The 72,089-nt window shown below is 48.8% G+C and overlaps 1 protein-coding gene across 2 annotated transcripts; it reads right to left on the bottom strand.

Moving 5' to 3' along the window:
• Positions 1-28,171: 28,171 nt before the first annotated feature.
• On the bottom strand, positions 28,172-65,831 carry wscd2 (WSC domain containing 2). 2 transcript variants are annotated; one of them, XM_007901817.2, is made up of 10 exons: positions 65,300-65,831; positions 49,396-49,524; positions 48,200-48,643; positions 38,989-39,103; positions 38,020-38,204; positions 34,224-34,345; positions 33,854-34,028; positions 33,389-33,553; positions 31,503-31,703; positions 28,172-28,580 (listed from the first exon to the last, which is right to left on the bottom strand). In XM_007901817.2, exons 2-10 carry the CDS (start codon positions 49,406-49,408, stop codon positions 28,228-28,230), a joined length of 1,773 nt encoding a protein of 590 aa, XP_007900008.2. In that variant the 5' UTR covers positions 49,409-49,524; positions 65,300-65,831; the 3' UTR covers positions 28,172-28,227. The 2 variants fall into 2 exon arrangements, with proteins under 2 accessions (XP_007900008.2, XP_007900007.2); XM_007901816.2 differs by having other exon boundaries at positions 48,200-49,524.
• Between the last annotated feature and the right edge of the window lie 6,258 nt (positions 65,832-72,089).

Raw genomic sequence — 72,089 nt, 5'->3', positions numbered from 1 at the left:
GACTAATATAACCATGCTATCAGAATATACACAGTTTACAGAAATTTCCCGGGCAGCCACATGAGACGGTTTAACATTACGGGAGGTATATCAAACACAAGAATTAATATTAGTCAGAGACGGTGATTTAGATTTTATTTCTTGCAAGAGATTGTTTGTCTGACCTCAACACTCGCGACTAGTTACAGCTGAATGGAAAGCGACCCGTTTAATGTCGTTCAAAGTCAGAATAGCTGCCTTCAAACCATTCCAGCAAAATACATTCCAGCGTCAACCATTTTGCTCAAACCATGCCTCTTCTGCTAACTACGGTGTCGGCATCAACATAGCTACATGCTTCCTCCTAAATCAATTAGCATTTTAATTGCCAGGTTTAGCTCTTCATTTCTTTCAGAGTCGAGGTCAGGTACGAGAGCGTGCTCATCATTCTGAACATATGCACCATTTATCCAGCCCTCTAAAACAGCCCGTTTTCCTTTATGTAGTTAATTTACGGGATAATTAGATTACCCCAGCATGTCGTTTGTTGCCTCATGCCCCTAATTTTTAATGTGATTCCGGTTACTAATTGAAATTCCTTTCGCAGCACGAAAGATTATAAAATCCGGGCAATCAGAATTCAATGCAAGTTGTAAACCGGTCTCCGTGCTTTACTGGGACAATTACATTGATGGATGGTACAGGACAGAAAGCTATAAAGTGAATCTGGCCGGGTGTGTTATATATCATTGCCATCCTGACATCCGTCTACGATCATTGTAACTGTATCTGTCTGAACTGGCAGTCTTAGGATCATTAAAGATTACGCTGAGCGCAGTGAAACTTGCCATCACAAATGGCACAGCAACTCAAGCCCCCTGTTACCCTGTGTCAGCCTCACTACATGTCCAGGCCAAGGGTCTCTTAGTTTGTCAGCCTGGCTCACTCTTGCCTCTGAGTCAGAATGTTGCGGGTTCAAGCCCCCATGTCGGGTCTTGAGATCACATAGTTTAAGCTGTCCCTCCATTGCAGTGCTTGGGGGTGTTTTGCATTGTCAGAGATAAACCAAGGACCCCTTCTACCTGTTCAGGTGATGTTAAAGTTCCTGCGGCACTGTTCGAAAAGAGAAGGGAGTTTCTCTCTCCTGGGGGTCTCCTGGCCGACAATCCGAATAAAATGAGTCGCTCACTCCACGACTGTTTGTGGGACTCTGCAGTGCGCAATTGGCTGCCGTGTTTTGCCCACAACATACACAGTCACTGCACTTCTTCCGTGAAGCACCTTGAGACGGCTCTACAATGTGATAATGCGTGGTGGGGTGAATCGTTGCGTTGTTGGGAGTTGCCGTCTTCTGTATGAAATACTACAGGTGCTGTGTATTTGTTCAGGTGGTGCTGAATTGAAGCCCGATTTGAGAAGAGACTTTCACCAGTAATCTCCATATATTCAGGACAACATTAAATGTATCCAAACTGACTATTGCGTCCACCACGGAGCCATTTGAGACGCAGGGGATTGTTAATCGGGAATAGTGGGATTTTGATTACATTGTGAAGGTGGTTTGCTCTGTGGGAGAGAGTGAAATTGTCACTGTTGGTGACAGATGATTCACAGACTTGACAAATGGAAATGATGTGTCTTACGTGAATTATCACTTGAACGCGACCAACCTAGAATTAACTTCGAGGCAGCACTGAATGAACTAGCGTCGAACTCTGAATGAAACACGCCTTCTCGCTGTGCATTCAAGGCACTTTTTGACTCCGGGGATAGATTAATCAGGTCCATTGTGATCTGCATTGTGAATGTTCATTGTGGTATTTTAGCATCTTTCTGCCCCTGAGGTTTTTTTGAAGAAACTCCCATCAATTTCCTCCTCTCTTTTCCCAAAGGCACGTTGAAAACCTCAGCTCGGGAGCACTCTTGCCTCTGGGTCGGAGGTTTTGTGGGTTCAAGCCCCACGTCTGGGTTTTGGGGCCTCAGCAGTCTAACGGATTACTGGGGAAGATGTTAGACTGAGGTCCCGCCTGCCTGTTCCAGTAAAAATCCCATGGCACTATTCAAATAAAGATGGGAGTTTCACCTAGTGGGCCATTCAACAATCCTCCAGATAAATTGGCCGTTCTTCTCATGATAATTCCTGGTGTGAATTGGCTGCAACGTTTGCCTACAAATGCACAGTCACCACACTTCAACACAAGGAAAGCGTTACCCCCTCAGATTTGAGTCCTGTAGGGCAGCGGTTAGCACGCTCGTCTCGCAATCGAGAGGACCTGGGTTCGATTCCTGGGCGTGAAGCGCTTTGAGATGCCTCAATGAAGCGATGAGGCTCTATATCAAATGCAAGTATTATTATTATTATTAGTATTGCCTCCTTCAAGGCCCGTCTCAATAGAACCTGAGGAATTGCTGTTCACTGACGATCGTAGCCAGCTGGTGGCAGTGCAACACAGCTCGAAGGAACCCACCACATCCAAACAGGTCCCAACTTCCAGCAAGTTAGCTATCTGAGCTCAGGCTGACATCCGATCCACAGACAAGACTGGAATTGGTAATGAATTGGTAAAGGGTCTGAAGCACTTGCTCACAGCTTTTCGGGTAGCCCAGTGATCGAGCCGAGCTGCCACTCTGGGTTAGTTTCTCACAACAACATATTAGGGGTGGGGGGGTGCAGAGAGGCTGAAGGTCTGACCGCCGGTGGTGGGGTGGGACATGGAGCAAGTCAGAATCCACTGAGTGGAGGGGTTGTGCAGGCCAGTATGGGGTTAGCAGGTCACAGGTAGGGAGGCGCAAGGCGGTGGAGGGTTTGAAAGCGAGAACGCTGGGTCCATGTGGAAAGTTCTGTCTCCTCATCTCTCCTGAAGGTGGTGCTCACATTAATATTCAGTTCCATTATAACCATCAATTTTTGCCTGGGTGAAATGAGAAGCGATGTTAAACCGAGGCTCGGTCTGCTGTCAGGTGATGTTATAGATCCCAGGAGACTTAATCAAAAAGAGAAAGGAGTTTCTCTCAGTGTCAGCAAAACACTGGCACATTTTATTGTGGATTTATCCTGCCAGACATGTTTGCTCTTTGTTTTTCAGTGCAATACAATTTATGTTTCTGCAGCGTCTTTCATGTCAGGAGGACGTCTCAAAGTGCCTTGGAATTGAATTCAACCTTCTAGTGTTGAGTGGAAATTCTGCCTTTAGTTATTCTTACTAATAATAATAACCCTTGCATTTGATATAGCACCTCATCACGCCATTGACAGAATACACTCAAAGCGCTTCACAGGATACGCTGTAAAATGGAGTGACTGTGTATGTTGTGGGCAAAACGCGGCAGCAGATTGCACACAGCAGTGTCCCACAAACAGTCGTGGATTCAGTGACTCTTTTTTTGGCGGGATGGTGGGGGAGAAGAGATTATTACGCCCGGAAAAGAATCCACCAAACGACTAACAACCGGGTTCCTATTTACTGCTGGGTAGACAGAGGGGTGTGGAGTAAGGAAACTTGCCTAAAGTTTCGCCCTTCCCAGGAATCGGACCGGGTCCTCTCGCTTGCTCGCGAGGCGAGTGCTCTAACCACTACACTGCAGGATTCCATGTTTGATATTAAACCACATTCAGATCCCATAAGTCGTGCTGAAACTGCCCAGCCTTAGGTAAGGCTCACTGATTCATTTAAATCCCTTCATACCAGGGCAGAACAAAAGGTGTGCTAACATTAATGAACAGCTCCTGCCTCTAGTCATCCTCGGTCTCCTGTTGGGTTTCAGCAAAGCTTCAGGGACAGGAGTTTGGCAGTCTTTGTGAGCTGTTAGTTTGTAGTGCACAACCTTCACATCCAATTTAATTATAGACGTGTCGAGGGCTGGTGTTGTGAGCAAAGCTGCAGGAAAGAACGCTTGTCGCATTATTCCCAGCGTTCCCAAAGCACAATGCTGCACTCAGCCCAGGTCATACGTCAGAGATGAAGATCTGTCACATAGAGGAGACTGACACACAATAGCGGGTATTAAATGGACTCTTCACTGCATCCACCAGTCAACTAACAACCGGGTTCTTACTGCCTGTTAGGTAAACAGGTGTGTGGAGTAAGGAAACATACCTAACCAATCAGATATAAAAATAGACAGTTTAATTATGAACAAGAACTGTTTTTCCCACAAAATGCACAATCAATTCACTTTACAGTGTATCCTGAAGCCACAGGGGGATGTGAAGTGACTTGGCGTTGTGGTATAAAATTGTTATTGCCCCCCCCCCCATCTATATCCCCTAAACACTACGCTACGGGACTCCACTAGTATCTGGCTTTAACCTTAAATACATTCACATTGCTTCAATACAATTAGGTACCACCACATCACACGATGTGATGGGGAGTAAATAATCAGCCTCACGCTAAGTCGGATTGTAATTTAAAAGAACATAATCATCTTAAAATCATCTCCACCAATTTTAATATCAGCTAATTAACTTTGAAGACTTTTTGAAATTAAGTTTTGAAGATGAGATTTCATCTTTTACAGAGAGCGAGAGAGGGAGAGAATATCCCAAGATGCTTGCAATTAGATTTGATGTTAATTTAAACAGGTTATTGTGATGAGTTATTCAGATCAATATTTCATTTCTGAGCGAGACTTTCAGTGCTCTGGAATTAAGACGTGGTCTCTGCAGGTTGAGAATCGTTGTTCTGTAATTCATTTGTTAGCGACGTTGATGCATAAATAGGAACATAGGAACAGGAGGAGGCCATTCAGCCCCATTCTATTAGACCATGGCTGATCTGTACCTCAACTCCAATTACCCACCTGTGTCCCATATCCCTTGTTACCCTTACCCAACCGATATGCGGCTCACAGCTGTGTCGCACAATGAGTCATGGAGGGATTATTACCCCTGGAAAGCAATCTGACAATCGCCTAACAACCAGGTTCCTACTTATTATTAGGTAAACAGAGGCATGTGGAGTAAGGAAATTTGCCTAAGGTTTTGCACCGCCCGGGAATCGAATCCAGATCCTCTTGCTTGTGAGGGGGGCATTAACCTCTACACAACAGGACTCCACACGGGACTTTACTTATAGAATATGTTACCTCAGTAAGGTTCCCCTCTGAGACATCCCCTTACAGGGCTGAAGAGCCTCCCGGCTTGTATAATGATAGAAGCTTTTCCCCTTTCTTCCTTGAGCCACACTGTGAGTGGAGAGTTTGTGAATGAATACCTATTTGTAGATATGGAGTCCTGTAGCTCAGTGGTTAGAGCACTCGCCTTGCAAGCGGGACACCTGGGTTCAATTCCAGGCAGAGGGCGAAACCTTGGGCAAGTTTCCTTACTCCACACAGAGCCTAATAATAATCCCTCCAAAACAAAAACAATAATAAATTGGTCATTTTCAATCCACGACTGTTTGTGGGACATTGCTGTGCGCAATTGGCTGCCGCGTTCGCCCACAAATATACAGTCAATTCACTTTACAGCATATTCTGTGAAGCGCTTTGAGACGTCGAGAAGACGTGAAAAGCGCTATATCAAATGCAAAGATTATTATTATTATTTGTGTGTGAGTGAAACTGCCTACAGTTTTTACTCCAGAAATAAAAACATCTTGAGATCTGACAGTGAATCATCCTAATGTGATTCCTACTCATCTCAGGCTCCAACGCTGTTTAGCATCAGATAATTAAATTGGACGCACAACAAAGCGGGAATTAAAAGGGAATTAGAGAAATATTTGTCAAAGAAAATAGCGGAAGGGATAATGGACACAGGGCAGGGGAATGGGACGAGAGATAATATAATAATCATAATCCTTACATTTGATCCAGCATCTTTCACATCAGGAGGCCAGGGAGTGAGGCTTAACATCAATGCAGCTCTCGCTCTCCACAGCGCTGTGCTGGAGGATTAATTTACACTACATGGGTTCCAAGTCCCGATGTGGGTTTGAGCTCAGAGCCCTCTGACTCAGAGGTGAGCCAGTCTGATGCACACATTGTGACTCTTATTTGTTCTAACCTCATGTTCTCAACTATTTTGAGATGTTGAAGGGAAATGTGTGCTGCATGTTAATGGGCTCGTTAGCAGGTTTGATCATTATTGGAGTCCTGTAGCTCAGTGGTTAGAGCACTCGCTTTGCAAGCGAGAGACCTGAGTTCAATCCAGGCAGAGGGCGAAACCTCGGGCAAGTTTCCTTACTCCACACAGAGCCTAATAATAATCCCTCCAAAAACAAAAACAATAATAAATTGGTCATTTTCAATCTACGACTGTTTGTGGGACATTGCTGTGCGCAATTGGCTGCCGCGTTCGCCCACAAATATACAGTCAATTCACTTTACAGTGTGTTCTGTGAAGCGCTTTGGGACGTCCTCCCGACGTGAAAAGCGCTATATCAAATGCAAGGTTTATTATTATTATTATTATAATTAAGCATTCCTTTTCAGCTATTTATCTAGTTTCCTTGACATAGAGCTCCAGCGTGGGAGCGAGCACCAGCACAGACACGATGGGGAAAGAGCACTGAATGGGGTTAGAGTAGAAAGCTAAACCTTGGGCAGAGGCAAAGCCTTAGGAACCCGGCTGTTAGTCGATTGATGGAATAATCCCTCAAAAAAGAAATTGGTTGCTCAATCCATGATTGTTTTGTGGGGACACTGCTGTGCGCAATTGGCTGCCGTGTTTCACCCAGAAATTAAACAATCAATTCACTGTACAGTGTATCCTGTGAAGCGCTTTGAGACGTCTCGACGACCTGATAAGGCGCTGTATCAAATGCCAGGATTATTATTATTTTATTATTATTATTTGGATTATTACTGATGACGTTAAGAATGCTCAGGTCAGGTATGAACCCCCACCTCGGAGGAAAATAGAGACAAAGGCACTGTGCGGTGTGTGTGTGTGTGGGAGTGCGTGTGCGTCCGCGTGTGTGTGTATGTGCGTGTGTGGCTGCTAATCAGATACTATCTGAAGCATGAGCCACCCGCCTGGAGCAGAAGTTAGAGTAAACGCTCGGCTCGCAATCCATTTGGATCAACGTGATGGGAACTGAGCCTGATCTCCCCGCCGCTGACAGAGCCGGGGTTAGCCCCGCGTGAAGGGCGAGATATCGGAGCAAGTTGTTGTTGCCGCTCGCAGCTACGCTCTTGTGTTCGCCCTCTGCACCGTTGGGTAAACAGGTGGTGAGGAATCATCATCTGTAAGGGTGCTCCCTGTTCAGGATGGACGTGTGTGGACTGACCCACTGATAAAGCTCCCCTTGTGTTAACACGTGTGGACAAGACCCTCCAGGGAGAAGGAACTCTCTTGAGCATGTTCTCTACAGACGACCTGCTTAGGAAAATCCGGGGCAGCTGGTGAGGCAAATAGCGGGCGCTCAACTGATCCAATGTGGGCCCCCAAGGCAAAGCTTACCAGCCAATGTACACAGTCACTACACTTGTGCCATTTGAGATGTTTGAATGCCCTTCTGCTCCATAAAAGGCAGCTGTGCTTTCAGCTGCTATCCCCTGAAGCTTTGTAACTCTCTCCCCCAATCCCTCCGCCTTAATAATATCCTTGCATTTGATTATACAGCCTTATCACGTCTCAAAACGATATACTTCACACAATATACTGTAAAGTGAATTGACTGCATATTCTGTGGTCAAAACACAGCAGCCAAGTGTGCACAGCAGCGTCCCACAAACAGTCATGGATTCAGTGACCACTTATATACATATTTTTGGAGGGATTATTACCCCTGGAAAGTGATCCGCTAATCGACTAACAACTGGGTTCCTAACTATTGCCGATGCATAGAGGTGTGTGTGTGGAGTAAGGAAACTTGCCTAAGGTTTCGCCCTGGCCAGGAATCGAACCCGGGTCCTCTCGCTTGCGAGGCGAGTGCTCTAACCACTGCACTACAGGAGTCCAGTGGAATATATAACTGGAATCTCACACAAGGTGTAATGCCTTTAACTTCCCAAGCCCTGATGGCACCGTCTCCAGTTAGAAGGAATAATAATAATCCTATAATCCTTGCATTTGATACAGCACTTTTCACGTCGGGAGGACGTCCCAAAGCGCTTCACAGAGTACACTGTAAAGTGAATTGACTGTATATTTGTGGGCAAACGCGGCAGCCAATTGCGCACAGCAATGTCCCACAAACAGTCGTGGATTGAAAATGACCAATTTATTATTGGTTTTGGTTTGGAGGGAGTATTATTAGGCTCTGTGTGGAGTAAGGAAACTTGCCCAAGGTTTCGCCCTCTGCCTGGAATTGAACTCAGGTCTCTCACTTGCAAAGCGAGTGCTCTAACCACTGAGCCACAGGACTCTACTTTATTAATCTTAATAATATTAATCTTTAGCACAGGGGATGAGCCACAGATCAATGTTATATTAAGGGTAATTGTTACTTGGGAAGAATATTGATTGGCAAAGTAGACTTGATGAGGTTGGCATTTTAAAATCAAAGCGCAGGTCAAGGAGACACTTCAGTGAACTGGGACATGAATCGGATTCTGTTAACAGCAAAGCTCCGCAGAGAATTCAGCAAATGTGTTTGCATCCCTGAGATTTTATTTTTTACTGAGATCTGAACAGCCTCCACGCTTTGATTTCAGGCCTGTTACATCGCATCAGCCCCGCAACCTACTGACTGGAAGCCAGCTTATCTTTCAAATTGCCGGCAAGTTCAGCGCTGTTACAACTGCTTATAATTTCATTCGGCCCTTACTCGTCGAGTCCCGTAGCGTAGCAGTTAGAGCACTCACCTCATAAGTGAGAGGACCCGGGTTCGATTCCCAGGCAGTGCGAAACCTCAGGTAAGCTTCCTTACTCTGCACACACGCCTCTGTTTACTGAGCAGTAAGTAGGGACCCGCTTGTTAGTCGATTGGCGGATAGTTTTCCGGGGGTAATAATCCCTAAGAAAAAATAATTTGCTCACCGTTTGTGGGACACTGCTGTGTGCAATTGGCTGCTGCATTTCAGCCACAAGAAACACAGTAAGTCCACTTTACAGTATATCCTGTGAAGCGCTTTTAGACGTCTCTACAATGTGAAGAGGTGCTATATCAAATGCAAGGATTATTCTTATTATCATTGAAATGCGTTAAGATCCATCAACGACATTTATAAGACGTTGATGGAAATTAATACATTTTAATAATAGCGTAAAATGCCATCAACTCCGATAATCTGCGATGAAAGACATCAGAGAGCATGGACCAAATAGATCTGCGAGCAGCACAGAAATCATTAGCCCCGCAGTAGATCACAGAGACATTACCACGCTTGTCTTATCTATGCTTAAGTTCATTTCCAAGCTCTTGTCTGTTCGTCTCTGAGTAGGGGAGCCTTTCAACCACAAGAGGTGGGGGCGTGTGAAATAAATTCAACGCTTATTTTCTGCGTCTAATTTCCAAGATATCCTGTGTCTATCTCGAGCGGCTTCGGGTGCATTCAAAGGGAAGATAGCGGATGCAATTTACCTGAGTGCATCTCTTAAATTACAGGGCAAGTAATGAGTCAGTGATTAATATACAACAGAGGAAGGCTGAAATAAAAGCTGATAGGCTGAATGGTATCAAGGGATGTGGGACACGAGTAGGTAATTGGAGTTGAGGTACAGATCAGCCGTAATATTATAGAATGGCGCAACAGGCTCGAGGGGCTGAATGGCCTCCTTCTGTTCCTATGCCTCTCTGCGGTTCTACGGAAGGACTTAACAGAAGCAAATAACCGTGGCACGGAATGCCCCAAAAGGTTTCCTTTCTCTATAAAAGATTCAAGTGAATTAATGGGAAGCCCATTCAAGCAAATTCAAATAATCCTCGCATTTGATACAGCGCCTTATCACGTCGTCGAGACGTCTCAAAACGCATCATCACAGGATATACAGTAAAGTGAAGTGACTGTGTATTTTGTGGGGAAATAAACTGAGCCAAGTTGCACTCAGTAATGTCCTACAAACAGTAGTGGATTGAGTGACCAAATTTTTATTAATTTTTGCCAATTATAATAATTATCGTTCAAGAATTTGTACCACCCAAAGGCATTGTGTGCTGACCGAGAGAAGTGAGCTTACAGTGTGGATCAGGACAATTACTAGACGGTGGGAAGGTTTGAGGAAGATAAGGGAACTTAGCAACATGTGCGGTGTGATCCATACTTAAACAGCCAGGCTGGGCAGTGTGATTCCTTTATTCCCACCCAGACTTATTAAGTGAAATAAGGTTTTAAATGGGACTGAAAATGCTTTCAGACGCAGCCAGACAGCAGAGTGAGAGTACGTGCGGGTTTAAGAGTTGCAAAGGGGGAATTTAATAATATAATAATAATCCTTACATTTGATTCAGCGCCTTATCGTGTCTTCGAGACGCCTCAAAGCGCTTCGCAGGATATACTGTGTGTTTTGTGGGTGAAGTGTATTAGTTGATTGCTGGATCGCTTTCCGGGTGGGTAATAATCTTTCCATCCCCCCCCCCCCACCCCAAAATAATTTGGTCACTCAATTCACGACTGTTTGTGGGACGCTGCTGTATGCAAATGGCTGCCGTGTTTCGCCCACAAAATATACAGTCAATTCACTATAGTATATCCTGTGAAGCCCTTTGAGACGTCTCAATGAAGTGATAAGGCACTATATCAAATACAAGGCTTATTATTATTATTAATAATATTATTATTAAGTTCGACCCCCCCCCATTGTAACATTAGGATATCAGCTCCCTCCTGCTTACTTCAGACTAACTATTCCTCAAAGGGCCTAAAAGAGATACTTATAAATATATTTTATCGAAGCATTAATTTCACTGCACGTTTATTACAGCAAGCACATTAAATATGAATTAAACCCATTCCCCGTTTGTTACAGTCAAAGTAGTTGATGTTCAGATACCAATGGTGTTACATTAATAATACACATGGGTGCCATTTAATATCACTGAGGGAGTTTTATTGTGTGTTGGGGGGAAGGTGTCTTTATGATTCTTTTAAGAAGTAGAGGAAGTATCATTAGCCGGGTGGCTGTCACCCCCAGAAATCCATTGCCATTCTTACCAAATAATAATAATTTACATATAGCAGCATCTCACAAACAGCCATGGATTGAGTGACCACAATATAATTTTTTTTAAGGGATTCTTACCCCTGGAAAGCGATCTGCCAATCGACTAACAACCAGTTCATACAACGCCTTGGGACATCCTCCCGATGTGAAAGGCACTGTACAAAAGGAATTTTCTATTGCATTACTGCTGGGTAAACAGAGGTGTGCGGAGGAAGGAAACTTGCGTAAGATTTCACCCCTCCTGGGAATCAAACCCAAGTCCTCTCGCTTGCGAGGCGAGAGCGTTCACCGCTGAGCTACAGGAATAGTGCTTAGCTTAGGTTCAGGGGAAGCTTTTGGAAGCGGGGACAGGAAACATTTAGCTGGATGGAAAATTATAAATGGGAACAAAGGTGGGATTTAGGGAAGGTAAGTGGAGCCTGGAAACAAACGATTGGAGTTGTTTGTGGGAATGACTTCAACCAGGACTAAAGGAGATTCCAGCCAGTGTGGTAGATTACCTGAAAGGTTTGATAAGGTCCCTCAATAGTAAAGTGTTGACATGTTAAATGTGGTTGGCATTAAGAGGGTAAGGAAAAGGAGAGCTGAATAGAAATTGGAGGATTCAGGAGCTGCTGAGATGTAAAGAGAGAGAGATTGGTTATAGGAGAGAGGAATCAGAGCGTGGTAACAGCACCAGTCTTACTGTTTGTTAATAAACAGACGGAGGAGATATGTTTGATGTTAGAGAGAGCGAGAGTGCGGAGAGATTACCGTGCGTCACAGTGCAGGAGCGTAAAATGAGAAGTGGGTCGAAAGCTAAATGGCCCTGGGAATGATTGGCAGCTGATGTTAATGTGGAATTCATCTCAGAAACGGGACGTAGAAAACAATCAGTTTCAGATTATATAATAATAATGATCCCTGCGTTTGACCCGGCGCCTTATCACATCGTTGAGACGACTCATAGCGCTTCACGGGATACGCTATAAAGTGTAGTGACTGTGTATTTTGGGGCGAAACGCGGCAACCAATTGAGCACAGCAGCGTCCCACAAACAGCCGTGGATTGAGTGACCAAACTATTATCACTTTGACCGATATGTTCACAGCCGTGTTTTGCCTACAAAATACAGTCACTACACGTTACAGTATACCCTGTGAAGCGCTTTGACACATCTCAACGACATGATAAGGCACTATGTCAAACGCAAGGAATTATTTTTATTATTAATATTTGTAGAGCAGTCTTTAAGCTCTCTGAGCAAAGGCTGGGAATCTGCAGCAAATCATCAGGTCTGTCATTCCCCCCTCCCCCGGAATATCCCACTTGTTCTTACTGACAGGCTGTGCGGTCTTTGTAGTAATTTTTCAGGTCTCTGAAGCTAATATGGCTGTTTCTGGCTTCTCACGGGTTCAGTCACTATCTTCTTGATGTGGCGTATTCTCAGGGCCATCGCAGCCGCTTCACAAAACAGTTTGAATAGAACTTAATAAAAACTCTGCAATTTTAATGTTAACGTTTGATTAAATAGGTCGCAATCTGTAATGTGCTCACGGCTGGCGGTCTCTCTCTCTCTCTCTCTCTTGCCAGAAGGTTGTGGGTTCAAGCCCCCTCCACGTCGGGGCTTGAACTCACATAGTCCAGGCTGACGCTCCAATGTAGAACTGGGGGTGTGTTGCATTGTCAGACACGCCGTCCTTCGGATGAGACATTAAACCTCACTCCCCGTCTCTGTACCCTGTTCAGGTGGATGTAACAGATGCTGCGGTGCTGTTGAAAAAGAGAAGGGAGTTTTTTTCTCTCTCTCTTTCCCAATTGACCTGGTCAACAATTCCCCCCCCCCCCCAAATGAAACTGGCCGCTTGCTCTATGACTGGGTTAATTGATTATTATCATTAATATTGTTATTATTATTAGTCCTTTGGATTCTGGTCACATTTTAGAGGTAAAATTTGCGGTATTCCTTAACATATGCCTTAACCTAATTAAGGCCAGTGTAGAAAAGGTTACAGGGAGATGGGAGGGAGAGAAAGGGGGCAAAGAAAGGGAAGGGGAGAGGCAGGAGAGGGAGGGGTGGAGAGTGAAGGGGAGACAGTGAGTGAAAAGGGAGAGTGAAACAGGAGAGGTCGGTGGGGGGGGAGAGAAAGAGAGTGAGAGGGGTGAGAGGCAAAGGAGGAGAGAAAGGGGAAAGAAGGAGAGCGAGAGGAGAGGAGAGACTTGAAGCGAGATTTTTTGAACACCAGCCGGGCCTAATTAATCGGGTTAATGGGGAACTATTCTTCATGTAGGATGTTAGCGAAGAGACATTAAAGGAGCTTAGCCACGGCGATGCAGAAGGACAAAGGAAATTCAAACATATTTAGGAGCGAGAGAAAAGGTCAATTCATGTGTCTCAAACACCAACAAAAGGAAATCCAGGTTTTAGAATCAATGTGCAGGAGGATTATGGTTTAGCTCAACCAAGTGTTAAATTGGGTCTTGACTGAGCGGCAGGATGTTAGCAGTGCTTTGCTGGAGCTCGTAAATTCAGATTTCACTCAAAGCCATTAAAATACTCTCTGTCTCGCACTTCAATTACTTTGCCCAGGTTTGCTGGCAGCGCGGTTCAGTCGGTAGCGATTGTGGGGCCTCTCAAATGTCTGCCCCGATGGCTTTGAGCTCACAATCTAGGCCCGTGCTCCAGTGTCTTCGGATGAGATTGCTGTGCGCTACTGGCTGCCGCGTTTCACCCACAAAATACACAGTCACTGCACTTTACAGTATATCCCGTGAAGCGCTTTGAGACGTCTCGATGAGGTGATAAGGCTCTGTATCAAATGCCAGGATTATTATTATTATTATTATTATTATTTTATTATTATCAATTGACCTTTTCTCTCGCTCCTAAATATGTTTGAATTTCCTTGGTCCTTCTGCATCGCCGTGGCTGAGCTCTGGGACTTGATGGCAACACGAAGCCAACACTTAACATTTTGGCTCAGCCTCATCGTCTGTCTTTATGTTAGTGCAGGAACAAGCCAAGCAAATCTGGGTATGTGTAACGCTGCCAGGCCTGAGCTTGCCAGATTGATGGCGGGTGGAATTGACAGCGAATTGACTTTGTCGTGAGTCAGCAATTGAAGTCTGCAGCTTCACTGGGTGACTGGCTCGAGCTCTCCCTGTTTACCCGGTGGAGACCTGTGGCTCAGTGGTTAGGGCCCTCGCCTCGCAAGCGAGAGGTCCCGGGTTCGATTCCCAGGAGCAGGACCAAACCTTAGGCAAGTTTCCTTACTCCACACACACACGCCTCTGTTTACCCAGCAGTGAGGACGAACCCGGTTGTTAGTCGATTGGCAGATCACTTTCCGGGGGTAATAATCCCTTCAAGAAATAAATAATACCATTTCCCGACAGAAATCTATCTATTGTGTTGACAATCAATACAATGAAATGTCTCAAAGACGTGATAAGGTGCTGTATCAAATACCAGGATTATTATTATATTATTATGTTTAAGCCATGTATATTAAAGCTATGATTACCCATTCGTTCCATATACAGTATGATAATATCAGAGTTACTGCTAACTGGGTGCTGTCTCTCTCTGTCTCTCTCGCTCTCTGTCTCTCGACACTCAGGTAAACTGAGCTGCGCTGACCTGAGAGGTGTTTTATCTTTGTGACAGATGAGTGCCGTGCGCAGAAACCACAGAGTTAGTACAGATGAAGCCGGGTGAACAGATGTTTCTATATTATGGGCAGACGGGTGTGAGAGAGACTCTGGTTCCCAGCAAATGCCATCTATCATTAAGCAGCTGTTCCTCTCCACACAGACACTGTAGGGCCTCATCAACACCCCCCGCCCCCCCCTTCTCTTTTCGAACAGTGCCTCGGGATCTTTGACGTCCACCTGAACAGGACACAGACGAGGAGTGAGGTTTAATGTCTCGGAATCTCTGACACTGCAGCGCTCTCTCCCCCCAGCGCTGCGTCAGCCTAGACTGTGAGCTCCTAACGTTGGGGGCTCGAACCCACGACCTTCTGATTCATGGGCGAGAGTGCGAGCGACTGAGCCACAGACTGACACCTCGAGACGGTGCAGGAGGATGTAATGGGGAACTGATACTTGCCTCAACGTCTCCGGAAAACCAAGTGAGGGGAAAAACTGAAAAGGAACGAGTATAGATTATTTAAAGTTGGCAGCGCTAACTTTAGCACATTTCTTGGCTGTTATCTTAGTTGAGTCATGGCAGTTTATGCTAAAATGCTTTTTAATTTGTTTCCAAAGAAGTAGGGTAGGTGCATTGTGACCTTAATGCCCTATATTCATGGATTCATGTGGAGTCCCGTAGTGTATTGGTTAGAGCCCTCGCCTCGCAAGCGAGAGGACCCGGGTTCAATTCCCAGGAGGGCGCAACCTTAGGCAAGTTTCCTTACTCCACACACAGACCTCTGTTTACCAGCAGTCAGCAGAAACCCGCTTGATAGTCGATCAGCAGATCGCTTTCCGGGGGGTAATGATCCCTCCAAAAAAAGAATAAATTGGTCACTCAATCCACGACTGTTTGTGGGACGCTGCTGTGCACAATTGGGTGCTGTGTTTCGGCCACAAATGTACAGTCAATTCACTTTACAGTCTATCCTGTGAAGCGCTTTGAGACGTCTCGACGACGTGATAAGGCGCTGTGTCAAATGCAAGGATCGTTATATTATTGTAGAGAACTTTGAGACGGTGGTGAATTTCTAGACGCTGCTTAAAAGGTAAGGAATATTATAAATATAGTTTTCAATTAGTGGAAGTCCTGCTACACCCCCGAGTGTCAGTTATTGGGGACGTGACAACAGGTGATTTAACAAATCACAATTCACGTCAAATCACCTTTCGTGATTTCAGATCATTTTCCAACCCTCTGCCACAAAGTGGGGTCGAGGAGCGGAATGATTTCCCCCCCCGGATTAATCGTGCCGGTGAGAAGATGATGGGAAATTAATTGTGTGTGAAATTGGACACGGGTGAGCAATCCAGCTGATCCCGGGAGAGCGAGAGGAGAGGAGAGAGAGAGAGAGAGAGTCAGGCACTGGGCAGCATATCACTGGGCAGTCAGCAAACCAGCCAGTCACTCCTGCCTGTATTAACTGCTGTATTCTCTGTCCTATTTATTGTGCTGCGTGACAGAGGCTGGCAGAGAGAGAGAGAGAGAGAGAGAGCGACAGCTGGATTAAGTTAGACCTGACAGAGACAAACACACCGCTCACCGGCAAATGTAATAACACTTGTAACTGGCAAAAAAAAAAAAAATAGCAATCCAGATAGCGAAAACCATCAAAGTGTTTAACATTAGGGCCCACAGAAGAAATGATGTGTGGATCGAGAGTGACAAATATTCCCTTTAGTTCAAGATCCAGCACACGCACAGATTACCAAAAGCTTCGCAATTCGACAGAAGAATTCTATGGACTAACTGTTTGTTTAATGCAATAATAATCCTTGCATTTGATATAGCGCCTTTCACCACGCGTTGGGAGAGGGGCTCAAAGCTCGTCACAGGAGTTACTACCACGTGTAGTGACTGTGTGTGTGTTTTGTAGGTGAACGCCGCAGTCAATTTGCGCGCAGCAGGATACAACAAACAGTCGTGGGTGGAGTGAACACATTATTATTATTATTATTTTGGAAGGGATTATTACCCCCGGAAAAGTGATCTGCCATTCGACTGACAACCAGGTTCCTAGTTACCGCTGGGAAACAGAGGTGTGTGTGTGTGTGGAGTGAGGAAACTTGCCTAAGGTTTCGCCCCGACCCGTCCGGGAATCGAACCCGGGTCCTCTCGCTTGCTTGCGAGGCGAGGGCTCTGACCACTGAGCTACACGATTCCATGTGGCAGTTTGCTGGGAAATCAACCACATCGTCACAGCTCAACGCTCATAGCATTCTGCCAAGCGAGTGCAAGGTGGTGTGTTCTTGCTAAGTGCATGTCATTGCCACACAAAATTACACCTGCAAGCAGCCAACTTGCTCGAGCTCATCAGCTTGTACTTACTGTAAATACTGCCCTGCTTTCACAGCAGTTACACCTCACAGAGCCCACTCTCTGCCTGTACAGTACACACTGAATAATGGGGTGTAAAGATAATGCCAACACACTGATAAACATAGAGCAGCCAACCAGCGAACTGACTGTGGGTGAGAGGCGAATAAATAATCCCTGCCTCTGATATGGCGCTCTCGAGGCGTCTTCAAAGCATTTCACAGGGTTTTACTGTGGAATGTAATACAGCAGATCATTTGCACACGATAAGGCAAGTTTCCTTACGCCACACACGCAGACACACGCACACACACGCGCAAACACACACACACGCACACACACACACACACACACACGCGCCTCTGTTTACCAGCAGCAAGAAGGAACCTGGTTGTTAGTGGATTGGTGGTCGCTTTCCGCGGGTAATAATCCCCTCCGAAAATAACAATAATAATAATCCTTGTATTTGAAATCGCGCCTTAACGCGTCGTTGAGATGTAAAGTGGAGTGACTGTGTGGATTGCGGATGAAAAGCGGCAGCCAATTTGCTCATGGGGGTGGGTGTGGGGGAACTGAGCGAACAGATTATTATTTTACATTTTTTTTAAAGGAAAGATTTGTATCGCGCACGACTGTGCAGAGCCACCCTCGACCCCAATCACAGTTCCCAGACAGTTACTTGATTAAATCTGAACCTTTAGGGCAAAGCAACTCCCAAAATAGCGCTCTTTCATTTCCCCGTAATAGGCGCGAGGGGACACTGCCTGAACACGAGGACGAACGGCTGATTGAAAGATGTGAATACTATTAATTGTTGGCCCTCCTGCGTCAGCCCTGAGCTGATTATTACAATGAAACTCCGAGAGCCTTTGGTTTGAAGGCTGTGGAGGCGAGATGCGCGGTTGATTTCCTCCGTGTCGCTTGCCTTCGCTCTTCCCTGGGGGAATCTTTGCCGATCTGAGCTGACCCCAACCTCTGCCCCCGCGAGATGCGAGATTGGAGTGTGAGCGAGTGCACGGCAATAATAATAACAACAATAATAATAATCCTTGTGTTTGATGCAGCGTCTTATCATGTCATCGAGACGTCTTCACAGGATATATTGCAAAGTGAATTGACTGTGTATTATGTGGGCAAAACGCGGCAGCCAATTACGCACCGCACCGTCCCCACAAACAGCCGTGGATGGAGTAATCACATTTTTTGGGGGGAATTATTACCCCCGGAAAGCAATCCACCAATCGACGAACAACCGGGTTCCTACTGACTGCCGGTAAAGAGCCGCACGTGTGTGTGTGTGTGTGGAGTAAGGAAACTTGCCTCAGGTTTCGCCCTGCCCGGCCGGGAACCGAACCCGGGTCCTCTGGCTTGTGAGGCGAGTGAGTGGTCTGACCACTGAGCAACAGGACATCACAACCATTTTCAACTGTTAAAGATGTCGCGGCGCTATTGGAAAGGAGACAAGAGTTTCTCTCTCTCTCTCTCTCCCCCGGTGTCCTGGCCGACAATCCCCCAGATTAAATCGGTCACTCGCTCCGTGGCTGTTTGCGGGGACCTCGCTGTGTGGAAACTGGCTGCCGCCTTTGCCCACAAAACACACAGTCACTACACTTTCTCGTTAAAACCTCATGAAGTGCTTTGAGATGTCTTGAACAACTCGATGACGCACTGTCATCAAGTGCGAGGATTATTTAGGATTATACAGTCCCCGGGAGGGAGAATGCCCCTCTACCAAGGGGAAAGAGATCGGAAATTATAAAGGGCTTTCACTTCAGAATAGTTTGCCCGACAAGTCTCTTGGCATTGGCAAGACAAATTACAATATAAAATAATTATTCTCAGAACATAAACCCCAGGAGATCAACCACAATTCTCCATCTGTCTTTGCATCTTTTAGTTACTGTATTAAAGGCCGAAGCAGGAGAGACGGCTTTTTTTTTAATAGAGAGAGACCAAAAATCCGGGGAAAAATTGGTCTATTGGTTTTGCCAGCAAGATTAGTGGTATTTATTCCGTGTTTTGGGAGAGGAAAAATGCAACCGGCCAGGTTCCACCTGCCTGTTAGTGTGAACGCACACAGTCCAGGCTGATGCTCCAGTGCAGGGCTGGGGGGGGGGGGTGGGGGGGTTTGGGGAGAGAGAGCCACTTTGTCGGAGAGGCTGTCCTTTGGATGAGAGGTTAAACCTCACTCACTCCTCGTCTGTGGCCTGTCCCAGGTGGACGTTAAAGATCTCCTGTGGTGCTGTTGGAAAAGAAAAGGGGGAGTTTCTCTCTCTCTCTCTCTCTCTCGTTTTTTTTCTCTCTCCTGGCTGACAGTCCCCCAAATAAATAAAATCAGTCGCTCGCTCCGTGGCGGTTTGTGGGACGTTGCTGTGTGCAAATTGCCCACAAAATATACCCTTCACAGTATATCCTGTGAAGCGCTTTGAGATGTAGTTATGTCGTAATAAGGCGCTATATCAAATGCAATTATTATTATTATTATTATTATTAATCTCCATGATAATCGTCTTTGTTTTGCTTTTTCCAGAGAGGAAAATGTGATGCGCTAATTATCACTCGGCGCACCGCGTTTTTCACCCTAATATTTCTAAACCGGAGGTGACAAGTTTAAAGAAAATTGTGTTCGTATATTTAATCCTTTTAAATATTGATGAAAAACGATTAAAATTACAATGGTTCTGTGGGCTCACAGCATAGGTAATAGGTTTCATTCCCTTAGCACATCTGGTATTTTACTGATATCTATCTGATTCAAGAGGAAACCTCAGCAATGATATCGGTACTGGTGCTGTGTAGCCATATCTCATTTAAAGATGGCTTTAGAGAGGTTAGAGCACTCGCCTCGCAGGCGAGAGGACCCGGGTTCGATTCCCGGTCAGGGCGAAACCTAAGGCAAGTTTCCTTACTCCACACACACGCCTCTGTTTACCGGCAGTGACTAGGAACCCAGCTGTCCGTTGATTGACGGATCGCTTTCCGGGGCTAATAATCCCTACAAAAAAAAATTTGGTCACTCAATTCACGGCTGTTTGTGGGACGCTGTTGTGCGCAATTGACTGCCGCGTTTGGCACGAAATACACTTTACAGTATATCCTGTGAAGCGCTTTGAGACGTCTCGACGACATGTTGACTGTGTCAGCTGCAAGGATTATTCTTATTCTTGGCTGTGTAGTGACTGGGCGCTTGTAGGCGAACCCGGCAGCCAATTAGCGCACAGCAACATCCCCACAAACAGCCGTGACAAAACCAGCAAGTGCTCGCATCACTGTTGCTCTAATAAAATGTCACTTTGTGAAGCATAAATACACATAAGTATTATTGCTGCAAATGAGATCGGAGACCAAAGGCCAGGCCTACGTGAGGATAAAACACAGCGCTAATGGGGATTCGCAACCCGAAATAGACTGACCGGGAGGAGCAAGCAGGGTTAAAGGTAATATTTGCATGTGGGTAATTACACTAATGACTTATGTTTAGAGGTTAATTAATCATAGGAGGACAGGCTCTCGCAGTCCACAAGCCCCTCTGTAGTCTCACTGGCTGTGGATCAGGTTTCTCAGTTACCCAAAGGGCATTTGTCAGACAAACCATCTGATTGCACCTGCAGCTGGGAATCAAGTGTCTGTGGTGCCACCCTTCAATGTGAGTCCTGTAGCTCAGGGGGGTAATAATCCCTTCAAAAAAAGAGATTAAAAATGTGGTCACTCAATCCACGACTGTTTGTGGTACGTCACTCTACGCAATTGGCTGTCACGTTTCGCCCACAAAATACACTTTGTCGGAGAGACTGTAAAGTCAATTCACTTTACAGTATATTCTGTGAAGCGCTTTGAGACGTCTTGAAGATGTGATAAGGCGCCGTATCAAATGGGAGGATTATTATATTTGTATTTTGTGGGCCAAACGCGGCAGCCAATTGCGCACAGCAGCGTCCCACAAACAGTCGTGGGACTGAGTGACCAAATTATTATTCTATTGATTGATTTAAAAAAACTCTCAACTTCGAAATCCATCAACATAAACCCTTTTACACAATCCAGCGATGCCCTTTAATGGTGAATATCTGCAATTAGCCGCAGATTAATATAGATATGATTGGTTTGGAAAGAAGGCATTAATCTGTCTTAAAAGCCTGTATTGTGAAACCCAAACCCGAGCCAAGTTCATTTTGAGCGAAACTGTAAAGTTTTCCCAGCGAGGTCTCTCTGCTAACCCTCGCCATGAATCTCCAGCCATCGTTAGCACGAGAAGAGGAACCAACCTTGTGCTACTTTAATGCTTTCATTTCCATTGCCACATAAATTACCTTTTAGATTCCATTACAGCCGTCTCTCTGTGGGAGATTGCAGAAGCTGTGGATTTCTGCTCGTCGCAGCCCTGAGCTCAGTGGGTAGCCAACGCTCTCTTTCTCTCTCTCTCTCTCTCTCCTCTGAGTCAGAAGGTTGTGGGTTCCAGCCCCCACTTCGGGACTCGGAATCACATCGTCTTACGTTGACGCTCCCAATGCATTGGGAGGACATTTCAAAGCGCTTCACAGGATTTGCTGAGTGGAGTGACTGTGTTTCGTGTGCAGGTTATACAGGGGAGGAGGGTGTATTTTTTTTGAGAGTTGAGGAGAGACCCTCGTGGTCGATAACAATTGGACACGGATAATTTTGGTCAAATGATGCTGATCAAGTGGTTAAGCTTCACTTAAACACACACACACACACACTCCTGTGTTTACTTGACAGTGAGTAGGAACCCGGTTGTTAGTCGATTGGCAGATCGCTTTCCGGGAGGTAATAATCCCTCCAAAAAAATACTAATAAAACGGTCACTTAATCCACGGCTGTTTGCGGGGACGCTGCGGCGTGCAATTGGCTGCCGCGTTTGGGCCACAAAATACACAGTCACCGCACTTTACAGTATTATTCTGTAACGACGACGTGATAAGGTTTATTATTTTCTCTGAGGCCTAACAGCGTGGGTCGTGTGAGTAGAGACCGGCTGTGATATGGGGTAATGGGTGGTGGGGGGGGAGGGAACTCACCTTCCCTCAGGTGTCACACGCAATGAAATATCCCGAGGAAGGTTTATCATCAGGATTGCTCGGTGCTGCACCAGACATGATTAATCTCACCCTCCGAAGGGAACCAGCCTCCTATATTGCAAAGGCTCCATTCAACAGCTCCATTCATCACCCAGGAGGGACACAGAGCACTATATGTTGTACTGTATTATTTTTCGCTTGGTATTCGCTCAGTATTTCAAAGCCAGAACGCGGAGACAAATAAAGACGAGACTATAATAATAATAATAATAATAATCCTTGCATTTGATACAGCGCCTTAGCAGCTTGTTGAGACGTCTCAAAGCGTTTCACAAGATACACTGTAAAGTGCAGTGACTGTGTATGTTGTGGGCGAAGCGCGGCAGCCAATTGCACACATCGACGTCCCACAAAGAGCGGTTAAGTGACCAAATGTTTTTTTTTTGGAGGGATTATTACCCCCATAAAGCGATCCACCAATCGACTTACCTAAGGTTTCGCCCCGACCGGGAATCGAACCCGGTCCCTCTCGCTCGCGAGGCGAGAGCTGTAACCACTGAGCTACGGGACTCCACAAAGCGCTGCATCAATTGCAATCCTAAACCAGATGCAGGTAATTCTGAACGCTTCACGCAAATTTGTTACACGAGGAATAAATACATCGGAAATTACTTCCTCCCCAAAAAAGTGCAACGATGCAGTTATGGAAATTTGTGCAGCGTAGAAAGGCCATAGCTCCTTACACAACAGAATTCAGCCGAAACTCTGATGGCAACTATTTATGTTCTGCATTAAAGAGCAGTGTGTTGGTATAAATTCACTCCCTGACATTCTGCTACTGAATCAGTCAAGCCTGCTTTTACAGGGAGACTAAAACCCTGACGTTTTCCCTTTCGCTATTTATTACGTCGTGACACACACAAAAAAAAAAGCCCGAATGAATTATTCAAGCTCAATGAAAACACACACAGAGGAGGGAGAGAGAGAGAGAGTTATCGACTGGCTTGAGGTATTAAAATGGCATCGCTCAATACCTCTTAAAAAGGGCACTAATGAGCGCGGGGCAGAGAAGGAGCGAACTTTATACGCCTTATTTTGTAAATCACGGTGTTTCACAATAAACGCTACTTATGGTGGGCGTTTTGTTAAGGTTTTAGTGGAGTCCTGGAGTGGTTAGCGGGCTCGCCTCACAAGCGAGAGGACTTGGGTGGAGCGGAACCTCAGGCAGGTTTCCTTACTCCACACGCCTCCGTTTACCCAGCAGTAAGTAGGAACTCGCTTGCTAGTCGATTGGCGGATCGCTCTCTAAAAAAATAAAAAGATTGGTCACTCAATCCACGGCTGTTTGTGGGGACGCAATTGGCTGCCGCGTTTCGCCAACAAAACACATCAGTCACTACACTTTATAGTATCTTCTGTGCGACGTCTCAACAACATGATAAGGTGCTATATCCGATGCAAGGATTATTATTATTACTATTATTAGAGGTGGAATAAATAGGTGGAATAAATGGTTTGATTCCCTGAGAACAAGTAAAAGAGTGCGTTGCATTTTGCTGTGATTTATTATGTTATTAAGTTACATATAAATCACTTTCTGACAAATATATCCGAAAAGAAGATTAGTAGTGGATGTAATCAGGAATATTGGCTGATGGAAAAACCCATGGATAAACTATTCCTATCGAAACAGCTTTCATTATCAGCCCTGACCCCAAAATATAATGGCTATTTATGATTAATATGAACCTATATAATCCTGTCATTTAACACTGGCTTCACAGTATATTAAAGGCTCCGTCCTTATAAGTTATGAATAAAAGATTTGTTTTTACAAAATGTAATTCTGCATTGCAATCACACGCCCAATAGTGTCATTTAAATGAATATTGCTTAATGGGATTTTTTTTCCCCGCAGGATGGGCATTTTATTATATCCGCAGAAATAAATAAAAGACCTTTGACTGTTGTGCAATATTGTGGAGTCCTGTAGCTCCGTGGTTAGAGCGCTCGTCTCGCAAACGAGAGCACCCGGGTTCGATACCCGGGCGGGTCAGGGCAAAACCTTCGGCAAGTTTCCTTACTCCACGCACAGACACACACACCTACCTCTGTTTACCAGCAGTGAGTAGGAACCCGGTTGCTAGTTGATTGGCGGATCACTTTCCGGGGTTAATAATCCCTTCAAAAGAATAAATTATGCATTCACTCAATCCACGACTGTTTGTGGGGACGCCGCTGCGCGCGATCGGCTGCCGCGTTTCGCCCACGAAATACCGCAGTCACTCCACTTTACAGTATGTTCCGTGAAGCGCTTTGAGACGTCTCGGCAACATGTGAGGCGCCAGATCAAATGCAAGGATTATTATTATTACTATTATTATTATTATTAGAATTTCAGCGGGAGAGAGAAATCTTTAACATCCACCTGAACAGGGGACAGACGGGTAGCGAGTGAGCGAGTGGGGTTTAACGTCTCATCCGAAGGACGAGAGAGTGTCAGCTTAGTCTGTGTGATTCCAGGTCCCCCGATGTGAGGGGCTTGAACCCACAACCCGCAACTCGACTGAGCCGGGCTGACACAAAGCATTCCCTTCCTCTCCTTCCAGCCGCTGTGTTGGTGCAGACATTAACATGCAAATGGAGTCAGGTTCCTTAAATAGCTATTACCTGTCAGAGAATGATTTATTTCCGTGAGTTGCTAAAGATCTTTGAAAAAACTCTCCCAGCGCTCCTCGCCAGTGTCTGGCTTACCAAGCACTTAGCCGCTGAATGGAAATTAGCTTCGAAACCTCGTGTTTAATCCCAGGGCAACCAACGCCTGTCAAAGCGCTCTGAAAGAAAACGCATGTTCTGTGTCTCACTGTTCAGAGCCAGGCTTTCACATTGACTGACGCCAAGCTTGCAGCTCGGTGGTTACAGCCCTCGCCTCGCGAGCGGGAGGACCCGGGTTCGAATCCCGGACGGGGGTGGGGTGGGGGGGGGCGAAACGTTAGGCAAATGTCCTTATTACGCACACACAGACACACACACACACACACACACACACACGCCTCTGTTTATCTACCAGGAAGTAGGAACCCGGTTGTTAGTTGATTGGTGGATCACTTTTCCGGGGGTAACAATTCCTTCAAAATAAAATGCGGTCTCTCGATCCGCGACTGCTTGTGGGGACGCTGCTGTGCGCGATTGGCCGCCGTGTTCTGCCCACAAAATACACAGTCACTGCGCTTCGCAGTAAATCCCGTGAAGCGCTTTGAGATGTCTCAAAGACGTGATGAGGCGCTGTATCAAATGCAAGGAATATTATTATTATTATTATAATTGGCTGCCAGAGTTTCACCCACAGAATACACAGTCATTACACTTTACGGTATATTCTGTGAAGTGCACTAACCGCTGTGTGCTGCAGGACTCCAAGATGGAGCCAAATGGTGAGACTTGGTGGGTGGGGGGTAAGTAATTCAGCTGATTTCAATCCCCCTCCCTCTCAACACCTCCTCAAACCCCTTCCCAACCCCACAACCTCTCTCCTCTCCCCACTCCCTCCCTCCCTCCCACTGACCTCCCGTGTGACACGGTCCTGTTGAGGTGAGTGACTGGGAGGAAGGGAAACAGGTGTTGGAAGCCCTAATGAGATAATGAGTCTTATGATAATGGGTCTCTCTCGGAAGACGATCTTCTCCCGTCTGCTCGGCTCCCACTGTAAGCTTTCAAATACCCGGCGTCTAATATTTAAGTGATGACATGTTTTGACATTTAAGCTGCCCTGGAGGTTTCAGGGCAGAGAAACAGGAGCCGACTGCAACCGGAGCTCCGTTGTTTCTCTGTCGCTCCAGGTCTGCGTGTGAGGTCCCACAGGACAAATCACACACACACACACACAATGGCACTGCGGAGCCTGACAGTCCGCCATGATGTTATTCTCCTTGCTGTGTGCATCTCACCGAATGCCTTCAGACGCCTCCATCGTAGCCTGGCTCGGTGGATGGTGCTCTCGCTTCTTGAGTCAGAGCTTGTAGGTTCAAACCCCCACAGACACACACACACGTCTATGCTGACGCTCCAACGCAGCTTGTGGTGGGGGGGGAGCGGGGGCGGGTTGCATTGTCGCGAGGTGCCGTTCTTCGGAAGACACTCGCAAGCGAGAGGACCCGGGTTCGATTCCCGGGCGCATCAGGTCAGGACGAAACCTTAGGCAAGTTTCCTTACTCCACACACACACACACACACACACACACACACCTCTGTTTACCAGCAGTCAGTAGGAACCTGGTTGCTAGTCGATGGGTGGATGGCTTTACTGGGCCTAATATTCCCTCCATAATGAAAAAAATTAAGATTTTGGACACTCGATCCACGAGCTACACTAACCGCTGCCCTACAGGACTCCACCGCTGTCCAGGTTGGCAAAGAATGATCCAATTGACGGATTACATTCTCTTTGCTCCTCCTTATACCACCTGATGGCACAGTGTCAGTTCAGACCCCTGCAACTTGCAAGTCAATTAACCGCACAAGTAATGGGAACAAGGGGATTGCTTTGTACACGGCTATGATAAATGGAGAGTTTAAGGCGACCTCTCGTGAATTCATTCTCCCCCCCAAAAAAAACACCTTCCTTAACACAAGATGACTACATAAGCATTGGAGCTATCTGCTTCCCTTAACCAGCAATGTTGGCTCTTCAATTATTCAGGGACCTTTGTACACGACTGTGTAATCTCCAGTTTGCTACGCACTCCCGAGGATCTCTCTCTCTCTCCCCACATTCTTTGGAGAAGCAATGCTTTCGTTGCTCAGCAACTGCGGGATTCTAAGTGGCCTTCGATGCAACTGATCTTCCCCTAATTTAGTTACATATCAGTTTTATATATATATAAGGCCACCCACATTGCAGCTTGACTGTCAAGTGTAGTGACTGCGCACTTGTTACTTTGGGTACTTTGCGGAGTCCCCGTAGTGTAGTGGTTAGAGGTGCACACACCTCTCACGCACACACACACACACATACACACACACACACACACAATGCACACGCCTCACACACACATACACACACACACACACACAGACTCCACACACAGACCATACACAGTTTCACGCGCGCAAGGTTCCATCTTTGGCTCATTGATAGACTCATCTCTGCAGAATAATCACCACCACATTCATCGTAATACATTACTGCTCTTTTTGAAAAATAAATACCTCTTTAAGGGGGGGGGGTGGGGAGGAGGAGGGAAGTCACAGAGACCAAGGGGGGAGGGGAGGAGAGGGAAGGGGTGGGGGGGTAAAGAGATGACCCAGGAGGGGGCTGATTCGCGGCTCGTCAGTCCGCCTTACTTCTGTAAGACGTGAAGATTGTTTGCAAATCGAACGCACGACTCATACATTTACGGTCCAACAAAAGGTAAAACTCAACTCAGTCCCAACAACAATAGATATTATTTCAGGCTGGTCCAGGTGAGTTACTTTGAAGTGTAGTGACTGTCGTGCGTGAGGTAGGCAAAAGCGACTTGTTTTCTTCACTGGATTCTTTTCTCTCTCTCTTGCTTCTTAGTCCGGGTGAGAGAGGGGAGAGAGAGAGGAGAGAGAGAGGAGAGTGAGAGAATGCACATTCCATTCCAACATAAGGAAATTTCCGTGTGACGGTGGGACTCGATCTGGTTTGGAGACTCCTAAGGATGGTGCTGGATGGCATGGATTGTTCTGAGTGTGAAGTAATCACCATTTGGTTTGATTTTACTCCATCAAACCCCTTTTTAACTGGGAATATTTGTTGGATATTCAGGCCTCGTTACCCATTGGCTGAGGATGTCCAACAGGGTACAATGTGGGGTGAGGGGGGACTTTCTCTAAGACCGTATGGATTCCATATTGACCCCCACCCCCCACCCTTCCTATCACACCCTTGTCTGTCGCTTGTCCTGCTCACCCACCTGGGCTTGGCAAGTCTACTCTACACCATTGGTCCATTGACAGCTGGTGGTTGCACGAATCTAATGAAAGCCACCCTGCGGGGATGGAAGAGCTGGGTTGGGGGCAGGTGGGGGGAGAGAGAGAGATGGGTGGGGGTGGGGAGAGGAGGGGGTGCGGGCAGGGTTGTCGGGGGTGGGGGGGGAAGAGAGGGGGAACTAGCGCCGTGTTTTCAATGCGATCTCCAACAAAAATCATCTGGGAATGTAATCCTCTGGGACTCCTGTCATGTTCCTCAGTTTGAGGGCCACGTCCACAGTCTTGATGAGGGAGGAGATGAGGGTCTTCATCTGGGGGGTGTAGGGGTCGTACTCCAGCTTGCGGAGGCCCGAGCGCTTGAAGCTGCCGTCCTTTTGGCACTCGACGCACAGCAGCCTGTCCTCGGACACCTGTCCCCCCAGGACGCCCACCATCCTCTTCAGCTGCTTAAACAGGTCCCTCTTCAGCTCCTCGTAATGTACCACCAGCACCTTCCGGCCGAACTGCAGCCAGTCCAGTGTGTGGGAGGCCCACCAGGGGGCGTAGTTCCTCACGAACTCCGGCCACTCTGCCAATCAGAGAGAGAGGGGGAGACGGAAAGAGTGAGGTTGGATTTCAAGGTGGGGGGGGGGGTGTGAGGGGAGGAGGGGGGCGGTGAGGGGAGAAGGGTGGGGGGGGGGGTGAGGATGGGCCTTGAGGGGTATGGATGGGGTGGGGGGCAAACCAGACAATTCCACGCCACACCTCCAGGTCACTTCACATCAACAACAACAACAACTTGCATTTGCCCAGTGCAGAGGAGCATCTCAGAGCGCTTGTCAGTGGAGGACCACGACACCGAGCCCGGGGGGGGGGGGGGGGGGGAGGGGAGGAGGCGACCGTAGGCACGGGTCGAAGAGGAAGGTCGTCCGAGGGGAAGGAGGGGACAAGGTGGAGCGATTGAGGGCGAGAGTTCTAAAGCTTCGGGGCGTAGCGGCTGAAAGCAAAGCCACCGATGGTGGAGCGGAGGGCATGAGGGGAGTCAGCCGAGCGGTGGGGCAAGGGGATGGTGGGTTGGGGAGTAAGCAGGTCCGTATCGCTTTGCACCCCAACTGCTACGCAAACCTTTCAGTGGCTTGATTAAAGTTACGTCTCATTACGCTGTGCCTGTCTATTAAGGCCGCTTTAATTGCCCGCCTAATAAAATACTCTGCTTCTTAATTCAAACAGGCCACGGAAATAACACTCAATATATTACTCTTAATTTCAAACAATCATACAGCTCAATTGTGCATATCATTGAGCATTCCCTGGAGCGCTCTCTCTCTCTCTCTCTCCCTCTCTCTCTCTCCCTCCCTTGGCCACATTCCAAGATATAATTCAATCGGCCTGATCTGCGATGGCCCCATCCCTTCCTTCCAACCCCCCCCAACACTCCCAACTCACGAGTTTATCATAATAGTCCCGGCATTTGGTACAGCGCCTTATCACGGCGTCGAGACATCTCAAAGAGCTTCACTGGACATACTGTAAAGTGCTTTTTGACTGTATATTGTTGGTAACTTGGTACGGAGTGACCAGGCCAAGTCTCCCTTTCTCTCTCCCTCCCTATGTGAGTGTGAGTGTGAGTGTGTGAGTCTCTGTGTGAGTGTGTGAGTCTCTGTGTGAGTGTGTGTGAGTGTGTGAGTCTCTGTGTGAGTCTCTGTGTGAGTGTGTGTGTCTCAGTGTGAGTGTGTGTGAGTCTCTGTGTGAGTGTGTGAGTCTCTGTGTGAGTGTGTGTGAGTGTGTGAGTCTCTGTGTGAGTGTGTGTGAGTGTGTGTGAGTGTGTGAGTCTCTGTGTGAGTGTGTGTGAGTGTGTGAGTCTCTGTGTGAGTGTGTGTGTCTCTGTGTGAGTGTGTGTGAGTCTCTGTGTGAGTGTGTGAGTCTCTGTGTGAGTGTGTGTGAGTGTGTGTGAGTGTGTGAGTCTCTGTGTGAGTGTGTGTGAGTGTGTGTGAGTGTGTGAGTGTGTGAGTGTGTGTGAGTGTGTGTGAGTGTGTGAGTGTGTGTGAGTGTGTGCTTGTGTGTGGAAACCATTCTTATTGCGCTGATCATCGAGGGACAAACCTGAGAGAGAAACACAAACCAGTGTTTGAAACATTGCTCTTGTTTCATCTTCAAAGCCTCTCTATGTCAATTAAGCAGCTTTCTCCTCATGGCTTAATCACCGAGACCTCTCGCCTCAGAACGCCTCTCTGTGCCTCACTGCGTTACCACTGAGAAGTGCAGTGACTGTGTGTTTTGCAGGCAGACAATTTGCATGTCTTGCGATGCACCCACCAGTCCCCTCGCCACCCACGTTGGCGGGGTTTGCAGCGTAATGACCCTGCATTTTGCGGGGCAACGCAACAGCAAATTTGCTCACAGCGACGTCCCCACAAACAGCCGTGAGGTGAGCGACCGATATTATCTGGGAAGGGGGGGGGATTGTCGGCCAGGACACCGGGAGAGAGAGAGCGAGAGAGAGAGAGAGAGAGGAACTCCCTTCTCCTTTCCAATAGCGCTCCGGGAGAGATCTTTAACGTCCACCTGAACAGGGCACAGATGGGGAGTGAGTGAAGTTTTAGGGTCTCATCCCAAGGACAGCGTCTCTGACAATGCGTCTCTCTCTCTCTCTCTCCCCCCAGCGCTGGGCTGGAGCCTCGGCCTGGACTGCGAGCTCCCTTCTGACTCGGGAGGCGAGAGCGGGACCAGCCGAGCTGGGCCTGACCCCACCCCGAGCGCCTCCATCCTAAGGCCAAGCGGGCGTCGCGGGACTAGGACTGGGCGGAATTTCGGGCCGGCCACCACCAGAAGCATTGACGCTCAGTCTCCATGGCGATGGCCCCAAAATACCACTGACGTCAACCGGTGCGAAATGATCGTCAGTTGCCAAGACTACGGGTCTAACCAGCACACACTGTGAATGTCAACCCCTCGCGTAACCTTCCCCGAGTAAATAGTCAAACTCGGTTGCTGGGGGCGACGGTTTGCTCAGGATCTTTAATGGTCCTTATTTGCGGACATTGTATTGCCGGTGATGGGAGACAGAGCGTTCAGGACCAGGGACTGACTGAGGACCGTGTAACAATAATAACAGTCCTCGCCTTCGATGCAGCGCCGTATCACCGCGGGCGGGAACGCCTCAAAGCGCTTCCCGGGATACACTGTAAAGTGAAGTGACTGCGTGCAGAGGTCAGAGCACTCGCCTCGCGAGCGAGAGAGAGAGAGAGAGAGAGAGGAAGAGGAAGAGGACCTGGGTTTGGAAAAAAGCGAATTGAGATGGGCCTTGAAGGAGGCAAAGTGGGTGGGGGGGGTGGGGGTGGGGGGTGAGCGCGGTCCACGTGGCGCGAGTGTGGGATGGAGTTCCAAAGGGTGGGGGAAAGAGAGGCTGGAGCCGCCCGTTGATGGTCGGGAGGGCGGGGCGGGGGGAGAGGAGGAGGAGGAGGAGGAGGAAGGGAGATTGGGTGCTGGAAGGCACCTCCACACATCTTACCTTTCCCTTTCCAGTGAGCCTCGGAGGCGAAGCCGATGTGCCCCCCATATTTGCGGTTGAATTCTGCCATCAGGGCCTTGTAGGGGTTTCGGACCAGAAGGATGGCCCCGTCGAAGGCCTCGATCTCTCTCCTCCCGCTCTCGTGGGTTTTTATGCAGATGGAGCGGCCACTTTTCCAATGGTCTCGTTCACCCTTAAACCCTGGGACCAACGGAGACGAGAAAGACACTGAGAACCCAGGGAACTTGACAGCACATCACAGACTGAGGCCATTCGGCCTAGCGAACCTGCGCTGGCTATCTGTTGGAGCTCTCCATTCAGATCCTTCACCCGCCTTCCTCCCCTCCCCTCCCCTCCCCAACGTGCAAACAGCCGTGGAGTCCTGCGTAGTGCGGGGGTTAGCCAGAGAACCCGGGTTCGATTCCGGCGCTAATAATCCCTCAACAAAATAACGTGGTCACTTCAATCCGCGGCTGTTTGTGGGGACGCTGCGCTGTGCGCAATCGGCCGCCGCGCTTCGCCCCCAAAATACACAGTCAATTCACTTTACTGTATATCCTGCGAAGCGCTTTGAGACGTCTCAACGACGTGATAAGGCGCACTTTAAGCACTAAATTCAGCAGTAACCTATATACGTACCGAGAGCGAGGGGGGGGGAGAGGGGGGGGGGGAGAGAGTGGGAAAGCGTGTGTTACAGCTGGAGCTGCCTTTCCGCAGTTTTGCTCCCAAAATCGTTTGTAACTAAGCAACCGTTAAAACGTATTTAACTTGTATTCATGTTTCATTAAGGTAACCTTAGAGATAAAATCATCCTATTTTTTGCTAAGCACCAGACACGATTTCTCTCTCTCTCTCTCTCTTTCTCTCTTTCTCTCTCGCTCTCTCTCAATCTCTCAATCTCTCCCTCTCGCTTCACTGTCTCTGCTTAGTGAGCGCAAACCCAGGTTTATTTACAGGCGGAAAAAAACAGGAGGTTAAATTGCCGGAGGAAACTTGAATGCAGATCGTCAGGTATTCTCGGGTTATTAGTCCGTCCTTCGGATGAGATTTTAAACCTCACTCACTCCCCCCGTTCTGTTAAAGATCCCTCGGTTGGAAAAGAGAAGGGAGTCTCTCTCTCTCTCTCTCCCCCCACCCCAGCCTGGCGTCCCGGCCCACATTCCCCCACCCCACCAAAAAAAAATTGGCCGCTCGCTTCACGACTGTTTGTGGCGACGCTGCTGCGCGCAAGTTGGCTGCCGCGTTTCGCCCCCAAAATACACACTCCAGAGTTTCCTTTGAAGCGCTTCGAGACGTGATAAGGCGCTATGTCATACAACTGACACTCACATTCGATATATAGCCCCCTTTCACGTCTCGACCAACTGAGCCACAGACTGAGACAAAAACACATCGTGGCAAAGTCCCCGAAGGGCGCAAGCTAAAAAATATATGTTGTAATTGAACCTTTTTAAGTAGCCTGTAATGTGCCGTGCTGATAGAGTTACAAGCGGGAAGCTTTATAATGAGGGTAGGATTCGTTGCTCTAATCTTCTGTGTCCTGGTGAGCATTTCGCTCGGCTTTTAAAATATTTTGCTCTTATCCGCCGCGCTCTCTCATTTTAAGAGTCTTTGCCAATCATCCCCCAGTGGAGATAGCACATCCCAATGACTGGGGCCATGAGGACTGATCTTGTTTGGAGCAATAAGCTGTGTGGAACAACTCGATAAGCTGGGGCTCTTCAGCCTTGAAAGGCACCTCGATAAACCGCTTATACACTACCCGCTGCCTCCGCTCGGCTTGTGGCGCGGTGAGGAGGGAGACACGAGGCAAGTCCCCTCCCCTCCCCTCGCTCCCAGGACAAGGGAAGCGTCTCTCTTTCTCTCTCTCTCTCGCTCTCTCTCACCTTTATTGTACAGCGAGCCGTCAAAGTAGTAGCTGCCGGTGTAATAGCCCGTGCTGAGCTCGATCAGGTGACGCCCCCATGTGTTGCCGGCCCCCGGGAAGCTGGCCAGAGCCACCAGGCGTTTGGAGCGAGTGGGCAGGAAGCGCCTGTCCATACAGCGATTGTCTGCGGGCAACAAGGAGTCGGGTTATTCACCGCAGGTCGGAGAGGGGCGGTTACCGTGTTAGCGAGCGTCAGCCCACGTCCAAACCAATCTAAGGTGATCCCAACAACAACAACAACAACTTGGATTTATACAGCGCCCTCCACCCCGGGCGGCGTCTCAGAGCGCTTCACAGTAACGGATCCCGAGGCCGAGCCAAGGGGGAGGGGGGCCAAGCCAGGGGGAGGGGGGAGGCGGGGGGGAAGGTGACCAAAGGCGCAGTCGAAAAGAAAGGTCTTCTATTGTGTAGAAGACGGCCAGACCTTGTACTTGCGTTTGGTAAACCACAAAGTATTCCTCGTTGCCGCAGTTCTCGAGCTCCTCGCCCGCACAGCGCTGCAAGCACAGGTTCTCGTCCTCCGGCTCGTGCAGGGTGAAGCGTACAGTGGGGAAGCCACAGTGACAGGACGTTCCCCCTAACACCGCCAGCGTGTACTCCTGAGACACAGAGAGAGAGCGAGAGAGAGAGAGACAACAGGTCAGTATAAGTATTCGCTGGTCAGAAGGTCCATCCGGTTTGCCTTCCACCATCCTGCACAGTCACCGCAGAGACGTCTCGACACCGTGAGAAGGCGCTGTGTCAAATGGCAAAGGCAGCTCAAGGCCCGTTCGTCCCTTTTCAACCCAAGTTACCTTCTCGGTGCAGAACTCCACGCACTTCTCCACGGACATGTTGAGCAACACGCTGCTCGCTGGGAGAGCGAGCGAGACGTTTCCCGGCTTCTTAAAGCAGCCTCGGAACACAGCACTGCCGTCTGCAATCAGACACACGAAGGCGGGGTTCAACAATAATAATAGTAATACTAGTAATAATAACAATAGTAATAATAATCTGTGCATTTGACACGGCACAATCGCACACAGCCACGGAGCCAGTGACCAATTTTACTCGCGTTGGGAGCACGTCTCGAAGCCCCTCACAGGATTTCACTGTGTGTTTTGTGGGCGGCCAATTTGCGCTCAGCTCAGCGACGCGCCCCCCCCCCGCAAGCAACCGTGAAGTGACCGAGCGATTTTATCTGGTGGGATTGTCGGCCACGACACCGGGAGAGAGAGAGAAGAGAGAAATTCTCTTCTCTTTTTCCCCCGACAGGATCTTTAACGTCCACCTGAACAGGGCGCGGACGGGGAGTGAGGTTTAACGTCTCACCCGAAGGACGGCACCTCCGACAATGCGGCGCTCTCTCTCGCTCTCTCCCCCCCCCCACCCCCCACCAGTGTTGCGCTGGGTGAGCTCAAAAGTTTGAGAGCACAACCTTCTGACTCGGCGGCGAGAGCCAGGCTGACACCCGATCAAACGTGTTAAAAGTGGCACAAGGAATAAAATTCATCTGCAAAATTAAGGAAAGCTGCCAAGAAAGATATGACGCATGAAAGATGGGATTTTTTTCTTTTTTTTTTACAGCGGAAGCGAAGATTTATAGCCTGTTCTTCTGTGTCTCCGCACTACATTACACTAACTGATCAGGATTAATGTTTAAATATAGAGCAAGTCAAATTTGACGTTTCAATCAAATACTGACCGCGCGAGGCAAAGTTACTGGAAGAAGCTTCCCCCCCCGGGACGTCTCTCAAAAGCGCTTCACGGGGTTTCACTGTCAAGTGTAGTGACTGCGTGTTTGTGGGCGAAACCCGGCAGCTAATTCGCGAGCAGCAAACGGGTGTTGACAATGTGGTGGTCTCTCTCTCTCTCCCCCCCACCCCCCAGCGCTGAACTGTGCGTCAGCCTCGGCTGTGAGCTCAAAGTCCCCGACCTCGGGGGCTCGAACCCACAACCTTCTGCCTCGGAGGCGAGATTGCAAGCGACTGAGCGAGGCCGGCACACAGCGACTGAGCAAAAAGGGGAAACAACGCAAATGACGTGACTTCATCAGGTGGGGAGGTGGAGGCTGACAGCAATGAATCAGTCTGGAGTCTGGATTATTCCCTTCGCAAAGCGTAACTGAGTCAAGTCGAGCTTAATTAGCTTCCTGTTAGAATCGTCAAACGTGAGCAGCCGATGACCTAATTTATGCACCGTTACCTCGTCAACAATGGTAATTAGAGCATTGTCAGCGAGAGTGACCCATAAACAGCAATCAGATTAAATGACTGCTTAAGCCTTCGCTCCCCGAGAGAAGCCGCCAGGTGGTTAGACAAAGCGAGCGACACATGGCGTGTTGAGGCTCCGTGTGACGTTTCCATCTCGTTCGTCGCTCAACAGAGGGTGTCCACCTCCGGTTGGTTAGCGCGAAGTAAGGCGGTGTCTGAGCTCACAGTCCAGGCTGACACTCTCGCAAAGAGAAGGGCGTCTCTCTCTCTCTCTCTCTCTCTCCCCCACTGTGTCCTGCTCAACAATTACCACCCACACCCCCCCACCCCCCCCCCCCCACACACACCCCCCACCCCAATAAATTCAGTCGCTCACTTCATGGCTGTTTGCGGGAATGTCGCTGTGCGCAAATTAGCAAAACACACAGTCACTACACTTTACAGTGAATTCCCATGAAGCGCTTTGAGACATCTTGGTGAGATAATGAGGCACTATATCAAATGCAAACGTTATTATTATTATTATAGAACTAAAAGGAATTTCGGGCCTTGGGACTGAAATTGATCAGTTTGATGGATTCCTGTCCAAATTGTTGTGAGTGTTAATGTGTTGGGAAGACGCAGTGAGGAAGCCAAACGTGATTTAATTTGCGGATCCCTTCGGTTAAAGAAGATTACAATGATTGTTTTTTTTAATACATCATTTTGCTGTCGCTCTGAGGAATTACCCAACTCAGAGCTTGTTTATTCAATCGGCAAAAAAAAATAACACGATCACGGCAATAATCAAATTAGAGGATATTATTTCAGAGCGACGGCGGTGGTGGTGGTGGGGGGGGCGGAGAGAGGGAGGGAAGGGGGCTTGGGAGTGGAGAAGGAAGCCAACTTTAGGACAGACACCAGGAATTTTTTTCTTTACTAATTAACGACTGGAAGGGTAATTGAAGTCAGGACACTGGGACTTGCTTAAACAGCAGCTGTGTTGGGGAAAACCATTTGGAATCACTCAGTCCGAGCGGACTCTCCATCGCAGCGCTGGGGGCAGAACTGCAACCACTGTCGGAGACGCCACCCTTCGGATGAGACCTTAAACCTCACTCCTCTCAGGAGTTCCTCTCTCTCTCCCCTCCACATAAAGTCGGTCGCTCACTCCAGGTGGGGACGCTGCTGAGCGCAAATTGTCTGCCGGGTTTCACCCACAAAACACACAGCCACTCCACTTTACACTATATCCTGTGAAGCGCTTTGAGAGGTCTCGACAACGTGATGAGGCGCCGTATCAAATGCAGGGATTATTGTTATTAATATCCCTCAGTCGGACGGTGAGGAGGTGGGGTGGGGGGGGTGGGGGTGAGGGGGGATTAACCCAAAGCTGATTCATCAATAAAGGGCGAAAGTCATCGTTAAAACTAATTGCCGAGGAAGGTAACATTCTCACCCGCAGTAATTATTAGCATTAATTATGAATGGATTTTGATTGATGTCCGTGGGCAAAGATCCTTCTGCTCTTCCCTTTTAAATAAATACAGAACGCTAAATTATTTACACAGCTCGTTGTTTCTGTTCCAGATACAAGGAGATTGTTTTACGCCATGTGCAAAACAATGTGCAAATCCTCCTGGGCAGAGGGGAGGGGAGGTAACTGGGGTTCCGAACTGACTAGGAGGTGACCTGCCTGGCGACGCAATGTCAACCCTCTGTGCCGGTCTCTAGTCCCGGTTCCTGAGCCAGGAGGGGCCGCAGTATCCCGGGGCTCTCACCGCTGATGGCAGCACAGCCCTGCCCCGGCCCATCGGCAGGACCTGGAAGGGCCGACCAGTCACTGGGGGCCGGGAATCCTCCCCCTCAGCTCCTGGTAACCCACAGCCAAAGCCCTCACTAATTGGGTGGGGTGGTCCTCGCTGGACAAAGGGCGACACCTTAGGCAACACTTCCTTGCTCCGTTCAGCCCCTCGAGCCTGTTCTGGTATTCTATTAGATCACGGACGATCTGTAGCTCGACTCCAATTCCCCGGCCTTGCCCCGTATCTCTTTATATCCTGATCTAATAACCGCCACCCCCCATTTTACTGCTCCTGGCAGGCGAAATCCCCATTGCTGGTTTGTGTATCTCTTAAATTAGAAGCTTCTAATTAAAGGATGAGGCACAGTAAAAAACCACACAGATATCTCCCGCGCTCCTTCCACTCACATTAAAGTGTAATGCCTGCTGGAATGCTCTAAATATTTGATGGGACGCTGCGTAATATGGTTTAACAGAGAGTGAGGTTGCAAATGGGACGAGCGCGGGGTGGGGGTGGGGTGGGGGGTCAGGAGCAGAGCTGTTAACATGCCACACAGAGCCGGGAGAGGGGCGTGGGCGCGAAGGGGGATTTGAAGATGGGGTAAAAAGGCTCACAGCGTCTAGCGGAGTCTTGGGTCAGTTCGAGCTGGTACACGGAGAGGCGGTTCCCTCCCCCACACACGCTGCTTTTCTCTCCTTTGCATTTCATGTTACACTCGGTCTCGCTCGTGTTCTGCGTTTGGATCTTGTGCCCACAGTAACACTCAGCTCCGAACTCCAGGCCTGCGTACTGATAGCCCCTGGAGAGGCGAGAGAGAGAGAGAGAGAGAGAGACCGGTTACAATAGCCGTCCAAACACCGTACATTAGCCATACAATAACCGGACAAGAATAACCATAAAGTAAGCAAACAATTAGAACCTGAATCCATGTCTCTGGACTGGTAAACACTTGCTTTGTATTGTAAGTGTTGTTAGGTGGACATAGTTTAGTGCAGTCCTGTAGCTCAGGGGTTACAGCGCTCGCCTCACAAGCCAGAGGACACGGGTTCGATTCCCAGTTAGGACGAAACCTTAGGCAAGTTTCCTTACCCCACACACACACAGACACACACACACAGACACACACACACACGCCCCTGTTTACCAGCAGTAATTAGGAACCCGACTGTTAATTGATTGGCGGATAATAATGGGGGTAATAATGCGTCCAAAAATAATCCAGGACTGTTAGTGGGACAGTGATGGGCCCAGTTGGCAGCCTTGTTTTCCCCACACAGTCCATTCACTTTACAGTGTGTCCCGTGAAGCGCTTTGAGACGTCTCGACGACGTGATAAGGAGCTGGGTCCAATGTGAGGATTATTATTATTATTACTATAACTCCCTCCCCTCGGGTGTCTCCCAATCTGTTCTCATTGGCGAAAAATTCCTGTGAGCTGAAAGGTGTCAGGAAAGTGCTAGCAATTGCCTTGTTGTACGGACCTTCACTGAAGTTTCTCAGTACACACACACCACCCCCCACCCCACCCCCCACCACCCACCGGTGAATAAACCTGATCGGTGTCGGCACGAGACGGCCCTTACCGTTCGGCGCAGTTATCCTGGCAACGGAACACGGTCATCTTCCTGTAGTCAAAGAAGGCACTTCCCCTCAGCGCTCTGTGCTTCGTGCTGTCCAGATAACAGCCCACGTATCTCGCTGCAAACACAAGCCATGGGGCGTGAGACACACAGATGACACTAAGCCTCGTGTCTGACACGGCGACTGTCACCCCAGTCGCACGGCACGGTGGGGGGAGAAACCACTTGAGAAACGTGGCAGGTTAGAGGCTGGTAACCGACACGAGGTGAAGTGAGGCTCCAGCCTTTTCCCTGTCATCCGCCAGTGTTAAGCGCTCTGAGACGCTACCGTGCGTGGAGGACACTGTGTAAGTGCAAGCTGTTGTTGTTGTTCTCTCGCCAGGTTCCTGCACCAGTCACTCAGGGTTTGGGTTGGCAGACTCCACAGTCTTCACTTCTCCTGATCACTGAGCTTAATCCTACTCTCGGCCATTGTCCCACTTGAGCGCTTTGTGCGGATGATAACAGATGGCGATGGGGCGACTGAGGGCCTGAGGACATCCATCTCTATCTCTCACAGCGACCCTCAGGGGTGTTCGTCCGGCAATACCTGTCTGGTCTCTCGCTTGTTATTGAAAATAATGATTCTCTCTCTCTCTCTCTGGCACTTATTACTATTACAAATAGGTACTTGAAAATCAAAGCGGGTGTGGGGAAAAGGCAGAGAAAAGGAGTTTAAAAGACAGCAATAATAAGGAGAATAATCCTTGCATTTGACATGTCATTGAGACGTCTCAAAGCGCTTCACAGAATATAATTTTTTTGGGCGAAATGTGGCAGCCAATTAATTGCGCACAGCAGTGTCCCACAAACAGTCGTGGATTGAGCGACCAATTTATTATTATTATTAGTCCCAGGAACGTACAAGAGAATAAGTTCCATTATTTGAGGGGGTCTAAGTCTTGTCTGAGGCTCCAGTGTTTATTATTATTATTTTGTGGGATTATTATCCTCAGAAAGCAATCTGCCAATCGACTAAAACTGGGTTCCTACTTACTCCTAGAAAAACATAGGCATGTGTGTGAAGAAAGGAAACTTGTCTAAGGTTCCACCCGGCCCGGCCGGGAACCGAACTCGGGTCCTGTGGCTTGTGAGGCGAGGGTTCTAGCCACTATACTACGAGACTCTACGAAGAGGGCAGATGGCAGGGGAGAGGGAGGTGTGAGACGGAGTGGGAGTGGTTGAAAAAAAGAACTGGCTTCAAAGACGATGCTAAAATGGTTGACCAAAAAAAAACCCTCCTTGGCTTCATCTCCGAGTATCCAACTGCTCTGAATTACTGCGCTGCTTGCAGACTCTGGATGGCTGCCCAGTTCCAATGTATCTCTGTCTCACGAGGCAGCTGAGCTCCACAGGCGTTGGAGGTAACAGATAACAGGTGTCCTGGCTGCTCACATGGGGAGCAAAAAACAAGTGAGGAACAGCAACACCAGGTAAGACTTGCCGTTCATCTCGAGCCTGAAACGAGGCTTCAGCCACTCTGCACCAACTCTTTGGAACTCCATCCCACAGCCCCATGTCAAGACCCTCCTCATCGACCACGCCTGCCGTCACCGTCCTAACCCCACCCTCCCCACACCCTCTGGATCCCGATCTCCAGCTCAAGTGCAAATCTTTTTAACTGTCCAGCGCCTTGGGACGTCCTCCTGGGTTTGATTCCCGGCCGGTCAGGGCGAAACCTTGGGCAAGTTTCCTTACTCCACACACACAGGCGCCTGATAATAATCCCCCCCAAAAAACAGTACTAAATTGGTCACTTCAACCCACGACTGTTTGTGGGGACGCTGCTGTGCGCAATTGGCTGCCGCGTTCCGCCCACAAGTATACAGTCACGACACTTTACAGTATATTCTGCGAAGCGCTTTGAAGGGTCTATTACCCCCGGAAAGTGACCTGCCAATCGACCAGGTTCCCACTCCCTGCTGGTAAACAGAGGCGAGTGTGCGGAGGAAGGAAAGCGAGGATGGAGCCTCCGACAGTGCTCCGACTTCTGGGAGCGCAGCGGCCGTGATGTTGTTGGCCGCGCTGACAGCCGTGATGCTGCGGCTGAGGGGCTGCGCTCAGTGACAGTGCGGGAGGTTCTGTTTCAGCTGAAGTCAATGAGAAAGTGACCAGAATGGCTTCAGTCACAAGTCATCACCATTGAATTCCGTATCGATCGAGGCTCAGAAAGCTGAGTGGGCAGCAATTTTTACAAGGTCTGGCCTGCTCACTCTGGCCTTCGGGTCAGATGGTTGTGGGTTCGACCCCCCCCCCCCCCCCCGCACACACATCGAGGGCTTTGGGCTCACAGTCTAGGCTGACTCTCCCCCCAATGAGTCGGTCACTCTTATCCCCGACAGTTTGTGGGACACTGGCTGCTGCCTATCGCCCACAAAATACACAGTCACTCCACTTTGCGGCGTAGCCTGTGAAGCGCTTTGAGACGTCTCGATGAGGTGACGAGACGCACAGGGTTTGTTTATAAATGCGGGGCAGAAGGTTTGTGGATTGCGTGGGCCTGCAGTCTGTCAGCACAAAGGCCGGTGTCGGGGTGTGGAGGGGAATGACCCTGCTCTCGCACACCGAGATCCTGGATTCCAGCCCAGACAGATGGAAGGAGGATCGAGTGCACTTTCCGCGGAGCTACGGCTCGGGGTGTGCAGTGAAGCGAGACTCATCCATCTCTCCCCAGTTTCTGTTGGGAAGAGGTCTGCGGCGTCAGGAAAACCAGCCATAATTCAGAACTAATTGGGCACCTCGTTCAGAGAGGCAACGAGGAGATGTTCATGTGAAGGACATTTAGCTATCTCATCCTTCCTGAATCCCCTGCCCTGTGGAGTCCTGTCGTGCAGCGGTTAGAGAACTCGGCGCACGAGCGAGAGGAGCCGGGTTCGATTCCCAGGCAAGGGAAAACCTTAGAGTAAATTTCCTTACTCCACACACACAAATGGCAGATCACTTTCCGGGGGTAATAATCCCTCCAGAAAAAAAAAATTGTTCGCTCAATCCACGACTGTTTTTTGGGACGCTGCCGGGCACAATTGGCTGCTGTGTTTCGCCCACAGAATCACTGCACTTCACAGTATATCCCGAGAAGCGCTTTGAGACGTCTCAACGACGTGACAAGGCAAAGGGGAGTCGCAGCTTGGTTTGGATACTCTTAAGCATGGGTGGCTGACCAAAATTAATTCATTTTTTTGATTAAAATGCTACTTTCGAGGCAGACACGTGGCTTAATCTTTGTGAATTGTTCAAGAGCTTGAGAATCGCTGCTTAAAGGATTATCACGAGGTGTGAGGCTGTTAATATTTGCCACTGAAATTCCCAGGAGTTTCCCTTCCCATCGAGTATCCCGCTGTAACAAAACATTCAGGATTAGTGTCTACAAACGTGGGCGATTAAATTGTCTTAACCTTTCGTTTCTGGCGTTTAATTTACAAGTGTTGGGCTATGCCAGCGGTTTTATATATAGGCCGTTTTTTTCTGTGTAGAAAAAAGATTCGCTTCCTGACTCTGGTTAAAAAGGCAAACAGTAAATAATAATAATAATAATAAACCTTGAATTTGATACAGCGCCTTATCAGGTCATTGAGACGTCCCAAAGCCCTTCACGGGATACACTGTGGAGTGTATTTTGTGGGCAAAACACGGCAGCCAATTGCGCACAGCAGCGTCCCACAAACAGTCATCACCGGTGCTTAGGAGTCTCCAAACCAAGCTGTGATTTCCATGGATCCCACCTACAGGTGGAAATCCCAGAGACAGATTGTTGGAATTGTCCTCCAGGACACCGGGAGACAGACAGAGAAACTCCTGTCTATTTTCGAGCAGCGACGAGGGGGATCTTTGACGTCCACCTGAACAGGGCACAGACGGGGAGGAGTGAGGTTTAACGTCTCCAACATTACAGCACTCCCCCAGCACTGTGCTGGGGTGTCAGGCGAGACCTAAACCCACCCGAAACAAGGGAACTTATTCTCTTGTACATCCTTTGGACCAATAAAAATAAAAAAAATTGGTCACTCAAGCCGCGGCTGTTTGCGGGGACGCTGCTGTGCACAATTGGCTGCCGCGTTTCGACCACAAAATATACAGTCAATTCACTTTACAGTGTATCCTGTGAAGCGCTTTGAGACGTCTCGAAGACGTGATAAGGCGCCGGGTCAAATGCCAGGATTATTATTATATTATTATTGGACATGAGGGAAGTCTCGCTGTGTGCGTCTGTCAAGCTCTGCACCATTCAGTGGCTCCGTGACAGGGCGAGCCGAGATTAATTGATTGTGTCAGTTTCCGCTGATTAAAATTTCCAGTTAATTAATCAATTGGAAACTGATTCGTTCCAGTCAGTGCTTCTCTCCTCATTTGCTCTGCTTGGGGGCGCGAGTGTGCGCACGAGTGTGTGTAGCGTGTGTGTGTGTGTGTGTGCGTGTACGTGCGTGTGTTAGCCAAAGCAGCCAAATTCAACAAACGAGGCGAATTATGGAATAAATGTGACAGGAAGCCAATTTAACGTCTGTCGTTTACTGTAATTGTCGAGCGTGGGGCTGTGTGTGTGGGGGGGACAGGCGGGGGGGGCAGATTTTGGGGGGGAAAGACATCCGGCATCGTAATGGCCAGGCACAGCGACGGATCACTTAACTTTACAGCCTTCGTGAACAAACAGTGCTACACTTTAATGCTTCTCGGACAAAAGGGCAAATTAATAATCTGGCCGTGTTCACCTTGTAATTGTTGCTCATAAAACATCAGCGGAGGGGGGGGGGTGGTAGGGGGGAGGGAGCGTGCATTAACAACCCATCTTGCGGACACCATGAAATACCCTCCCCCGCCCCCCGTTGACTATTTAGGCAGAGAAGGATGACGTCTCTGATAATCCGGCACTCTCTCTCTCCCCCCCCCCAGCGCTGGGCTGGAGTGTCAGCCCAGACTACGTGCGCTCAGAGAGTCCTCAGCGCATGGAGGGGGGCTCGAACCCACAAGCTTCTGACTCCGAAGCGAGCGAGCAAGAGAGAGCGAGAGAGAACTCTCTGTGAATCGTGGCTGGCGAACGAGACACATTATAAACAGTCCTAATCGCTCAAGTCTCTGATACGTGGGTTGACATTCACAAAGCCAATTGTAATAGGTTTTCTCCCCCCGTCTGACTCGGAGTGAGAGAGAGAGAGACTGGTATACAGCAGCGATCAATCAAATAACGACGAGACACCGCCAGGAGCCATTTCAATTATGTTAAAATAAAAAGCCGCGTGGGGGGAGGGGGGCAATATTTGTGATTACGATGTAATTCTCTGTCAGATATAACAACAATAGGGTCAGAACCGGAGATGACTGAATGTCCTCCTAATGGAAACTCAATCTAATCTGGGAACACAGTGCGACTGAATGTTTAAGCGTGTTTAAGGTTGAGAAGATCAGCAATTAAGCCCCTCTCACCCTCCGCTGAACCACTCCATCTCCCCTCCTCGCCAGGTTCCGTAGTTCGTTGGTTAGAGGGTTCGCCTCGCGGGCGAGAGGACCCGGGTTCGGTTCCCGGGCGAAACCTTAGGCAAGTTTCCTTACTCCGCACACACACATATACACACACACACACACACGCGCACCTCTGTTCACCAGCGGTAAGTGGGAACCCGGTTGTTCATCGATTGACGGATGGCCAATAAAAAAGATTGGTCGCTCAATCCACGACTGTTTGTGGGGACGTCGCTGGGCGCAATTGGCTGCTGTGTTTCGCCCGCAAAATACACAGTCACTACACTTTGCAGCGTATGCTGTGAAGCGCTGTGAGACCTCTCGACCACATGATGAGGCGCTGTATCAAATGCGAGGATTATTATTATTATTATTATTATTATTATTATTATTATTATTATTATTATTATTATTAATATTCCTCCACATCTCACCCCCTCCATCTCGATCCTGATATCCGGGGGTGGAAGAGGCGATGATCGAATGCAGAGACGAAACGGAAACTGCGGGAACGCTATTAAACTTTTTTCCACATCATTAACTTGGCTTTTATAGGTTTTTAATTAGCCTGCGGTACAAGATAACGGCTCTTACGTTTTTATACATCATTTGGAATCTATTAAGATTCCACCCACCCAAATGTTCTGTCCCAGTCTGGAGCGACACTGGAGAGGGAGAGCGGAGCTGTTGAAAGTTTATCTTTTTGTTTATTTTTTGGGGGGTTGGCCGGGCGTCTGACACCCGGGGAAACCCATCGCCGTGCTTACGAGTCTCTAAAGCCAAACTGAGCGTCCGGTGGCTCTTGTCTTACGCGGACGGTGGGTTGGCAATCACAGAGCCATGTCATTATTGTATAACGACAAAGAGCCTTGTTACGTCGTTCAGACGTCTCGAAGCCTCAAGTGAATTGACTGCATATTTTGTGGGCGAAACGCGGCAGCCAATTGCGCACAGCGGCCCTCCCCACAAACAGTCGTGGAGCGAGTGACCAATTTTTTTGGGGATTATTACCCACGGAAAGCGATCCACTGGTCGACTAACAATTACTTACTGCTGGAGTCAGGAAACTTGCACTGCCCGGGAATCGAACCCAGGTCCTCTCCCAACCACTACACTACAGGACTCCACTTAATACTTACACTGGGAGAGCCGTGCAGCTGCATTGATGCAATGAATCATTTATGAGCTGCAGGCAGGGCATACCATAGTGATGCAGTAACATGCTGGAGAGATGGCGGTGCGTGTGCCCGAGTCACTACAGGAAAAACTAACACGTCAAAGTCTCAGGCCCTCGCGCTTCCTGAGTAAGCTTTTCAACCACATAGTGAGTCCCAGCTCAAACCCAGCCCCATCCATCCATTTGGATCCTGTAGATAGCGAGAGGTCCCGGGTTCGATTCCCGGATAGGGCGAAACCTTAGGCAAGGCAACCGCTGCTGGGTAAACAGAGGTGTGTGTGCGTGTGTGTGTGTGTGGAGTAAGGAAACTTGCCTAAGGTTTCGCTCCGACCTGACCCACCAGGGAATCAAGCCCAGGTCCTCTCGCTTGTGAGGCGAGGGCTCTAACCACTGAGCTACAGGACTCCACATTGCAAACAGCTGGTTAGTGACCTGGTTTCGTCGAACGAACACTGCGGAGACTTTGCAATCAGGACACAGCTCCTCCAGCCAACAATCCAGTGACCTAGATTCCTCCCAGCGACGCGCCGTGTGCAGGTTTAGTGCTCGGAAACAGAATTTCCTATGTGAGGCTCCCAGCGAGTGATCCCAGGTCAGCTCAGAAATTATTATTATTATCATTATTATTTTTTTTAGTCAGCCGGGTGGGTGTCCAACACACACGGATACCTGTCACCGTTGCTTAAGAGTCTCCAAACCAAACTGAGAATTCCCCGCATCCCACCTACACATGGAAATCCCGGATTGTTGGAATGGAATACGTTCTCTCTCTCTCCTCTCCCTGGAGGGACACATCCTGCTCACCTAATTCTGGAGAGTATCAGGCACAGGTTGGCAAGAGAGGGAGAGGACCCAGAGTGTGCGTTGTGGTAACTGCTGGAGTCTAACCAGCTAAACCCACGCATAACTTGGCCATTGAGAGCGATGTCTTGTTTGTGGGATGTTGCTGGTCACAAAGCTTTCACCCACAAAGCACGCAGTCACTACACTTCACAGCGAATCCTGTGAAGAGCTTTGAGACGTCCTCCCGACATGAGAGGTGGGATTATTATTAACGATGATAATTCACTTAAGAGGATCTGAATTTGGGGGTAATTTCCTGCAAGGTTTTGTGAAGACCCTGCACTCCCTGTTGGTTGCCTGTTGAAGTGTACTCGACCTCACTGCGAGCTGGTGGTGTTGCTGAGTTATTGGGACTGACAGAGTGAGAGCGCGGCCGACATCAGCCCAACTAGCATTAACCCCACGGTACCTGGGCTCCAGCCACGCACGTTAACTCAGCTCTTGGGAACACAGGGACTGGAATAAGCCAGTCAGCCCCTCCAGCCTGTTCCGCCATTCGATTAGCTCACGGCTGATCTGTACCTCAACTCTAATTACCCGCCTTTTGCCACATTTCCCCTGATCCCCTAACCTGACAAACAGCTACCCATCTCAGTCTTGAAAATGTGAACGGATCCAACATTTGATGGAGGGAGAGAGAGAGAGAGAGAGAGTTCCAGATGTCCACTCTGCTTTGTGTGAAATTCCCTCCCTCCCTCCCTCCTTCCTTCCTTCCTTCCTGCTGGGCACTATCCAGGTCAGGCCTCCTGCCCAAGACAATGCTGAGACACGTCAAAAACAAAATTGCATTGACGCAGATGGAATAAATGCTGTGATCAGCACTTTACGGGGTGGGGGGGGGGGGGTGGGGTGGGGGTGGGGGCATGTGCCATGGTACTGACGATGAGCTAAATCATTATTAACAGCAATGCTGCGCAAAGAGATTAGTGTCCCACACTCGTGATGCCAAATGGGGAATCTTGTACTTCCTCTCTGCCGGTAACAATAATAATCCTTACATTTCATATAGCGCCTCATCCCAACATCGAGACGTCTCAAAGCGCTCGACACAAAAGATGGTAAAGTGGAGTGACCGTGTGTTTTTGTGGGCGAAACGCGACAGTCAATTGCGCACAGTGGTGTCCCACAAACAGTCGTGGATCGAGTGACCAATTTGGTTTGGAGGGATTATTACCCGGGGAAAACAATCGGCGGAGGAAGGAAACTTGCCTAAGGTTTCGCCCTGAACAGGAATCGAACCCGGGCCCTCTCGCTTACTGTAACCACTGAGCCACAGGACTCCAAACCTGACTATAAGCCCACATCTAGGGCTATCAGTGCTAAAAACAACACTCACTCTGCAGGGTTAGAAATAACCAACTCTGGTGAACCTGTGAAGGTAACAGATGACCACAGACAGACCCTTCCCAGTCTACAGGTGGGGCTTAGCTACTCCATACTTGCAATGTTTGCGCTTGGCTCCAGTTAATCCATTGAATCATAGAATCCTACAGCACAGAAGGCTGACTCTTTGAAACTAGTCTCCACCCCCCCCCCCCCACTCTTACCCCAACTAGTCCCCCATTCCCCCTGCTGTTACCCCCAACTAGTCCCCACTCGCCCCACTCTTTCTTACCCCAATAGCCCTACACATTTGTCCTATTCAAACACCACCTTAATTTGATGGCTGCCATTTCACCCTCCAGTTAGGGTTTGACGTACCTCTGTTGTCCTCCAGGTCCCGGGAGACTTTGCCCTTCAGCGCTCTGCTCCAGCTGCCCACACGCTCCCCGGGTTTGAGCTTATCCCCGGAGTCCTGGGAGGCCGCTTTCATCCAGGGGGGGCCGAACCTCCGGGGGGCAGCTCCGTGCTTGTCCCCGGGTCTCTGATCGCTCTCCAAGGCCTGAGAGTAGCCCCGGCCGAGGTGGAGCAAGGCCAGTCGCTGTAGCCCCTCTCGCCCTGGGCGTCCGGCAACCGCCAACACGCCCTCCCCGGGCCTCGGATCCTTGTACGCCAAATAGCTGTCCCCGACAAAGCCCGAGTGCAGGTAGGCCAAGCTCCCGGCCATCAGGTACACGATGATGAAGGAGAAGAAGCGAATGGGTTTGCGCCGGAAGTACCGCTGGATTTTAAGCGTTAGTCTGGCCATTCCCGCCTCATCACCTCCTGTGGATGCGAGATGGTGGACAAAAAAAATGTCTATTTGTAGATGTGTAACTATATATTTATTATTATTATTACGATTATTATAGATAAGAGACGTTTTCATTCGAGCAAAAGCAAATATATAATATCCTGCAAACACAGGGAGCAATCCATCTTTGTATATTCGGGCAGCCCAGGTCTGACTCGAATCCTCTCGGTGGCAAAATGGGCTCGAGGTCTGACCTTCCCGGCAGTGCTTTCCTTCTCATTCACGTGTGAAAAAAATCGGAGCCACAAATGAATCCTTAATAATTCTTAGGCGAGGTCCGTCTTGCTCTGGACAGTCGGGGAAGATAGGGGGCGCTGTTTCTCCGACGCACCTGTCTCCACTCCACTCGGGTCTGTTAATGTTCTCCCCCCTCCGCGTGGAGTCGTCCGCTTTGAATTTGTCTCCAAAGGTCCCCCCCGGTGGTGGTGGTGGGTGGGTAGATGTTCAGCTAGTGTCCGGTTTATCTTGAGAGAGGGGCGGGGGGTGGGGAGGGATTGTTGGCCAGGACACGGGGAGAGAGAGAGAGAAACTCTGTTCTCTTTCCCAACAGCGTGGTGGGAATTTTGGATGTCCGGGCACAGACGAGTGAGCGAATGAGGTTTAACGTCTCATCCGAAGGGCAACGTGTCTCTCTCTCTCCCCCTCAGCCCAGACTGTGAGCTCGGAGAGCCTTGGGTGGGCGGGCGGGCGATTCAGCCGCTGCGGAAGCCGATTCGAGCCGTACCCACGTTCACCATCTTCCTCCCGCGCGACGAGTCTCCCTCGGGCCACCCTCGGAGGCTCTGGGACGCCCCAGCGGGTGAGGGACCCTCAGGTTCTCCTGCCCTCCGTCCATGGGCCTGTGCGGTACCCCCTGGGAAAGGGAAGAGAACAGAGCACACAGGTCAAAACAACCACCCACAGAGATGGGATGGGTTTATTTCCCCAGGTTTCCGTGAATACTTTGCACATCCGAGCCTCAGCCCCACCCCTCCCCACTCCCCACTGCCCCCCCCCCCCCCCCCCCCCCCACCTCCGGCCAAAAATTCCGCAAAGCGTTTTGAGACTTCTGGTCGAAGTGACGAGTCAGGAATGTTGTTCTGATTATCCTTCGTTTCCGGATGGAAAATTCCCGGGGAAGCTGACAAGGCCTGGCTGCTCCCCGGGGGGAACGCAGTGAACATTCCTAGGTATCGCTCTGACATTCCCATCTCCATTTGTCAGGACTGACAGATCGGATTCCGCACAACATTTTCCCAGCGGCTCCGACCAACAGCGGCTACGCAGAGCGAGGGTTCCATCATCCGCGTTTGTAACAACAATAATAATTTGAACACGTCGTCGAGACGTCTCAAAGCGCTTCACAGAATACACTGTAAAGTGTAGTGACTGTATACTTTGTGTCTCGTGTCCCACAAACAGCCGTGGATTGAGTGACCAAATTATTATTTCTATTTCTTTTTTTGGAAGGGATTATAACCCTCGGAAAGTGATTTGCCAATGGACTAACAACCGGGTTCCTACTCACTGCTGGTGAACAGAGGCGCACGCGTGTGTGTGTGGAGTAAGGAAACTTGCCTGAGGTTTCGCCCTGACCCGCCCGGGAATCGAACCCGGGTCCTCTCGCTTGCGAGGCGAGGGCTCTAACCCCTGAGCTACGGGACTGCACAGTTTTGACAACACAGTTCAATGGCCAGATGGGGGGGTGGGGGGGGGTGGGGGGTGTTCGTGGAGCTTGACCTACTGACCAGGAACGAGGAGAGACAGATTTTGTGTGAAAGAGTTAACTTAAGGGGTTGTGTCACGGGCTGTTTGGAGAGAGTGGAATCCAAACACATTTGGATACAGTCAGAGAATCAGACGCCAACTTGGCAAAGGGTAACCAACAGCAGCTGTGAGAACGCACGGTGTGGCCAAAACGGCTTCAAGTGTGTAAAAAACCTCACAACCCACAGTGTTCTCAATCATTGTACGGAGACCACAGACCACGGGCTCATTTACTGCACGTTCCCCCCACTCCCTCCCTCCTTCCCTCCCTCCCCACAACATCCTCAGGTCAGCCACCAGCAGGTATCAGTGGCAATGTGTGGTTCTCCCTGTGGTTGTGGTGTGAAGGAAGCCAGTGACCGCTGCTTGGTTTAAAGTTTTATCCTTGATTTTAAGGATAGAGAAATTGAAGTGCACTTTCTGTCTTTGATACAGCACTTTTCACGTCTTCTCAACATCTCAAAGCGCTTCACAGAATATGCTGTAAAGTGAATTGACTGTATATTTGTGGGCGAAAGGCGGCAGCCAATTGCGCACAGCGGTGTCCCCACCAACACTTCACACTATAATCCTGCGAAGCACTTTGAGACGAGCTTGGGAATTCAGATTGAATCGAACCCCCATCCGAACAAAGTCCACGTAACGCCAGTCAATGAGTGTCGGTAGATCCTTTTGGGACGATGCTTTACGGACGAAATTATGATCTCATCGTTTTCTGGGAGCGGGAACCTGATTAGTAACCAATTACCTCATGGTTAGCACTAACTACCCAGACCCAGGAGCCAACCTCTCTCCCAGCCTCACGCCAAAACCCTGTGCTCATAGAATTCTTTCCATTGTCTGCATTCTTGGGCTCTTAATAATAATAACTGTTCATTCCAAGAGGCTTCTGTTGTCCTGGCACCAAACACTGGCTTGCTTTGTGTCGGCTTCTCATTTTCCTCCTCATCTGGTCAAGAAGTTATTACAGTTATTATTGAACTGAGCTGCAGGCCAGGATCCCAATGGTCCTTGCACGCGAGACAGATCCTTATCACGTCTTCGAGACGTCTCAAAGCGCGTCTGAAGAGGTAGGAAGGAAAGAATGAGAGAGGGAGAGAGAGAGAGAGAGGGGGGGAGAATAGAGACAGACGGAGACAGAGAGAGTGAGCGAGCCATGGATAGCCAGGCAGCGCACAGATGGACAGGGCTACAGCACATGCAGTCTGTGAGCAGCAGCACATTGGGGACAGGTTACTGATGTGAGGGACAATATTAATGAGAGCCCCCGTTCCTACGATAATAATCACACTGCACTTCAATCCCAATCTACAGGCGTCTGATTTAAAGGCGACTCAGAGAGATGAGCTGATGATATTATAATAACAATAAATAATAATAATCCTTGGATTTGATATAGCGCTGTGTGAAATTCTGCGCGATGTCCTCCCGACATGAAAAGTTTCCTTACTCCACACACACGACTCTGTCTACCAGCGATGAGTAGGGACCCGGTTGTTAGTTGATTGGCAGATCGCCTTTCGTGGGTAATAATCCCTCCCAAATAAATAAGTAAATAAATGATAATAATTTGGTCAATTGCTGGGCCCAATTGGCTGTCGTGTTTCACCCCCAAAAATACACAGTCACTACACTTTACAATATATTCCGTGAAGCGCTTTGAGACGTGTTAAGGCGTCGTATCAGATACAAAGATTATTATTATGTATTATTAGTGTTACGTGGTGTGACAGGCAACAACACGGTGAGATATAAGCGAGTGTCTCCGCACGGAGAAGGACCATAACTCACTATAAACTTCAGATCGCAGGTATTTCCCAAGTTGCCTCGCTGATAGAGAAATTCATCAAAGTCTGTCTTCCTTCCCTCCCCCACCCCTCCTCCAAAGAAAGTGACTTAATTCTGTCACAGACTGACAGCAGAAACCCTCGAAGGGATAGCATAACAATTGAGTAATTTTCTGGGGCTCTTAGATAACTTTTTCTCCATTGATACCTTCACAGATGAACAGCGAATTTGGAAAGCAATCCGGGCTTTTTAATAATAATAATCCTTGCATTTGATGGAGGGCCTTATCCCATCATTGAGACGTCTTAAAGCGCATCACAGGATTTACTGTAAAGTGAATTGACTGTATATTTGTAGGTGAAACGCGGCACCAATTGCACACAGCGGTGTCCCACCAACAGTCGTGGATCGAGTGACCAAATTATTATTATTTATTTATCCTTTTTGAAGGGATTATTACCCCCGGAAAGCAATTCGCCACTCGACTAACAACCGGGCTCCTACTGACTGCTGGTAAACAGAGGTGTGTGTGTGTGTGGAGTAAGGAAACTTGCCTCAGGTTTTGTCTTGCCCGAGAATCGAACCCGGGTCCTCTCGCTTGCTTGTGCTCTAGCGCTCTAACCACTGAGCTACGGGACTGTGTGTGTGTGTGTGTGTGTTTGGGGGGGTGGTGGTGGTGAGCAAAAACAATTTCTGAAGGGAATAAAAGAACAGGTCAGGTATGGACATTAAAACACACATTAAAACTGAACGGCATTCCAAACAGCGCTGTGTTGAGATCAACGTATTTACAAGAATATTGCATCACAACGGTCCCTAAAGCAAAGAGAGATTGTGAGAGAGGAGATAAATACACCCGTTACAGTGAGAGGCTATCAATTTCTGGCTGCTCCCCACAGGCCCTGGCACCGTAAATCTAGCACAAACTTCAAAAGAACTCCATTTTTGGCTCCCGTCCAAAAATATATCAATAGTAAACCCTTTAAGCTATTTGGTTCGCTGGTTTGCGTGTTGCTGTGAGTAAGTCGGGGATGAATTTACTGAAAAGTTAATTACTTTTCGCTAAAACTGCCATAATTAAGTTCAGGGAAGGGAATACTGCAGATTTCACCCTCCTAATGGTTTGAATAATGATAGTAAAATAATAATCAGAAAAATAATAATAATCCTTTGACACAGTGCCTTTCACATCGGGAGCATGTCTCAAAGCCCTTCACATGATTTACTGTGAAGTGTAGTGATTACTGTTTTGTGGGCAAAACGGGGCAGCCAATTGCGCACAGCAGTGTTCCACAAACACTCGTGGGTTGAGTGACCAAATTATTATTCTATTTAAGGTTTCGCTCTGCCCGGGAATCAAACCCAGGTCCTCTCTCTCGCTTGCGAGGCGAGATCGCTCACCACTCTGCTACAGGACTCCACGTCTCAAAGCGTTTCACAAGCTGGAGGGTGGGGGAATGTAAAATACTTTATAGATTAAAACGATAGCTTTGATGTGGTGACAGACTGCTAATATCAAGAGGGATGGCTCCTGCTTTGACACACTGCTCTTAGCTTTCCAGCAAAGCAACAGATGTTAGGAATATAAAGCTTTTTTCCCCCCAAATGGAAACACATGCATTTCCCTGACCACAGCGCTGGCAGGAACCAGAGCAGAGGCTGACCTACATAACAGCGAGCCTGACGGGACTGGCTCCGAGATCGTTCTCTATTTCGCTTTCCCGTCTCTCCACCATCTCAGTCCCACCTGCGACCTCCTCAATCCCTACCCTCCTGGCCTCTCCCTCTCTCCCTCCCTCCCCTTCCCCACCCCACCATCAGGCGGGTGGCCTTTCCACCTTTCTTCTTCCGCTCTCAGGAATTAGTGGAGTCCCGTAGCTCAGTGGTTTGACCGCTCGCCTCGCGAGTGAGAGGACCCAGGTTCAATTCCCGGGCAGGTCAGGGCGAAACCTTAGGCCAGTTTCCTTTCTCCTCACGTACGCCTCTGTTTAACGAGAGGGAAGTAGGAACCCCAGTTGTCAGTCGATTGGTGGATCGCTTTTCCGGGGGTGGTAAAATTTGGCCACTCAATCCACAACTGTTTGTGGGACGCTACTGTGTGCGATTGGCTGCCCACAAAATACACAGTTACTACACTTCACAGTATATCTAGTGAAGCGCTTTGAGACAGCTCAATGACGTGATAAGGCGCTGTATGAAATGCAAGGATTATTATTATTATTATATAATTCTAGCCTGGGGAGCCTGATGGAGGGATACAGCAAAACATAAACATTAAATCAGCCATTATGGAAACCTCTCGCATCCCCTTTGCCAAATCCCGAAATCAGGTTAACATCTACACAATCCCAGAGGATGACGTTAAAATCGTTTAATCCGGATGAAAATCCTCCACAAAAATCATCTCATCAGATATGTCGTGTTCCAAAGGGTAAGGAGCTTAGGTGACACTTTGACAGGTCAATTTGTTCATTTTACCCAAGAGAGAAAGGGACGATGACAACCTCAAATGGCATCCCAAGGCGCTGGACAGACAGGGATTTGGACCTGAGCTGGGGGCTGGGATCGGGGTGAGGTGGAGCGTAGGGGGTAGGAGGCTGACCAAAGGCGCGGTCAAAGAGGAGGCTCGTGAGATGGGCCTTGAAGGAGGCAAGGGAGGGGGCGAGGCGGAGGGACTGTGGGATGGAGTTCCAAAGAGTGGGGGCAGCCCAGCACAGAAGACTCGAACCACACAAGACTTTTAATGGACACATCGATTGGGCAACTATCAAACACCATGCAATTTCTGCATAATTAATAATAATAATAAAAATAATAAGCATAACGTGGCGTTTGATACGGCGCCTCATCACGTCTTCGAGACGTCTCAAAGCGCTTCACCGAACATACTGTAAAGTGGAGTTCACTGTGCGTTTTGTGGGCGAAACGGTCGTTAATTAATACGAAGGTCGACTGTTTTTGAATAAAAGATTAGCCCCTTTTTACAGACGGCAGTATCAGGCCGTCGTGTCCTTGGGAACAGATTAAACGTCGCCCTAATGGAATCATGAGAACAAACAGGGAAAGCCGGGATAAACTACGATCAGATTAGAATACAGGAGGCGCGAGCTGAAAATCCTCGGCTGATTTAATGTAGAGGGAAAATGTAATCGGATTATTATTATTGTTGCTATATTTTTCTGTATGTGGAGTGGGGGGGGGGGGGGGGGCGAGTGGGGGAGGAGGGGAAATTTTAGCCTCGAGTGTTAGCAAAGTTTACAAACTTTTGTTAGAACCACACGTGACTTTAGTTCGTTTTTTTGGTGTGTCTGACACACGCGCGGAAACCCATCACCGTTGCTGAAGAGTCTCCAAACCCAACTGAGAATTCCAGGGCTCCCACCTACACGTGGAAATCCCAGAGAGAGATGGTTGGAATGGACTTCTCTCTCTCTCTCTGGAGGGACACAACCTGCTTACCTAATTCCGGAGAGTATCAGGCGCAGGTTGGCGTGAGCCAGGGCTTGTGGGGGGGGGGGCCCAGAGTGTGCGTTGGGGGGTAACAGCTGGAGTCTAGCCGCACAGCTTGTTATCGATAGCGCAGTCTGACAGCTTTCTGTGGGATTTCCATGGGTAGGTGGGAGGCCTGGAATTCTCAGTTGGGTTTGGAGACTCTTAAGCAACGGTGATGGGTTTCCGCGCGTGCGTTAGACACCCACCCGACTGACCAACCCCCCAACCCCTCCAAAAACAAATCCCTCCTGTGTAATGGAGTGTGTACACCCCCGTCCCCTCAGTCCTGTTTTCCGTCATCTGAGCCGAGCGAACGGTGCAGTAAATGACGTAAATGCAATAACCTTGCAGGAAGGAAACTGCTGTAATTAGCATTCATTAACCAGAGCCAGGCCTGCGTTGCGGTGTGTGGCTCCTCTGGGACCTCTCTTAATTGGCTCTCGGAGTGAGGTGGCCACACACTCAAGGGCTTTGCCTCGCAGAATCTATGCCGGGCCGACAATTAAATGCACCGCTCAAGGCCGTGTTGACCGCCTGTGTCTCGTGGAACTCTTTAACCTCTCGCGTTAAACCCTTTCGACGTACCCCCATCCCTGTGGAGCCCTTACAGCACTCGCCTCGCAAGCGAGATGGCCCGGGCTCGATTCCCGAGTGGGAAGAAACCTCAAGCAGGTTTCCTTCCTTCCTTAAGAGATTACTATCCAGATCGAAAGCGATCGACCGACAACCGGGTTCCTACTTATTGCTGGCAAACAGCTGGGGGAAACTTGCCTCAGGTGTCGCCCCGTCCGACCCGGGATCGAACCCGGGTCCTCTGGCTCGCGAGGCGAGCGCTCGAACCATCTCTGTGTGGTCGAGGCAGAGAAGAGCAAAAAAATAAAACACGGTGAAACTTGCCTCGCTGGCTCCTCAGTCACCGTGAGCCCTGCAAACACTCGGAGAGAGGGAGACGGAGAGAGAGATGCATGTTGCCATGGTTATGCAAAGGAACCCAAAGTCTTTTTTCTCTCCCCCTCCCCTCCCTTTCTTCCGCAAGAGCAAAAAGTGAGAGATGGTTTATCTCTGCGGAAAAAACACAGAAACCGTTTATCCGTCAGTGCCGGGGCAGAGAGAGAGATATTCCCATGAAATCTGCGCTCCAACCCTCACACTCTGCAGCCATTTTATTTTTGCATCTGGATATAGTCCGTGGGTGCGCCTGACAGCACGGGAAAAGTCCTGACCCACCTCTCCATCTCCCTCTCCGGCCCGATCCCCACCGGATACCTTCCCGGCCCCAAACCCTGGCTCCTCACAGCTCGGGCCTCGGTACGGTAACCCTGGTATCTGATCCAGTGCCTCATCACAGACGTCTCAAAGCGCTTCCCAGAATGCGCTGTAAAGTGCAGCGACTGTGTGCTTCATGGGCGGAACAGCGGTGTCCCACGCACGGCTGTGGAGCGAGCGGCCGATTTTATTTGGGGGACTGTCGGTCAGGACAACCCTGGGACAAAGAGAGAGAGACAACGATCTTTAACCTCCGCCCGAGCAGGGCACGGAGGGGGGAGCGAGTGAGGTTTAACGTCTCATCCGAAAGGCTCCGCTCTCTGCCCGCCCCCCAGGGCTGCACTGGAGCGTCAGCCTAGGTCGCGTGACTGCACACGAAGACGTGGGGATTGAGCCCCCAGCCTCGGATGCTGGTAACTCGGAAAGGTGCCGGGAAATAACATGACTCCTGGCAGCCTGTCAGACAGCCACCTCCTGATGTATTTGGGGATTTTTTGCTGAGTTGCTAAGCTTCCTCGAGACAGTACGCAGTCAGTCCTGGGGCGATCTATATATAGACAGGATCGCGCTGTGTACAGGCAAACAGCAAGCTCCGCCGTATCAACCACCGCCGGTTACAAGCTACAAGCGCTCTGGAATTTGGGACCGGTTTACCGCAGGAGCGCGCGCACACGCGCACACAGACACGTGACACACAGGATTTACTGTAAAGTGTAGTGACTGAGTGATTTGCGCCCAGTGCCATCCCCTCAAACAGTGGTGGTTTGAGTGACCCCATCTTTTTCGGGGCCGATTATTGCCCTGGAAAGCGACCTCCCAATCGACTAACAACCGGGTTCCTACTGACTGCCGGTAAACAGAGGCGTGTGTGTGCGTGTGGAGTAAGGAAACTTGCCTGAGGTTTCGTCCCACCTGGGAATCAAACCCGGGTCCCTCTCGCTTGCGAGGCGAGCGCTCTAACCACTGAGCTACAGGACTCCACCATGAAGGTTAACGCTCGCTCTCCTCTCTCCCGCCCTCCCATGCGCTGGCACTTGTGATAAGGGGACGAGATGGTAAACTGCCGGAGTAATTTATTTCACAATTCATGCACGTCAGTATTTCATGCTGAGCCCTTGAAATCTGCCTCGCCGCTCGCGCATTGGGCCGGCTGGCCGGCCGGCTGGCACGGGGAAAGCTGTAATTACACAGCACAAGAGAAGCTCAACTCAACCATCCATTCAGCGCTGGCAATTGACTTTAAATAAGCAACTTAACACAGCGGTGAGGACAGGCTGCTAAGCCTGTGTGTTGGACATCGCAGCCCGTTCCTTTATGTTCAGCGGCAGCCTTGTAATTAACACCGTGCCCTGGTCTGGCTTTCAGTTGATCTCTCTAAAGCCCCATTGCCCCCAAGTAAACTCCGGTCTCTGTCAACTGCCTCCCCTCTCTCCCCCCAGCGCCTCCTGACCTGAAAGGCGCTTCACAAGTACAACTTGCTGTGTGTCTGACGTCCTGACCCCACCCCACCCACCCCTACCTACCTCCTGCATCCCAGAGCTGAAATTCCACCCGGCCTCAGCCTGCGAGCCCATAGGATTTACCGTGAAGAGGCGTAGTGAATGTGCGTTTTTGCAGGTGAGGTTAAGCTGACGACCATCAAGGGCACAGGCGGGGCGGTGTGGGGGGGGGGGGGGCAGGGAGGGAGAGTGAGGTTTAATATCTCATCTGAAGGGACGGTGACTCTGACAATGCGATGCTCTCTCTGTCTCTCTCTCTCCCCCCCCCCAGCACTGCAGTGGAGCATCAGCCTGAGCTCAATGCTGTGACTATCGACTGAGGAAGGAGGTACCGAGCAGCACCAGCTGTGAGCCTGAGGGGCTGTTACACTCAGCAGAGGGAAGAGATGATTTATGAGGCACTGTTAATTACAGATAGGCAGAGTTCCCTGCACCAGACACTCAACTCACTCTGCCTAATGATCTCTCAGCTCAATCAAGATATCAGGACCTCGAGAACTAAGTTAATAGACAGAAGTATAATAATAATATTAATAATAATCCTTGTATTTGATACAGCGCCTTATCACGTCGTTGAAACGTCTCAAAGAGTTTCACAGGATATACTGTAAAGTGGAGTGGCTGTGTATTGCGTGATAGGGAGCCAGTGGAGCCTGGCGAGGACTGGGGTGATGGGGGTGCGGAGTTTAGAGCGGGTGAGTATGTGGAGTTCTGGATAAATTGGATGGAGTGGGTAGTGGAGATGGGGAGACCTGCGAGGAGGGCATTGGAATAGTCGAGACAGGAGCAACAACAACGACGACAACAACTTGCACTTATGTAGCGCCCTCCACGCAGCGCAGGGTCTCAAGAGAGCTTCAGAGCACTCGCAGAACACACCCCAGTGAGAGAGGAGGCCAGACCAGGGGGCCATGTTGGAGCAAAAAACCTTATGGAACTCAAGAGCACGAAAATCTCAGACTGACTGGAATTCTCTCTTGCTCTGCCAAGGTAACGGCACTCAGAAAGCTTTCACATTATAAACCTCACTGATTTATGACGCAATATAAAACCTGCTCAGAACTCAGGACCCTCTAACAAAAACAAGCTGAGTTTTTTTCCTCTCCTCCCCCGCCCCCCAATCATCTCTCTTCGCAAAACATACGCACAAAAACACAGGAGCCCTTCCAATCTGGATTCTCCGACGCACAATTCAGTCCAGATGGAAAATTGTCAAATATCTTCCCCGAGGGAGATTTCCTCCGTACACTCCAGCCAGTCTGAATAATCCACCGTAATTTATATTAATAACAATAATAATGATGGACAATGGGTTTGGGTTTGTTTCCTGGGCGAGTCAGGGGGAAACCTTAGGCAAGTTTCCTTACTCCACGCAAACGTTTCTGTTTACCTAGCGGTGAGTAGGAACCTGGTTGATAGTCGATTGCTTTTCCAGAGGGTAATAATCCCTTGAAAGAAATAAATAATAATTCGGTCACTCAATCCACATCTGAAGGATGTCTCAGTCTTGGTTGGGCGTCCAAGTTGAGCCATTAAACCTCACTCCCCGTCTGTGCCCTGTTCCCGTTAAAGATCCCGTGGTGCTGTTGGAAAGAAGAAGGGAGTTTCTCTCTCTCTCTCTCCTGGTGTCCTGGCCGACAATCCCCCAAATAAAATTGGTCGCTCACTCCATGGCTCTTTGCGGGACGTTTACTGCACGCAAACAGGCTGCTGCGTTCGCCCACGAAACACACAGTCACTACACTTAAATCCTTTGAAGCGCATTTTGACAGTGCATCAAAAAGCAGGCGGTATTGTTTCATAACAATAATAATCCTCGCAATTGACCTAGCGCCCTATAACGCCGTCGAGACGTCTCAAAGCGCTTCACAGGACACACTGTAAAGTGTGGCGACTGCGTATTTTGTGGGTGAAACGCTGTATTTGTGCCGGGATTTGTTCACGAGACTGTGCAGAGAAAAACTGTTTTGTTTTCTGAAGGCGAGAGAGAGTTTCACAAGCTGATGACTCAGTCACTTTTATGCTCCCGACGTCAAGATATCTGCTCAGCACACAAAAAAAAATCAACCGCACTTCCCCTTTTTATCTTTCCCTTTGTAAGCAAGGTTAAAATAACCCCAGGATATCCTGTTTATTCGCAAAGCCCAGCAGACCAAGGCTGGAGGGGAATTGTTTACAGTGCGTTTCTAGTCTCACACAGTCACAAATGCAACCCCCCACCGCCCCACACGCACACACGTGTGCACAGACGCACACGCACACAGTCTTCTCACTCCAAGGAGATCTCAACACGCACGTATTGGTGGCAACAGCAATAAACAACATTTCCACGGCACTTTTCACCTCCCGAGGCGCTGGACAGTCAGGGATTTGGACCCGAGCTGGGGGTTGGGATCAGGAGGGGGTGGAGGGCGGGGAGGGTGGGGGGGTTAGGAGGGTGACCGAAGGCACAGTCGAAGAGGAGGGTCTTGAACGGGCCTTAAAGGAGGGGATAACTTGAGACATCTCGACGACGTGATAAGGTGCTGTATCAAATGCAAGGATTATTATTATTATTATTAAGATGAAAGCTTGCTACAGCACTTAAGACCATAAGACGTAGGAGCAGGAGTAGACCATTCGGCCCCTCGAGCCTGTGCCCCGCCATTTAATAAGATCATGGCTGATCTTCTAACCTAATTCCATTTACCTGCCCTATCCCCATATCCCTAAATCCCTCTATCCTTTAGATATATCAACCTCAGTCTTGAATATGCTCAAGGACTGAGCGTCCACAGCTTCTGGGGTAGAGAATTCCACAAGTTCACTACCCTCTGAGTGAAGAAATGTTTCCTCAACTCAGTTTGAAAAGGCTGACCCTTAATCTTGAGACTATGACCCCTTAGATTTAGATTCTCCAACAGGAAAAACAGTCTCACGGTATCTACCCTGTCAAGATCCTTAAGGATCTTATAGGTTTCTATAAGATTAACCACTAATTCTTCTATATTCTAGAGAATATAGGCCTAGTTTACTCAACCTATCCTCATAGGTCAACCCCCTCATTCCAGGAACCAACTTAGTGAATCTACGCTGCACCCCCTCTAAGGCGAGTATGTCCTTTTTTAAATAAGGAAACCAAAACTGCACCCAATATTCTAGGTGCGGTCTCACCAAGGCCTTATACAACTGCAGCAAGGCTTCCCTACTCTTGTACTCTAACCCTTTTGCAACGAACGCCAACATGGCATTAGCCTTCCTGGTTGCTTGCTGTACCTGCACACTAACTTTTTGTGACTGGTGTACAAGGACACCCAAATCCCTCTGAACACTAACACTACCTAACACTAACAACACCATCTCTCCCCCTCTAGAAAATAATCTGCTTTTCTATTTTTACTACCCAGGTGAATAACTTCACACTTCCCTACGCTATACTCCATCTGCCACCCTCTTGCCCACTCACCTCGCCTGTCTACTTCCCTTTGCATTCTTCATGTGTCATCCTCACAGCTTACTCTCCCACCTATCTTCGTATCGTCTGCGAATTTAGAAATGTTAAGTTCTATTTCCTCATCTAAACCATTGATATAAACTGTAGATAATTGAGGCCCAAGCACTGATCCTTGTGGCACTCCACTAGTCACATCTTGCCAATCTGAGAAGGACTTGTTTATCTCTACTCTCTGTTCTCTTCCTGTTAGCCACTCTCCAATCCATACTAATATATTGCCTTTAATGCCATGGGCTCTAATCTTATGCAACAACTTTTTATGTGGCACCTTCTGGAAATCCAAATACACACATCTATTGGTTCCCCCCTATCTAACCTGTTAGTTACATCCTCAAAACCCTCTATAAGATTTGTTAAACATGATTTCCCTTTCGTAAAGCCATGTTGACTCTGCCTAATCATGTTAGGATTTTCTAAGTATCCCATGATAACGCCCCTAATTAAGGACTCTAGAATTTTCCCTACCACCAATATCAGACTAACTGGTCTATAGTTCCCAATCTTCTCTCTCCCACCTTTCTTAAATATCGGCATTATGTTTGCAACCTTCCAATCACTGGGAACCATTCCAGAATCCAGGGAATTTTGGAAGATCAAAAACAAAGCATCCACTATCTCTGCAGCCGCCTCTTTTAAAACCCTGGGATGCCGGCCATCAGGTCCAGGGGATTGATCGTTTTTTAATCCTATCACTTGCTCTAGTACCATTGCTGTACTGATGTTCATTTCTTTAAATTCCTCACTAACATTACCCTCCACGTTCCCGTTCTATTTTCGGTAAGTTTGGACCCACGGTCACTTTTGATAGTCTCTTCCTCTTTATGTACTTGTAAAAACTCTTACAATCTGTCTTTATGTTCCTGGCGAGTTTACTCTCATATTCCATTTTCACCCTCTTAATCAGTTTCTTGCTTTTCCCTTGCTGATCTCTAAAGCCCTCCCAATCCTCAGGTTTACTGCTCTTTTTGGCAGTATTATAGGCCTCTTCTTTTAATTATATATTTTCCCTAACTGCTCCAGTTAGCCACGGTTGAAACACTTTTCCCGTGGTATTTTTATTTTTCAAGGGAATATGTATTATATCTTTAAACGGTTGCCATTGCTGGTTTAATTCCCCAGTCTATTTTAACCAATCTCTCATACCTGCAAATTTGGCTTTATTTAGACTTAAGACTCTTGCTTCGGATTGAACTACATCACTCTCTAACTTAATGTTAAATTCCGTCATGTTATGGTCACTCTGCCCTCGAGGAGCATTAACTTCCAGATTGCTGATTAGCCCCATTTCATTACACAAAACAAGATCCAGGAGCGCCTGTTCCCTGGTCGGTTCCTCAGCAATATTGTTCTAGAAAAGTATCTCTAATGCATTCGATAAACTCATCCTCTAATTTACCTTTCGCCAATTTGGTTTTCCCAATCTATATGAAGATTAAAATCAGCCGCTGTTAGTGTATTCCCCTTGCTACATCCTCCTCTAATTTCCTGATTAATACCTTGCCCAATACTGTAACTGCTATTTGGGGGTCTATAAACTACACCCGATAGTGTTTTCTACCCCTTGTTGTTTCTTAATTGCTTGCTTGATTGTTTGCCTACAAAACACATCACAGTCACTACAATTTACAGTAAACCATAATAATCCTTGCATTTGATACAGCGCCTCATCGCATCGTCAAGACGTCTCAAGGCGCTTCACAGGATTTTACTATAAAGTGTCGTGACTGTGCACTCTGTAGCCGATTTGCGCTCAGCGATGGCCTCACAAACAGCCGTGAAGTGAACGAGTGCATTTTTTTCATCTGGGGGATTTGTTGGCCGGGACATCGAGAGAGAGAGAGAGAGAGAGAGATGAAGGGATTGCCGGGGTCAGAGTCGGGGAGCGGGAGAGGGGGAGAGCTGACTGACAGCTCAGACTGAGAGAGAGGGAGACAGAGTCAGAGCCAGATGTTGGAGCGAGTCAGAAGCCAACTTCACTGAGCTAAACTCTTCCAGCTACTAACTTCATGCACCTAACACGAGGGGTGAAATGGCAGCTTCTCTCAAGTGTTAAAATAATGGTTCGGGCGAAGCCTCACCTGATTCGATTTGAACTCTCACCCCCAATCCCTCCGCCTCGCCCCCTCCCCTCCTCCCCCTCTTTCAGATCACGCTGTATAAATATAAGTTGTCGTTGTCATACAGTCCCCCCCCCCCCTCTTTCATGGGGTAGGATCTCAGAGCGCTAAAGCTATCCCACCCCAGTGCAGCATTACACGCTCTTTTCTACATTAAAGCGGTGTGTATAGCCATAGCCAAGATTCCATCACAAATCAGCAGCGCCATCCATTCCGTACTGTGGCAATCTCTCTCTCTCTCTCTCTCTCTCTCTCTCTCTCTCGCTCTCACACATCAAAGTGCCGTATGGAATCCCTGTATACGTGTCTCTGCGCAAAAGCCATTCCTGGGTTAGTATGTTTTTTTGGCAAATTCCTTTTAACCCCCAAAATGACTGTGACGGCAGGTTTTCTGATTAGCAATCTCCCCCGCCCATCATCCCCTCAACTCTCTAATTCTCATTAATTTCACCCACAAAATACTCGGTGGCTCCACTGGACGGTGTATCCTGTGAAGCGCTTTGAGATGTCTCGACGACGCGATCAGGCGCCGGGTCAAACGCCGGGATTCTTATTACTATTAATTTAATGCTTTAAGGTGAAAGGCACTGCACAAATGTTTTTTTGGTGCTGTAGACCTCACATACACACATTAAATCTATCCTCTGCATCGCGTCAGCGCCTTTCACTCCTCTGGTGAAAGGCTGGAGTTTCTTCTTCTGAATCATAACATTTTTTAAAAATAAATATATTATTAAACAAACTTAGTCCTTACCCTTTTTGCCCCAATTCTGCCCACCCCCCCCCCCCACCACACAGCGCACACACCTCCCCACAACATTGCAAAGATCAATCCACGGCTGTTGTGGGGACACCGCTGTGCGCAATCGGCTGCCGCGCTTCGCCCACAAAACAGCCAACCCACTTTGCAGCGTACCCTGCGAAGCGCTTTGAGACGTCTCGACGACGCGGTCAGGCGCCGGGTCAAACGCCGGGATTACTATTGACAATATTATTATTAAACAATGCAACTATTTGATCTAAAACCTATGTGGTGGTGGTGGTGGTGGTGGTGGTGGAGGGGTGTGGGTGGGGGACAGAGAGAGAATTGCAGACGAGCTATTTTTTGCAGATTAATAATAACTATATTAATAATAATAATAATAATAGTAAAGAGAGAGGTTTTGTTGAACGGTTTATACACTCAAGTGGACTTGGCCAAGCGATGGAGATGTCGAGATCACTTACCTGCTCTCAGCAGACGGTCAGAACTGGAGATTCAGAAGCCAAGAAAAAGCGATCAGCATCAGCTGCTGAGACTGTGCAGCTCACATCAGCTGCTGTCGGGCTTCACCCCTTCTCTGTCTCTCTCTGTCTCTCTCTCACATCTATTATTTGTGTGCAATAAAATAAGAAACAGCTTCTATCCGCATTTTATCTGCACACATCCACATGAACCCTCTCTCACTCTCTCTCTCTCTCTCTCTGCCTCTGATACTCCACTGTCTCACCAACTGAGATCAACGTAATGCCTTATATATATATATATATATCTGTGTGTAAAAATCACTCTCTCACTCTCTCACTCTCAGATCCTCGGGCACTTAATTCTGATTAAGGAGGATTTGGAATAAAGGGTTTTGATAGAAAGAAAGATTTGGGGCAGTTTCCCCCCAAATTCACAGATTCAGAGGGGAAAAGGTTTCATCTGAAATGCCAAAGGGTTCATTTCACTATCACTGTGTGTGTGTCTGTCTGTGTCTGTGTCTCTGTCTGTGTGTGTGTGTCTGTCTGTGTGTCTCTGCCTGTGTGTGTGTGTGTCTGTCTGTGTCTTTGTCTGTGTGTGTGTCTCTGTCTGTCTGTGTGTGTGTGTGTGTGTCTCTGTGTGTGTGTGTGTCTCCTGTGTGTGTGTGTGTGTGTCTCCTGTCCCTGTGTGTGTGTGTGTGTCTCTGTCTGTGTGTGTGTGTGTGTGTGTGTCTCCTGTCCCTGTGTGTGTCTCTGTCTGTCTGTGTGTGTGTCTATCTGTGTGTGTCTCCTGTCTGTGTGTCTCCTGTCCCTGTGTGTGTGTGTCTCTCTGTGTGTGTCTCTGTGTGTGTGTGTCTCTGTGTGTGTGTCTCTCTGTGTGTGTCTCCTGTCCCTGTGTGTGTGTGTGTCTCCTGTCTATGTCTCCTGTCTGTGTGTGTGTCTCTGTCTCATGTAATACACAGCCCTTCTCGCTGTGGCAGTGATCTAACCCTCTCCCCCCCCCCACAGGAGTGTTATACCAACCACAGCTTAAAGCCAAACTGCCCCATCATTGGCTTTCCTTTCCCCATTCAGCTTTTTCTGGTTGTTTTGCAAGAAAAAAACCCACAAGATGTTTGCAAACATCTCAATCCTCACCCACACCTCGAATGACAAAATTCACAGTTAATCCACTGGGCAGTGCATTCTGTGGAAGTGGATTGACATTTAGCCCTCATCGCTGATTATTTATTACAGTGCATTTGACCCGGTGCCTTATCACATCGTCGAGACGTCTCAAAGCGCTTCACAGAGTAATAATAATAATAATCCTTGCATTTGATATAGCGCTTTTCACGTCGGGAGGACGTCCCAAAGCGCTTCACAGAACACACTGTAAAGTGACTTGACTGCATCTTTCTGGGCGAAACGCAGCAGCCAATTGCGCACAGCAATGTCCCCCACAAACAGTCGCGGATTGAGAGACCGAATTATTATGTATTTTTAATAATAATAATAATAATCCTTGCATTTGATATAGCGCTTTTCACGTCAGGAGGACGTCCCAAAGCGGTTCACGGAACACACTGTAAAGTGAATTGACTGTATATTTGTGGGCGAACGCGGCAGCCAATTGCGCACAGCAATGTCCCACAAACAGTCGTGGATTGAAAATGACCAATTTATTATTGTTTTGGGGTTTTGGAGGGATTATTATTAGGCTCTGTGTGGAGTAAGGAAACTTACCCAAGGTTTCGCCCTCTGCCTGGAATTGAGTTCAGGTCTCTCACTTGCAAAGCGAGTGCTCTAACCACTGAGCCACAGGACTCCACCAAGGATTATACCCCCAGAAAGCGATCCGCCAATCGACTAACAAACAGGTTACTCTTTGCTGCTGGTAAACAGAAGGGTGTGTGTCCGTGAGTGTGTGTGTGTGTGTGGACTCTGGAAACTCGCCTGAGGTTTCGCTCTGACCTGCCCGGGAATTGAACCCAGATCCTCTCGCTTGCGAGGAGAGGGCTCTAACCACCGAGCTGCAGGACTGCACAATAATAAAATGCAGAGGCCGGGGATGGCAATTAGTTTCAACCGTTCTTTTTTCATTTTTTGAAATACTTCGCCACTGATCCGCCATTTCCTCCCGCTCTCTAAATAACTGCTTTCAAGACTGTTTTTCCCGGGGCAACAGGAAATTTAATCTACAGTCGTTGCTTGTCAGGAATTCAAAATCGAGGGAGGAAAGGGGAGAATTTTAATGTGGTCCCAGTTTCATAGTTTGGTTTCCGTGGGTTATATTCCAGTGTGAATTTTAATTATCCGCTACCAAAACTGTGTCGATATAGTAATAGCAATAGTAATAATAATAATCCTTGCATTTTCATAAAGCTCCTTACCACATCATCATAACGACTCAAAGCCCTGCAGAGGGATTTGCTGTAAAGTGTAGTGACTGTGCATTTTGTGGACGAAACGCGGCAGCCAATTTGCGCCCAGCAACGTCCCTGCAAACAGCCGTGGAGCGAGTGACTGATTTTATCTGGTGGGATTGTCCACCTGAAGGGGGCACAGGCGGAGAGGGAGAACTAACGCCTCATCCGAAGGACTTCGTCTCCGACACTGCAACACCCCCTCAGTGCTGTATTTGAGCCTCAGCTTAGACTGTGTGATTCCAAGACCCGATGTGGGGGCTTGAAGCCACAACCTTCCGTTTCAGAGGCGAGAGACAGATAGAGAGAGACAGAGAGAGAGAGTGACACCCACTGTGCCAGGCTGACACACTTATTATGAAAGAGCCAATCCCCATTAATCATGAACACGAGACAGGGGTTCGAATAAAACATCTGGGGCAGAAAAAAAACAATGCGCCATCATTCCTTGTGTTGAAACGTAATTGTAGATTTTATAGCTAACTCGGTCATTCACATCCTGTTTGTGAGGCCGACTGTTTATCTCCTCCGTTCACACATTGAGACCTATTCCCTTCATTTCCACCCTGTAAGAGGATATAATAATAATAATAATCCTTGCACCTTTTCACGTCATTGTGAAGTCTCAAAGCGCTTCACAGAATATACTGTAAAGTGAATTGACTGTGTATTTTGTGTACGCTCACTGTGTGTGTGAGTTCACTGTGTGTGTGCATGCTCACTGTGTGTGTGTTCACTGTGTGTGTGTGTGTGTGCATGCTCACTGTGTGTGTGTGTGTTCACTGTGTGTGTGCGTGCTCACTGTGTGTGCGTGCTCACTGTGTGTGTGAGTTCACTGTGTGTGTGCGTGCTCACTGTGTGTGTGTTCACTGTGTGTGTGTGTGTGTGCATGCTCACTGTGTGTGTGTGTGTTCACTGTGTGTGTGCGTGCTCACTGTGTGTGCGTGCTCACTGTGTGTGCGTGCTCACTGTGTGTGCGTGCTCACTGTGTGTGCGTGCTCACTGTGTGTGCGTGCTCACTGTGTGTGTGTTCACTGTGTGCGTGCGTGTTCACTGTGTGTGCGTGTGTGCGCGTGCGTGCGTGTTCACTGCGTGTGTGCGTGCTCACTGTGTGAAGGAATCGATGCATTGCGCTGTGCCCGTTCTGACATGCGTGGGGGAAGCCTTGTATCTGACAAGGGAGGCGAGTGAGAGACAGCTGAGCCTCGTCGCTTCAATAAGCCATCTGCACTCCCGCATGTGTTGGTCACAGACAGTTGACCTGACAGTAAATGGAAGCACGGAGCATTTGTTTCCACTCATGGCTTCAGCTGACTGCCCGGTTCCTGTGTTAGATATTAGTATTATAATAATAATAATAACACGGTACCATTCAACCCAGCGCCCATAATGTTGAAGCATCTCAGACACTTCCCAGGGAGCTGCTCCCAGCTGCTGACTTTGTGTTTTGCGGGCGAATGCAGCAGCCAATTTGCGCACAGTAAGATCCCCGCAAACAGCTGCGAGGCGAACGAGGGATTTTATGGGGGTAAAATGGGGGAGAGAGAGAGAGAGAGAGAGAAACTCCCTCCTCTTTTCGAGATCTTTAACGTCCGCCTGAACAGGGCACAGACGGGGGAGTGAGAGGTTTAACGTCTCTCCCGAAGGACGGCGTCTCCGGCAACGTGGCGCTCTCTGTCTCTTCTCCCCGCCTCCCTCCGCGCCCCCACCGCCCCGGGGCTGGAGAGTCAGGCTGGTCTGTGAGCTCAACTCCTAACGTTTAACCCTGGGAGAGGAGAGAGCAATCTATTGTTTTTTTATTCCATTTCGTCAGCAGCGTCTGTCCTCTCTCACTAAAGATTGAGACCCCAATTGTGTGCCGGTGGCCATCCACTTCCTGCCTGTTAATTACTTTCCCGCAGACAATATCAGAGGGAGGCGGTTGGAAGAACAGAACGTGACATGAGACGCTGAAAAAAAACCATAATGTCAACAGGTAATAAAAAAAGGGATTTGCTTTTGATTATTTTTCCTCCGTTTGTTATTTCGAATCAAATTTATACAAGGCTGTGTAAGTTGGGTAAGGGGGTGGTGGTGGGGGGGGGGGGGTAAGGGGGGAAGGGTGGAGCAGATCAAAAAAAAATATATAGATCAATAAATAATAATATTTTGGTCACGCAAGCCAACGACTGTTTGCGGGACGCTGCTGTGAGCAACTGGCTGCCGGGTTTCGCCCCACAAAACTACACAGTCACTACACCTCACGGTATATTCTGTGAAGCGCTTTGAGACGTCTTGAAGACGTGATGAGGCGCCGGGTCAAAGGATTATTATTATTATTATTATAGGTGCCATTCCCTTGTTCTACCACAACTGACAACTGACCACTGGAGGGAGTGATAAGGCAAGAGTCATATTTATAAGGAGAGGAAACCGGGATAAACAGATCAAAAGCCCCCAACAAACCCCAAACCCCCAGCCCACCCCACACCCCAAAACCCTCGGGATGATCCCCAGATCCCAATTAGACCCGTGTGACCTCAATGGGACCTTGTGGTTTCCCTGTGGGGCTTGGGGGTCACCTCCCCACTGGGTCTGAAGGTTGTGGGTTCAAGCCCAACATTGAGACCTTGAGCAACGGTAATTCTTCCTCTCCGTCTGTGCCCCGTTCAGTCCAGACTGACTCTCCAGCCCAGCGCTGGGGGTGGGGGTGTGTGGGGAGAGAAAGCGCCACAGTGTCAGAGACGCTGTCCTTTGGATGAGCTGTTGAACGCAGGTTCCACCCCCCCCCCCCCCCCCGCCCCGCCAGCCTCTGTGCTGTTCTGGTGACAGACCAGGCTTTCGGGGTTCACTGGCGACTCATCTAAACAGAGGCTCACAAAAAAAAACTGAGCCGGATTTTAATCTGTCACGAGAGTAAACCCCGAGCCCCAGATAATGGCAACAAAGCCACGATTCCCTAACGTGTGACAACGTGAAGCTGAGCTGTGTTCTGTCCTGCCCCAGGTGTCCCTGTATATAATGGACATCTGCACAGACAGCCTGACAGCTGAGCAGAGGCTGATAGCTCAGCTTCTTATCAGTCGCATCTCCCCGGGCGACTTGTTAGCTCAGCTGGTGCCTCTCTCGATGGGTGAGCTGTCTGGCTTTGTGGCCAGGCTTTGGCGTACGGCTGGATTTGCCCCCGTGCACCGAGTGTCCGTGTTTTAGCCACGCAAACATCACAGCGTGTCACTTGGCTCAGGTCGAGGCGAGTGCTCTAACCACTGAGCTACAGGACTCCACATCGAACCAATCTGATGATCTCACCCACCCCCCCCCCCCCCCCACCCCCATCCCGTGTCTCTCGCGGGATATTTTAGTGGGTGGGGACCATGATGCTGGGGGAGAGGTAAGAACTGATCACCTTGATTAGATTTCATCTGATCTCAAACCCAAAGTGAGACCTCCTCTGTGGTTTCAGGCAGCCAGGGTTCCAGTGTGCGGTGGAGAAAGAGCGAGCAGCTGGCAGATATCTCATTGATGGATTGCCAATGTCTCGTGTCGTTTGGGGTTAATCCGGAGACTGTCTCCTACATTTGTTGGGATATTGTCATCAGCTATCTATTTAATTGCTTATCTGACATCCAAATTAACCAGCCTGCTCCCTTTCTCCTTCAATCACAAAAGACGTTTCATATTTTGTTGCTGTGCGTTCCAAGGCAGCGATGCACTTTAATCAAAAAAATGGGGCCCTGGTTCAATATGAATAATAACTCGCACTCAATTAATTAGGCTTTGTGATGAATCTGCGGAGCTTGGCTGGGGGACGTGTGGAAAGAGGGCGATAACGGGACTTTGTGAGGTTACTGGGAATGATGCAGGAAGCCACGCGATGGGGAGAAAGGTTTGGAGGTTAGGGGCGGGAAGGTGGGAGGACTCCTGCAGTGTGGTGGTTAGAGCGCTCGAGGCCTCGCAAGTGAGAGGACCCGGGTTCGATTCCCGGCTGGGTTGGGGCAAAACCTTAGGCAAGTATCCTTACTCCACACACACACACCTCTGTTTACCAGCAGTAAGTAGGAACCTGGTTGTTAGTTGATTGGCGGATCGCTTTCTGGGGGTAATACTCCCCCCCCAAAAAACAATAATAATTTGGCCACTCAATCCACGACTGTTTATGGGGACGTCGCTGTGCGCAATTGGCCGCTGCGTTTGGCCCACAAAATACACAGTCACTGCACTTGACAGTATATCCTGTGAAGCGCTTTGCGACGTCTCCACGACGTGACAAGGCGCTGTATCAGATGCCAGGCTTATTATTATTGTTATTAACTAATATATAAGTAATCCTCGCATTTGATATCGCGCTTCATGTCATCGAGATGTCTCCGAGGCACTTCGCAGATAAAGTGTCAGCAACTGTGTATTTT

This window comes from Callorhinchus milii, unplaced genomic scaffold, assembly GCF_018977255.1.
Source record: "Callorhinchus milii isolate IMCB2004 unplaced genomic scaffold, IMCB_Cmil_1.0 Scaffold8, whole genome shotgun sequence".
Lineage (NCBI taxonomy): Eukaryota > Metazoa > Chordata > Chondrichthyes > Chimaeriformes > Callorhinchidae > Callorhinchus > Callorhinchus milii.
This window is presented reverse-complemented; position numbering and strand designations above follow the sequence as displayed.

Excerpts from the sequence above, each read along its gene's own strand:
- wscd2 (XM_007901816.2), bottom strand. The coding sequence starts at position 48,746 with ATGAAAACGTCTCTTATCTATAATAATCGTAATAATAATAATAAATAT. Across the intron at positions 33,554-33,853 it reads TTACCAAACGCAAGTACAAG|ACAATCGCTGTATGGACAGG; the intron begins GTCTGGCCGTCT and ends TGTTGCCCGCAG. Across the intron at positions 28,581-31,502 it reads GGCTCACTGGAAAGGGAAAG|AGTGGCCGGAGTTCGTGAGG; the intron begins GTAAGATGTGTG and ends TCTGATTGGCAG.